Source organism: Oncorhynchus mykiss, chromosome 9 (genome assembly GCF_013265735.2).
Source record: "Oncorhynchus mykiss isolate Arlee chromosome 9, USDA_OmykA_1.1, whole genome shotgun sequence".
In the NCBI taxonomy this organism is placed as follows: Eukaryota; Metazoa; Chordata; class Actinopteri; order Salmoniformes; family Salmonidae; genus Oncorhynchus; species Oncorhynchus mykiss.
In genome coordinates, this window is record NC_048573.1 from 18,204,017 (window position 1) to 18,267,226 (window position 63,210).

The window sequence follows — 63,210 nt, forward strand, 5'->3', positions numbered from 1 at the left end:
TAGACCTTATTTTAGATCATCTGATGTTTTTGTGTTGTGCCCGCCATCGGTTGAGACAACATGCTCTTGAATACAGGGTTGGTGTTGTGTTTTGGCTAATAAATGTACTAAAATGAGAATCAAATGTCAACTTTCAAATGGTACCACAAAGATGGTTGGAGATCTACACATCAGAGAATGTTGACATGAATGGGAATATCTGCTCTTTTAAATTATACTATCAAGCCTCAATATGAAACCTGTTGAAATCATAGAAATATAAATAATATAATACACATTTAAGTTGACATTCGGCGTTAGGTGGACTGGTGGCGATCTTTGTGGTATTAATTAGAAGTTAACATTTTAATTACATTTCAATGGTGTACCAGCTGAATTGCAGTGGTATGAAGGGATAGGCCCATTCAATTAATTATTTTTCTATATAATACCTTGTAGTCAAGAGCTTGTTGTGTCAAAAACCTTAGATGATGTGAAGTAGGGTCTAAGCTACATCTGTGAATATGAAAATAATCTGACTTTACACTTTTTTAGATATATGACATTAAATGTTCATTTAAAATTTTTCCCCCAAGATATTATAAAATAGTTGTTAATGATAAACTCAACCATTCATCCTTTCCAGTGACAAAGAGATGGATGTCTAATGGTATGGTGGGGTATGCAAAATGGGTCAACTTTGAGCACCTTTATCTCCTGAATATCTTGGCATTCAGGTCCAATCAAATAGATTGAATCAAATAGATTTACCATTAAAGCTGAAATTTGTAACTTTTTGGGGCGACCTGACCAAATTCACATAGAAATTTGAGTTATACATCTGCCATTCTCATTAAACGCAAGTCTAAGAAGCAGTAGATCTGTTCTATGTGCACTATTTCTATGCTTCCCAAGCTTAAAGATGCACTATGCAGACATCAATCCACCATTTCCTGGTTGCTAAAATACTAATAGTTTGCATAATTTCAGTTTATGTCCCAACTTGTAGACTTGTTTACGTGCTGCTGTGCGTTTTGTTGCTAACCTTACTTTGCTACCTGCCAACTTTACGGTTTTTATTTTCTAATAAACGTTTATATATTTTGTTTTTCCCTCGCTCAAATTTTTACATTCAACTTTTTCACTCCGGACGCTTTATCTAGATGTGGTTTGTCAGGACCTCCACCAGCCGACGCTAAGTAGTAACATTAACATGATGTAATTGCAGTCGCTGTACTCATAAAATACAGGAGAACGATCGCCTTACGGCGAGATAGCTGTGCTGCTAGCTTCAGACACAATCGTTAGGCAAGGGTAATTTCAGTGTAGGAAAGGATGAAACGGCGTCTATGCCACCAGTAAGTACAGATAGTAGTATAAATCCCCTGGCACAGTCCCCGCAGCCGGACAACTTTCTCATGGCTCCTGGAAGGAAATGCTGAAGGAATGCTTAAACGGTGTCGCTCATAAGCCGACAGAAACATTAAACCGGTTTTCCCCATTAAGCAGCGAGTCAGAGTCAGAAGCTGAGCCTTCTCTGGTCTCTACTAAGGGGTCTCTACTCAGAGGTCACCAAGCACAACATAGCTTCAGCGTGTAAATCAGCTAGAAAGATGTCGGCATCGAGTAATTGCCTCTGGCCACTTCCAAGTTAGGGGCAGTGATGAGCTCTACAGCAGTCTCACAACTCAATCGCTGGTTGAAAACTGTTTTCTGCCCCTCCCAAAAGTTAGAATTTGTAAATAATTGGCCCTCTTTCTGGGACTCCCCCACAAACAGGACCAAGCCTGGCCTGTTAAGGAGTGACGGACTCCATCCTAGCTCTCATCTTACATAGACAGGGTTCTAACTCCCCTAGCTCCACAATGAGATAGGGTGCAGGCCAGGCAGCAGGCTGTTAGCCAGCCTGCCAGCTTAGTGGAGTTTGCCACTAGCACAGTCAGTGTAGTCAGCTCAGCTATCCCCATTGACACTGTGTCTGTACCTTGACCTAGGTTGGGCAAAACTAAACATGGCAGTGTTCGCCTTAGCAATCTCACTGGAATAAAGACCTCCTCCATTCCTGCCATTATTGAAAGAGATTGTGATACCTCACATCTCAAAATAGGGCTACTTAATGTTAGATCCCTTACTTTAAAGGCAGTTATAGTCAATTAACTAATCACTGATCATAATCTTGATGTGATTGGCCTGACTGAAACATGGCTTAAGCCTGATGAATTTACTGTGATAAATGAGGCCTCACCTCCTGGTTACACTAGTGACCATATCCCCCGTGCATCCCGCAAAGGCGGAGGTGTTGCTAACATTTATGATAGCAAATTTCAATTTACAAAAAACAAAAACAACATTTTCGTCTTTTGAGATTCTAGTCATGAAATCTATGCAGCCTACTCAATCACTTTTTATAGCTACTGTTTACAGGCCACCTGGGCCATATACAGCGTTCCTCACTGAGTTCCCTGAATTCCTATCGGACCTTGTAGTCATGGCAGATAATATTATATTTTTTGGTGACTAAAATCCACATGGAAAAGTCTGTGTTTCAGACATAAGGAAGTGGATGGCTGCAAATGTTCTACTTTTAAACTCGTACGAAACAGAGATGCTTGTTCTAGGTCCCAAGAAACAAAGAGTTCTTCTGTTGAATCTGACAATTAATCTTGATGGTTGTACAGTCGTCTCAAATAAAACTGTGAAGTACCTCGGCGTTACTCTGGACCCTGATCTCTCTTATAACAAACATATCAAGACTGTTTCAAGGACAGCTTTTTTCAATCTACATAACATTGCAAAAATCAGAAGTTTTTAGTCCAAAAATGTTGCAGAAAAAGTGGTCCATGCTTTTTTCACTTCTAGGTTAGACTACTGCAATGCTCAACTTTCCGGCTACCCGGATAAAGCACAAAATAAACTTCAGTTAATGCTAAACACGGCTGCTAGAATCTTGACTAGAACCAATATTTTTTATCATATTACTCCAGTGCTAGCCTCTCTACACTGGCTTCCTGTTAAGGCAAGGGCTGATTTCAAGGTTCAACTGCTAACCTAAAAAGCATTACATGGGCTTTCTCCTACCTATCTTTGCGATTTGGTCCTGCCGTACATACCTACATGTACGCTACGGTCACAAGACGCAAGCCTCCTTACTGTCTGTAGAATTTCTAAGCAAACAGCTGGAGGCAGGGCTTTCACCTATAGAGCTCCATTTTTATGGAATGGTCTGCCTTCCCATGTGAGAGAGGCAGACTCGGTCTCAACCAGACTCGGTCTCAATCTTTATTGAAAACTCATCACTTCAGCAGGTCCTATGATTGAGTGTAGTCTGGCCCATAAGTGTGAAGGTGAACGGAAAGGAACTGGAGCAACGAACCACCCTTGCTGTCTCTGCCTGGCCGGTTCCCCTCTTTCCACTGGGATTCTCTGCCTCTAACCCTATTAGTGGGGATGAGTCACTGGCTTACTGGTGCTCTTCCATGCCGTCCCTAGGATGCATCACTTGAGTGGGTTGGGTCAATGACCTGATCTTCCTGTCCGGGTGTTCTCCCCCTTGGGTTGTGCCCTGGCGGAGATCTTTGTGGGCTATACTCTGCTTTGTCTCAGGATGGTAAGTTGGTGGTTGAAGATATCCCTCTAGTGGTGTGGGGCCTGTGCTTTGGTAAAGTGGGTGGGGTTTTTTCCTGCCTGTTTGGCCCTGTCCGGGGATATCGTTGGATGGGGCCACAGTGTCTCCCGACCCCTCCTGTCTCAGCCTCCAGTATTTAAGCTGCAGTAGTTTATGTGTCGGGGGGCTAGGGTCAGTCTGTTACATCTGGAGTATTTCTCCTGTCTTATCTGGTGTCCTGTGGGAATTTAAGTATGCTCTCTCTAATTCTTTCTCTCTTTCTCTCTTTTTTTCTCTCTTTCTTTCTCTCTCTCAGAGGACCTGAGCCCTAGGACCATGCCTCAGGACTACCTAGCCTGATGACTCCTTGGTGTCCCCAGTCCACCTGACCGTGCTGCTGCTCCAGTTTCAAATGTTCTGCCTGCATCTATTGAACCCTGACCTGTTCACCGGACGTACTACCTGTCCCAGCCTGCTTTTTTCAACTCTCTAGAGACATCAGGAGCGGTAGAGATACTCTGAATGATCGGCTATGAAACGCCAACTGACACAACCTGTTGCACCCTCGACAACCACTGTGATTATTATTATTTGACCCTGCTGTTCATCTATGAACATTTGAATATCTTGGCCATGTTCTGTTATAATCTCCACCCGGCACAGCCAGAAGAGGACTGGCCACCCCTCATAGCCTGGTTCCTCTCTAGGTTTTATCCTAGGTTCTGGCCTTTCTAGGGAGTTTTTCCTAGCCACCGTGCTTCTACACCTGCATTGCTTGCTATTGGGGTTTTAGGCTGGGTTTCTGTACAGAACTTTGTGACATCAGCTGATGTAAGAAGGGCTATATAAATAATTTTGATATGATTTGTAACATATTTTTGAACAATGATATGGTGTAATATGATGTATCTTATCTTATCTGCAGCTACAGCAATTGTATCTGCATTGTATTGTGTTTTGAATTGTATTGTTTGTTGGTTCATTCATTTTTTAGTTTTGACATTTTAGTAATATAGCAGGCCTTTATAAATACATTTTATTGATTTAAGTGACAAAACAAGCAAGTATAGTGTAGCAGCATTGGTTCCCAAACTTTTTGTAGTTCCGTACCCTTCAAACATTCCACCTCCAGCTGCGTACCCCCTCTAGCACCAGGGTCAGCGCACTCTCAAATATATTTTTTGCCATCATTATAAGCCTGCCACACACACACTATACGATACATTTATTAAACATAAGAATGAGTGTGAGTTTTTGTCACAACACGGGGAAGTGACAAAGAGCTCTTATTGTCACGTGGAGCGGAACAGGCGAACCAAAGTCCAGACTCAGACAAGGAGACTGGGATGAGGTAACCAAGGTATTTATTGAGAAGATTGAGTGCAGGTCAGGGGAAGCTCCGGCGGGTTGCTGGAAACCAGGTGCAGAGGCTGAGGCTGGAGCGAGAGGTGTGGGGACAGGGTAAGCTGGTTCCAGAGGGGAATCCAAGGGAGCGCAGAGTGGGGAATCCAGGACAGAGTAGCAGGACTTACGACAAATCGGACTGGAGACAGGGACCAAGTGGGCAGAACTGTAGCGGAGAGGAAAACAGCATCAGGTCAAGGAGACACCGGATGAGCACTAGAGGTTGTGGAAGGAGAAGATGTGACAGTACCCCCCCCCCCCCCCCCCCCTCAACGGGCCTTAACGCCACCTTATCTGGGTGTGAGGTATGGAAATCCCATAAGAGGGAGGGGTCCAGCATGTTTCGGCGGGCCACCCAGCAGCGCTCCTCAGGCCTGTATCCCTCCCAGTCCCAGCCACGACCCCAACTGCGCACATCCAAAAGCTGCTGGTTGGTCATCGATGAGCTGAGGAGTGGAGGAGCTGCTGCAGGAGGAGACGAGACTGGAGCAGACAGGTTTAATCAGGGACGCATGGAAGGTTGGGTGGATCTTAAGAGAGTCTGGGAGTTTCAGGTGCACAGCAGAGGGGTAATGACACAATCAATTTCAAAGGGACCAATGAATCGGGGTGCATGTTTTCTGGAAGCCACTTTCAAGGGCAAGTCCTTCATCAAGAGCCATACCCTTTGGCCTGGAGTTTAGACTGGAGCTGAGGTACGGTGACGGTTAGCTTGGGATTGAGTCCTGACGGAGGCATGGTGGAGGGCAGCCCTGGCCCTCCTCCAGGTGAGATGACAACGGCGCAAGTGATCATGGACTGAGGGTACTTCTACCTCAACCTCTTGGGGAGGGAACATGGGGGGTTGATAGCCCAGAGCACACTCAAAGGGTGACATACCTGACGAGACGTTGATGAGGGTCTTGTGGGCATATTCCACCCAGGGTAGCTGAGCACTCCAGGAGGAAGGTTAGCTGAAGTCACACAACGAAGGGCAGTCTCCAGCTCCTGGTTGGCCAGTTCGGTCTTGCCGTTGGTCTGGGGGTCATATCCAGATGAAAGACTAACATTAATACCAAGTGCTGAACAGAAGGATCTCCATACCTGGGATGTATGGAATTCCATGCAGACGAAACACATGGGACACCAGCAAGTCTGCAGTCTCCCTGGAGGATGGAAGCTTGGAGAGGGGAATGAAGTGAGCCGCTTTGGACAATCTGTTGATAATGGCATGGATGACTGAGTTACTGTAAGATGGGGGAAGGCCAGTGACAAAGTCCAGAGCTATGTGTGACCAGGGGCGACTGGGTATGGGAAGAGGGCGAAGCAGATCGGAAGTGGGTTTCGTTGAGGTTTTGTTTCCTGGCACAGACCGAGCAGGCTGAGACGAACTCCCGGGCGTCTCTCTCCACGGTGGGCCACCAAAAGCGCTGACGCAGGAAGGCAACAGTCCGGTTCATGCCAGGGTGACAGATGAGGTGAGTAGAATGGGCCAACTAAAGAACTTCAGAGCTGGCGAATACGGGACTCCATCTCCCAGGAGACAGCAGCAACGATGCAGGTGGATGGCATAATGGTCTCTGGCTCGGGAACCTGTGTTGTCGGCGGTGAACTGACGGGAGAGGGCGTCAGGCTTGGTATTCTTAGATCCGGGGCGATAAGTGAGCGTGAAGTTGAATCTTCCAAAGAACAATGCCCACCTGGCCTGCAGGGAGTTCAGACGTTTGGCGGTCTGGATGTAGGACAGGTTTTTGTGGTCCATCTACACAATGAAGGGGAGAACCGAGCCCCCCAACCAGTGACGCTATTCCTCAAGAGCCAGCTTCACAGCCAGAAGTTCCAAGTTACCCTAACTGCGAGTAAGGCTAGTGTCCTGAATTTCCGCCTGTCTGACGTGCCCAAAGTAAGCTGCCTGTTACTCAGGCCCAGAAGTTAGGATATGCATATAATTGGTAGAATTTGATGGAAAACACTCTGAAGTTTCTAAAACTGTTAAAATATTGTCTGTGAGTATAACAGAACTGATATACCAGGCAAAAACCAGGGACAATTGGAGGACTTCCAATGCAATGCTATTGAAAGATCTAATTTCCGCCTTCCAGATTGCAGTTCCTATGGCTTCCAGTAGATGTCAACAGTCTTTATACAAGGTTTAAGGCTTGTTTTTTTAAATGAAGAACTATTTGTAGTCTTTCCAAGTTGAGCGCCAGGGCAAAAGTAGTATTTTTGCGCATGAACGTGGGCGCGCTCTTTGTTCTTTTCCTTTGCTATTGAACATAGTAATCTCCGTCTGAAATATTATCATTTATTTAGATATAAGACAACCTGAGTTGTAAAAAACATAGTTTGACTCTTTTGGACAAACTTTGCTGGTAACTTTTTGGAATCCTTCGTATGCATGTTGAAGGACTGGATTATTGAATTCAATGGCGCCAACTAAACAGCATTTTTGGGATATAAAGAAGGACTTTATCGAACCAAACGACCATTCATTGTGTAGCTGGGACCTTTGGGATTGCAAACAGAGGAAGGTCTTCAAAAGTAAGGGATTTATTTTATCGCTATTTGTTATTTTGTGAAGCCTGTGCTGGTTTGGAAAATATGCTAATGTGAGGTGCTGTCCTCAGACAATCAAATGCTATGCTTTCGCCGTAAAGCCTTTTTGAAATCTGACAACACAGTAGGATTACCAATATTCTAAGGTAAAGAATCATGTATGACACTTGTATTTTCATGAATGTTTAATATTACGATTTTGTATATTGAATTTGGCACGCTCCGATTTCACTGGATGTTGTTGAATTTGATCCCACTAGCAGGATCTCCACGCTAAGAGGTTACCTATGTCGAAAATGTCTTTCTGCAGGTGAGAGCTTGCGGGACAAGAAAGCACATGGGTGGAGCTTCTGATCAGAGGGGGAACGTTGAGACAGAACAGCACCTACCCCGGTGTCGACGACGAACTGGAGTTCTGGGTCTGGCTCGGTGATGGGTCTGGCTGGGTGAAGGTCGGAGCGGAAGTGAAGCGGCGTTTGAGTTCCCGGAATGCTGCCTCTGCCTCAGGGGACCAGTGGAACAGAGTGGAGGTGGAGGTGAGAGTGGTGCGAGGGGCTGCCAAATGGCTGTAGTCACAGATGAAATGTCTGTAAAAATTGGAAAACCCCAGGAAACGCTGTAGCTGCTTCAGATTCGAGGGCACAGGCTACTCTGTGACTGCCCTGACCTTGGCAGGGTCCATCTGTAACTGTCCTTGTAAAATTATGTAATCCAGGAAGGACACAGATGAAGCATAAAGCTCACATTTCTCAGCCTTAACAAAAAGCTTATTCTCCAACAGCCGTTGGAGAACTTGGCAAACGTGTTGCTGGTGAGCCTCAGGGTCCTTAGAAAAAATTTGAATGTCATCCACATAGACAAAAACTAAGCGTCCAATCACATCCCTCAGAATGTTATTAACCGGTCTCTGGAAAACAGCATGAGCGTTAGTGAGACCAATCGGCATAACCAAATACTCAAAGTGTCCAAGTTCTGTGTTGAATGCCGTTTTCCACTTGTCCCCTTCTCTGATGCGGACAAGGTGGTAGACATTCCAGAGGTCGAGTTTAGTGAACACTGTGGCATCATGGAGGGGGGCAAAAGCAGAACTGATGAGTGGCAAGGGATACTTGTTCCTAACAGTGATACTATTCAGCCCACGGAAGTCTATGCATGGCCTCAGTGCTTAATTATTTTCTTGAGAAAGAAAGATCCAGCCCCTAACGGAGAGGAAGAAGGCCTGACATGTCCTGCAGCCAGGGAATCCTGGATGTACCCCTCCGTAGCCTCTTGCTCTGGGCGAAAGAGGTTATACAACCGGCTAAAGGGGAGAGGAGATCCAGGCCAGAGGTCAGTAGTGCAGTCGTATGGCCGATGAGGCAGCAGAGACAGGGTGGGGTGCTTGCTGAACACAGGAGCTAGATCGTGATACTCTAGAGGAACAGATGACAGGTCTGGGGGTTCTGGAATGGACTGGGGCACAGACAAGGCAGGGGGAAGGGCAGAATGTAGACAATTAGAGTGACAAGATGTACTCCAAGTGGTGACCCTTCCAGCAGTCCAGTCGATCTGTGGGTTGTGCAGCTTTAACAAAGGATGGCCAAGAACCAGGGGAGAGCAAGGGTAGTCGATTATGTGGAGACTGATCCTTTCCTGGTGATTCCCAGAGAGACGCAGGATGACTGGCACAGTTCTCTCGCTGACACTGTCCATTGAGCTGTCCATTGAGAGCGTTGGCATCGAGGGGTGAATCGAGTGGAACAGTGTCCAGACCCAACTGCGTAACAACACCTCGGCCCAGGAAACTCTTGTCGGCACCCGAGTTGATGAGGGCAGGTAGAGAAAAAGCCTAGCTTTGCCATACAAGGGTCTGGGGGAAGATGGACCGGTGCTTGACTCAACAGTATATCCATCACAACAGCCAAGCCACCCCCTTCAGCTGGCCTCAGTGAAGTGGAGACAAATTGACCAACCTGGCCACAGTATAGGCAGCGCCTAGTGCTGACTCGCCGATGCCTCTCCTCAAGAGAGAACTGGTTTTGGTTCTGCCCTCTCTCTCTGATGCTCACGGAGACGGTTGTCGATGCAGATGGCGGGAGAGATGAGCTCCTCGAGTTCACCAGGCTCATCCCTGGACACCAACTCATCCTTGATGGTATCAGTGAGAGCGTTCTGGAATGCTCCCTGAAGGGCCTCCTCATTCCAGCCACTCTCAGCAGCGAGGGAGCGAAACTCGATTGCCATCTCAGCGACACTATGGGACACCGGATGAGCACCAGATTGCATGGCAGGATCAGATGTGACACGTATAGGACCAGGGCACAAATAATAATATTATAATAATAATCAATCATTTTGCTCTTTATTTAGCCATCTTACATATAAAACCTTATATGTTAATCGGAAATTGTGAATAACTCACCACAGGTTAATGAGAAGAGTGTGCTTGAAAGGATGCACATAAATCTGCAATGTTGGGTTGTATTGGAGAGTCTCAGTCTTAAATCATTTTCCACACACAGTCTGTGCCTGTATTTAGTTTTCATGCTAGTGAGGGCCGAGAATCCACTATTACATAGGTACGTGGTTACAAAGGGCATCAGTGTCTTAACAGTGCGATTTTCCAAGGCAGCACACAAATCTGGCAGTAGCTTCTGATTAAATTACATTTTCCCAGAACCGCTTGTTGCAATTTCGATGAGGCTCTCTTGTTCACATATTGGTAAGTTTAATGGAGGCAGGGAATGAAAGGGATAATGAATCCAGTTGTTTGTGTCATCCGTTTCGGGAAAGTGCCTGCGTAATTGCGCACCCAACTCACTCAGGTGCTTCGCTATATAACATTTGACATTGTCCGTAAGCTTGAATTCATTTGCACACAAAAAATCATATAGTTATGGAAAGACTAGTGTGTTGTCCTTGTTAATGCAGACAGAGAAGAGCTCCAACTTCTTAAACATTGCCTCCATTTTGTATAGTTGCGGAGAGTCCCTGTAATCCTAGATTCAGATCATTCATGCGATAAAAAACATCACCCAGATAGGCCAGTTGTGTCGGAAACTCGTCATCATACAAGCTGTCAGACAAGTGAAAATGATGGTCAGTAAAGAAAACTTTAAGCTCGTCTCTCAATTAAAAAATTTTTTGTCAATACTTTGCCACTTGAGAACCAGCGCACTTCTGTTTGTTGTAAAAGTGTTACATGGTCGCTGCCTATATCATTGCATAGCGCAGAAGATTTCAGGGACCTTGCTTTAACAAAGTGAACCATTTTTACTGTAGTGTCCAAAACGTCTTCAAGCTGTCAGGCATTCCCTTGGCAGAAAGAGCCTCTCGGTGGATGCTGCAGTGTATCCAAATAGCATCGGGAGCAACTGCTTGCACGCGCGTTAACACTCCACTATGTCTCCCTGTCATGGCTTTTGCGCCATCAGTACAGATAAACACATCTTGATCACCAAAGTCCATTTGATGTCATTAAGCTGTATAGTACTTAAAAAATATCCTCTCCTGTTGTCCTGATTTTCAGTGGTTTGCAGTAGAGGATGTCTTCCTTAATTGACCCTCCATAAATGTAACGGACATATACCAGGTGCTGTGCCAGGCCCGCCACGTCTATTGACTCATCCAGCTGTAACGCATAGAATTCACTGGCTTGTATGTGAAGCAGTAATTGTTTCAAAACATCTCCTGCCATGTCACTGATGTGTTGTGAAACAGTGTTGTTTGATGAAGACATTGTCTGTATAGTTTTTTGGGCCTTTTCCCCCATCAGTGTCCCAGCCATATCCACGGGAGCATGAATAATTAAGTCCTCCACAGTATGGGGCTTGCCTGCCCTAGCCACTCGGTAGCTCACCATATAAGACACTTCTAGCCCCTTCTTAATAATGGTATCTGTTACTTTTATACATGTCTTAATACTCGAAAGTCATCTTAATTCTTGCTCATAAAACTCCTGTAGCTTATTTTTCAAATTGGTATGTTTTGTTTCTAAATGTCTGCGCAAGAGGGAAGGTTTCATCGAGTTGTGATAGTACTTTTGCACATATAACACACTGTGGCTGAGGAAAGGCACTACTTCCAATATAAGTGAACCCCAAATCAATGTAGTTCTCATCATTTTGCGCCTCTTCGATGGTCCAACGTCCCTGTCTGTTGTTCAGTGATTTCCCGGGTAAGGAGGCAGTAGCTCTTCGGCTGCATCAGATTCACAACTTTCAGTGTCCATGCTAGCTGGGCTAACAACAGATGTAGAATTACTGATGCTAGCATTGGATGTGCTTATGGAAACAGAACAGCTTGTGGCGTTGACAAATGCAGGTGCAGTACTGCTGGTAGTAGCAGTACTACAAGTAGAGCTGGTATGTGTCTCTATGAATGCAGGCCTTACTTTTTTAAACATGAATCAATTTTTGAGCAAAACTAATTTGCAGCAGCTACATTTGGCTACATAGTGTAATTCCCGGTTAATGTGATTAGATGTTAATTATTTGACTAGGCTACCTGTATTTGACATTGTGTTGTTATTTCGCTGAACACTAGACGGTTTAATTTTATTTTTGGCAGTGAAACGAGGCTACTCAGGCAAGAAAAAAAACATCAACCAGATGTATAGCCCTGTTGGAAAATCTAAATGGACTGTTTGAAAATGTGAAAAAATAAATAAATAAACGTGAATCACATTTTTATTTGGCGTATTGCTCGTACCCATGGGGGTACGCATACTCCAGTTTGGGAATACCTGGTGTAGAGCATCATTGTACAATCTAAACAGCTTTGAAATATAGTGTCTTTTACATAACCAAAAATATTTTATTTTCAGTTATTTGAAGCTGAAAATACAAGAATTATAGAATTAATGCACATAGAACAGATCTAATGCATCTTAAACTTGCTTTCAATGAGAATGACAGATCTATAACTCACATTTCTATGTGAATTTGGTCACATTGTCCAAGAAGTAATATATTGCAGCTTTAAGTTTTGTTTTTGCATCTTTTACTTTCGGTTTTGTACACCAGCTTCAAACAGCTGAAAATACAATTGTTTTGTTTAAGGAAAATATATTTCACAGCGGTTTTGATGGTACAATGATTCTCTATACTGTACTTGCTTGTTTTGTCACATAAACTGAAGTTAGGCGAACTATTACAATTTTAGCAACCAGAAAATGGAAGAGCAATTTATACACAATGCAACTTTAAATAAGTTTGGAACACATTATATCAACTGATAGAATTTTAAGAAAAATCTTAAACTTGCTAAGAAACAAAGGTCAATGGTGAAGTGAAACACGACAGACCAAATTCAAATTCAAACAATAATGGCATTATTTCAGACTTTCTATAAATAGTTGTTAAAAACCATGGAAGATGGATTTCTAACCAATTACTGCTGTAAAATATTGCATTTCAAGTAACTTGTGGGCACCTTGAACAGATAGACTACAAAGGACAGGTGGACTACAAAGGACACCTTCACAAAGACACGCAGTGAGGCTTCAAAGACAACCCACATGTGACTGACTGTCCAGTCCCACTGGCTCTTAACATAGTCATGGTTCTCAGTCTGTCTGGGACCATGGCTTGCTGTACTGTTTGCTCAAATAAAACTCTGGGCTGTTTGCTTATGTCTGAGCCAAAATGAGAGAGGGGACAGAGAGACAAGGTACGTGCTGCAAGCCATGTATCGGGGCTGGGTGCGGGGGCGTCCCGTCATAATGACTCCGTTGGTAGAACCGATGTTGTCGTTGAATTAGGGATGATTTAAAAGGGAAAGCGGGATGAACCCAAGGACACCCCCCTGCTCTTTTTGATAATAAACAAAGAAAGCCAGGAGTCGGAGGGGGGAGGGAGAGAGAGAGAGAGATAATCCACAACATAGTAAACAGCACCAGTGAAAGTTCATGGCGGCAGTCTTTCTCCCTACCGCTGGGAAGAGAGCCAGATAGATCTACTTTCTGGAGGTCAGTCCACTGGCGCGACACAAGACAGGAAATTCACATGAAAGAATGGGTAGACCAGAGAGGCAGGAGCCAGGACAGTAGCCTGTCGGAAGTTATTGTTTTGGACCAACACAGGCGTCTGTCCGCAGAGGCAGAGTAATCTTCCAGTCGTGTCTGGCCTGGGACAGGTTCCACTAATGTCGTGACCTCTACAGCACTCTGGTCACTTGTGATACTGTTCACGTCCAATAGGGCTTTTCTGGGACAGGAAGCCCCGAAGCTCGTCACCACAAGGCTAGGGAGCCCCTCCCCCGAGTCTTTGTATTGTGTCCTGCCCATAATAACAGTAGCAAGTAGCCACTTAGGCTAATACATTTTATGAACTTCCTGGCCTTATGGATGTAAACAATGCTTACGATAACCATCACAACTACCTCCCCACTCCAAGTCAGTATTTGGATGCCAGACACACTTGAACTGCATTGTATATGACAATCTCACTTTTGGCAGGCTCCACACACCGCCTGTCCCTGTGGCCTAGCCGACCCCGAGTCACCCCTGCTGATTGTTTTAGGAAGACCAGGCGACTCTTCAGCAGGAAGATTTTAATAGACTGAGAAGAGCCTCCTCTACTGATAAACAACAACTTGGTCTGGGACTGGTTCCACGTCGCTAGAATAACCTTGTTACACTGGCAGGAAACAGCAGATATATGTTCGGTATTTAACTTAGTCACTCCTCCATAGATTTTTTCTGTAATCACTTGAATGAATAATAAACAGTTATATTACCGTACACTTCTGTACGGGGAAAGGTCAGCCTACTTTTAGATTCTTCTTAGGGTCGGAAATGATCCAAGTTTTAGCCTGTGTAAGACCCCTGACAAATGAGAATTGGACTAATTTGCTGTAGTTCTATTGGAGGCTTCCGTTTATTGTTTGTCCTGTCAGGTTGTTTAGAAAGCTGTCTACCAGTACCTTGGCAGGCCCTACTCTGGTAGGTCCATTGACATTTTAACTTGTGGCAGGTGAGCAATCAAAACACTGTGGCCCTATTTAAATGCTACAACCTCATCAAACAAAACCAAAACATTGTAACATCTATTATGCACACGAACTGTGCCAAAAGAGAGATCCCTATGACTATGAGCAGTGCAGGGCTGAGGGCTCACACAGCTGTTCAAACTTAGGGAGCAGAAGCCAATTACATTCTCCGAAGCCCCAATCCCATTGTGTAACATTGCATAATAGAAAACACACTCCAAACTACCCAATACAACAGCTGTTTTAGTGCCAATTCAATGAGGCGCAAATCCAACAAGCGTAACAAACTAATAAAAATGCATGGATCTTTTCTTGCAGGTGCTGTGGTTCTGTGGTTGAACTCGCTTGAGCCACAGAGTTCCCTATCTGAATAATCTGTTATCTATAAAATCATTGAGGCCCCTGTTCATTGACTGAGCCCTGAGCTTCCTAATGCCTAAAGTTGGCTCTATCATGGGAAAGGTTAATGCTGTAATGAAAAGCATCAGATAAGGCCATGTGATTATATAATGTGGTATAATTCTTTGTAATTTTTTCCGCCTATGAATGTTATTGATTCAGATGCAACAGTTAGGTCCTAGATCCAGAGCCGGACTAAACAGTCAGGTCTTGACCATAAGAGATTCACATAAGAACGTGGCATTGACCTTGCAAGTAAGACTACAGTCGCCAATACGAACTGCCTCGTTTCCTGTGATGGGAAAATCAAATCAAATCCCATTTTATTTGTCACATGTGCCAAATACAACCTTACAGTGAAATGCTTACTTACAAGCCCTTAACTTGTTATGGCTGGGGACAGTATTGAGTAGCTTGGATGAATAAGGTGTCCAGAGTAAACTGCCTGCTACTCAGGCCCAGTTGCTAATATATGCATATTATTAGTAGATTTGGAGAGAAAACACTGAAGTTTCTAAAACTGCTTGAATGATGTCTGTGAGTATAACAGAACTCATATGGCAGGCAAAAACCTGAGAAAAAATCCAACCAGGAAGTGGAACATCTGAGGTTTGTAGTTTTTCAACTCTTAGCCTATCGAGTATACAGTGTCTATGGGGTCAAATTGCACTTCCTAAGGCTTCCACTAGATGTCAACAGTCTCTAGAACCTTGTTTGATGCTCTACTGTTCTACTGTAAAGGAGGGGGGAATGAGAGGGGATTGAGTCAGAGGTCTGCTAGAGAGGCATGAGCTGACCACGCGCGTTCACATGAGAGTTAGCTTGAGTTCCATTGCATTTCTGAAGATAAAGGAATTCTCTGAACATTATTGAAGATTTATGATAAAAACATCCTAAAGATTGATTCTATATTTTGTTTGACATGTTTCCACAAACTGTAATATAACTTTTTTGACTTTTCGTCTGAACCTAGCACATTGAGCATTTAATATTACTGAGAAAAACGCGCAAACTAAAAGGAGGTATTTTACCGAACATATCAAACATTTATTGTGGAATTGGGATTCCTGGGAGTGCATTCTGATGAATATCATCAAAGGTAAGTGAATATTTATAATGCTATTTCTGACTTCTGTTGACTCCACAACATGGCAGATATCTGTATGGCTTGATTTGTTGTATGAGCACTGTACTCAGATTATTGCATGGTGTGCTTTTTCGGTAAAGGTTTTTTAAATCTGACACAGCGGTTGCATTAAGGAGAAGTGGATCTAAAATTCCATGCATAACAGTTGTATATTTTATCAATGTTTATTATGAGTATTTCTGTAAATTGATGTGGCTCTCTGCAAAATCACCGGATGTTTTGGATCTACTAAACATAACGCGCCAATGTAAACTCAGATTTTTGTATGTAAATATGAACTTTATCAAACAAAACATACATGTATTGTGTAACATGAAGTCCTATGAGTGTCATCTGTTGAAGATCATCAAAGGTTAGTGATTCATTTTATTTATATTTCTTCTTTTTGTGACTCCTCTCTTTGGCTGGAAAAATAGCTGTGTTTTTCTGTGACTAGGTGCTTACCTAACATAATCGTTTGGTGTGCTTTCGTCGTAAAGCCTTTTTGAAATCGGACACTGTGGTGGGATTAACAACAAGTTTATCTTTAAAATGCTGTAAAATACTTCTATGTTTGAGGAATTTAAATTATGAGATTTCTGTTGTTTTGAATTTGGCGCCCTGCACTTTCACTGGCTGTTGTCTTATCGATCCCGTTAGCAGGATTCAAGCCATAAGAAGCAAGAACCAACAATGCAGTTTAAGAAAAATACCTAAAAAAAAATTCAACAATGAGTTTCTCCAGCAGATAGGGATGCAGAGAACATACGAAGCTATAGAGGGGAAGAAATGTTAAGCCTCTCAGTTGTCTATGTTAACATGATTGTTTCCTTTCTTTTCATAATGGGGATATGTTGATGCTCGTTGAAATGGCAGGCTTTTTTGGAAAGCACAGATTGGGATTTTATGGGTATGTTCAGTTAATCATAGGTACAGTACATAACATCCATTATGTTCAGTTTAACTCTGGATTTTTTGCACAGCTTTTACAGGCAGTATTTAGACATATTATTTTCAAGTCCTTGTTTCAGAAAAAAACATACTCTGTACAGAAGAAAATAGAAGTATGACCTGTGAGTATGACCTATGAGTATGACCTGTGTTTTGGTTTATCATGTCACATGACCTTAACTTTTATTTTAAGCCTTTTCCAGAAATGAGAATTAAACCAAAAATGTAAGTAATTGTTTGAGGACCATCCTCAAACAATTACTTACATTTTTTAGATTCTTCTTAGGGTCGGAAATGATCCAAGTTTTAGCCTGTGTAAGACCCCTGACAAATGAGAATTGGACTAATTTGCTGTAGTTCTATTGGAGGCTTCAGTTTATTGTTTGTCCTGTCAGGTTGTTTAGAAAGCTGTCTACCAGTACCATCCATTATGTTCAGGACCATCTGACATAAAAAGACAGTGGGATGAAAAAGCTTTAAATAAAGGTTCAAATCCTGGTCATGTGACATGATCAACCGAAACACAGGGCCCTACCTATGAGGGAGTTTCCCCACCACACTCATGGTGATACTCAAACTACCTGATCCATCTGGACCCCAGTACAGTTCACTACCTGTGGGTTCTACCCATTTTCATCTCAACACCGCATGCTTTCAGACACATAATTCATGCAAACAAAATCAACATATTATTTTCACATTGTTTATTTTATCAGTGTATTTTCATTGTATTCTCTTAGCTTAAAGTCCTCTGTACTCACCTGAAGTAAACTCAGGATCAAGTGTTTGGAAGTAGAGAAGGTTGTCCAGCAATAGAAAGTTGGCCTCTTCAGTCGAGTCCGGAGTGGGCCCACTGTGGTGTCTGACTCTTCTGCTGCAAGGACAGAGGAGATAGGAGGAACAGTATTGTCATGTCATTCACTAATCACTGCAAGGAGGAGAAGCACTGATGAACCATCAGTAGCCCATCCAATTAGTCAATATAATTTGTCTATATTATGTCAACTTCAACAAGCTTCTCGTCTAGTCTGCATCTATAGTTTGGAAGGGGATCAACTCTTACAAGAGCTGCAAGGATAAGTTTTGATTGGTATTGTCTTGCTAGGGTAATTTAATTTAAGTGCTGTCTTTTATTTAGTAGCCTAGTTAGTCATTTCTGTTTGAACTGTCTGATTGCTCAGTACTTGTGACTGTCAATGTGGACTTAGATTAGTTTCAGGCCTATTTGTGTAACAGTCTTGCTCATTTGTGGGCATGTTGTATTGTAGGTAGAAGCAGATCCTCTCTTATAACAATGCAAATTTGAGAACAGTGCTACCTAAATTGTATCAGAATATTGATTGCACGACACGTAAGGCTAATACTCTCGACCACTGCTACTCTAACTTCCGCGATGCATACAAAGCCTGCCCTCCATTCGGCAAATCTGACCACAACGCCATCTTGCTCGTCCTGGCTTATAGGCAGAAACTCTAACAGGATGTACCAGTGACGAGAACCATTCAACGCTGGTCTGACCAATCGGAAGCCACGCTACAAGATTGTTTTTATCACACGGACTGGAATATGTTCTGATCAGCCTCAGAGGACAATATTGACCTATACGCTGACTCGGTGAGTGCATTTATAAATAAGTGCACTGGAGGCGTTGTACCCACTGGGACCATTAAAACCTACCCTAACCAGAAACCATGGATGGATGGCGGCATTCGTGTAAAACTGAAAGCACGATCCACTGCATTTAACCATGGAAGATGTCTGGAGATATGGCTGAATAAAAAGAGTGTAGTTATTCGCTCCGCAAGGCAATCAAAAATGCCGGTACAGGGACAAAAACAGCCACATCATGGACACTGACGTCATGCTTCCGGACAAACTAAACAACTTCTTTGCCCGCTTTGAGGATAATACAATGCCACCGTCGCAGATTGCTAACAAAGACTGCCCCCCCCCCCCTCTCCTTCTCAGTGGCTAACATGAGTCAAACATTTAAACTTGTCAACCCTCGCAAGGCTGCTGGCCAAGATGGCATAGCCGCGTCCTCAAAGCATGCGAGGACCAGCTGGCTTGTGTGTTTACAGACATATTTAATCGCTCCCTATCGAAAGTCTGTTGTCCTCACATGCTTCAAGATGGCTACCATTGTTCCTGTACCCAAGAAGGCAAAGATAACTGAACTAAATGACTACCGCCCCGTAGCACTCACTACTGTCATCATGAAGTGCTTTGAGAGGCTAGTCAAGGATCATATCACTGCCACCTTACCGGCCACCCTAGACTCACTTCAGTTTGTATACCACCCCAACAGGTCCACAGACGACGCAATCGCCATCACACTGCACACTGTCCTATCCCATCTGGACAAAAATAATATCTATGTAAGAAATCTGTTCATTGACTACAGCTCAGCATTCAACACCATAGTACCCTCCAAGCTCATCATCAAGCTGGAGGCCCTGGGTCTCAACCCCTCCCTGTGCAACTGGGTCCTGGACTTTCTGACGGGCCGACCCCAGGTGGTGAAGGTAGGAAACAACATTTCCTCTTCGCTGACCCTCAACACTGGGTCCCCACAAGGGTGTGTGCTCAGCCCTGTCCTGTACTCCCTGTTCACCCACGACTACGTGGCCATGCACGCCTCCAACTCAATCATCAAGTTTGCAGACGACACAACAGTTGTGGGCTTGATCACCAACAATGACGAGACAGCCCAGAGAACACTGCTTCTCCAGCTGTTCTCTCGTCACCTGACTGTGTGTTCTCTCATAATCCGAGAGCATCTTGTAGTCGCAATGGTGGCACAGGGATAAATCAAATCAAATCACATTTTATGGGTCACATACACATGATTAGCAGATGTTATTGTGGGTGTAGTGAAATGCTTCTGCTTCTAGCTCCGACAGTGCAGTAATATCTAACAACTAATATCTAACAAATTACACAACATATACCCAATACACACAAATCTAATTATGAATGAATTAAGACTATATACATATGGACGAGCAATGTCAGAGCGGGAACGAACTAAGATATAGTAGAATAGTATAGAAAACAGTATATACACATGAGATGAGTAATGTCAGATTTGTAAACATTACTAAGATACTGTAGAATAGTACAGAATACTCATATGAGATGAGTAATGCCAGATATGTAAACATTATTAAAGTGACTGGTGTTCCATTCTTTAAAGTGGCCAGTGATTCCTAGTCTATGCCTATAGGCAGAAGCCTCTAATGTGCTAGTGATGGCTGTTTAACAGTCTGATGGCCTTGAGAGAGAAGCTGTTTTTCAGTCTCTCGGTCCCAGCTTTGATACACCTGTACTCACCTCGCCTTCTGGATGTTAACGGGGTGAACAGGCAGTGGCTCAGGTGGTTGATGTCCTTGATGATATTTTTGGCCTTCCTGACATCGGGTGCTGTAGGTGTCCTGGAGGTGGGTAGTTTGCCCCCGGTGATGCGTTGGGCAGACCGCTGAATTGTGACTCCCCTCTGTCCCTATACTGACATTTCGCTTGTTTGATTGCCATGCGGAAGGAATAACAAAACGGTTTATATTCAGCTTTTTTCCCAGTCATCTTTCCACGTTTAAATGCGGAGGTTCACGCTTTCAGTTTTGTATGAATTCCGCCATCTATCCACAGTTTCTGGTTAGGTTATAATAGTCACAGTGGGTACAACATCTCCAATGCACTTCCTCACCAAATCTGCATGTAAATCGATGGTATTCTCGAGGCTGCCCGGAGCATTTCCCAGTCAGCATGATCAAAACAATCTTGAAGCATGGATTCTGATTGGTCAGACCAGCGTTGGATAGGTTTAGTCACGGGTATATCCAGCAAAATGGAGTTGTGGTCGGATTTGTCGAAGGGAGGGCGGGGGGGGGGGGGGGGGGGGCTTGTATGCATTGCGGTAGTTAGAGTAGCTGTGATCCAAGTGCTACAATCAATATTCTGATAGAATTTATGTAGCCTTGTTCTCAAATTTGCGTTGTTAAAATCCCCAGCTACAGTAAATGCATTCTCAGGATATATGGTTTCCAGTTTGCACAGAGTCCCGTGAAGTTCCTTGAGGGCCGTCATGGTATCGGCTTGAGGAGGGATATACACGGCTGTGATAATGACCGACGAGAATTCTCCTGGGAGATAATATGGTCGGCATTTGGAATTCTAGGTAAGGTGAACAAAAAGACTTGAGTTCCTGTATGTTGTTACGATTACACCATGAGTCGTTAATGTTTATTTCTGTTGGCGCGACGCATAAAGAACCCCGGTGGCTGTACAACTACGACAACATATCCCGAGAGAGCCATGTTTCTGTGAAATAGAGAATATTACAATGGAAAGCAACCTTTGCCCTAATTTAGTTTACATTGTTATCTAGAGAATGGACAATGGCGAGTAATATACTCGGAAGCGGTGGCTGATGTGCATGCCTTCGAAGTCTGACCAGGAGGCTGCTCCGTCTACCTCATCTGCGGCGACGTTGTTTTGGGTTGGCCTCTGGAATCAGATCCAATGTCCTGGTTGGTGGTGCGAACAAAGGATCCGCTTCGGGAAAGTCGTATTCCTGGTTTTAATGTTGGTAAGTTGACGTTGTTGCTCTGATATCCAATAATTCTTCCCGGCTGTATGTAACAACACTTAAGATTTTCTGGGCTAACAATGTAAGAAATAATACATAAAAACAATACATTAAAAAAATACTGTATAGTTTCCTAAGGACTAGAAGCGAGGCGGCCATCTCTGTCAGCGCCATCAGTGCGTATGTTATCGTGTGTGTGTATGCGTGTGTCTGTGCCTGTGTGTGTCTCTTCACAGTCCCTGCTGTTCCATAAGGGGATTTTTATGGGGGGGGGGGGGGGGGGGGGTGTATCTGTTTTTATTGCTTTCATGAGTTACTTGATGTGGAATAGAGTACCATGTTGTCATGGCTCTATGTATTACTCTGCTCCTCCCATAGTCTGTTCTGAACTTGGGGACTGTGACGAGGCCTCTGGTGGCACGCCTTGTGGGGTATGCGTGGGTGCCTGAGCTGTGTGCTTGTAGTTTAAACAGACAGCTCAACATGTCAATACTTCTCACAAAAACAAGTAGCGATGAAGTTAAACTCTCTTCTACTTTGAGCCAGGAGAGATTGACATGCATATGATTAATGTTACCTCTCAGTTTACATTTAAGGGCCAGCCCAGGTGTTACGGTGAGTGAATGAGGACCCAAAAGCGAACTAACTTAAACAGAGCTTCTTTAATAACCAAACATAGGTAGGCTCAGATAGACCGGCAGATTCCGACAGGACAGGACAAGGTTACAGCAAACATGACGATAGTCTGGCTCAGGCATGAAACACAACAAACAAGAATCCGACAAGGACAGGAACAGAAACAGAGAGAGATATAGGGACCTAATCAGAGGGAAAAAGGGAACAGGTGGGAAACGGGGTGAATGGGTAGTTAGAGGAGACAAGGAACAGCTGGGGGAAAGCGGGGGAGAAAAGGTAACCTAACAACGACCAGCAGAGGGAGACAGGGTGAAGGGAAAGGACAGAGACAAGACACAACATGACAGTACATGACACCAGGTGCCTTTTTCTGGGCCAATTGTAATTCTCCTAAATCCCTCTTTGTGGCACCTGACCACACGAATGGACAGGTGTGACAAAAGTAGGGCCTGCAGGACCTGCCTTGTTGATAGTGTTGCTAAGGCAGAGTTGCTCTTTATTATGGATAGACCTCTTCCCATGTTAGCTACTGTTGCATCTGTTGCGCTGCTGCGCCTTTTTCACCACACTGTCTGTGTGGGTGGACCATTTCAATTTGTCCACGATGTGTACGCCGAGGAACTTAAAACTTTCCACCTTCTCCACTACTGTCCCATCGATGTGGATAGGGGGTGCTCCCTCTGCTGTTTCCTGAAGTCCACGATCATCTCCTTTGTTTTGTTGTAGTTGAGTGTGAGGTTATTTTCCTGACAACACACTACAAAGTCCCTCACCTCCTCCCTGTAGGCTGTCTCGTTGTTGTTGGTGATCAAGCTCACTACTGTTGTGTCGTCTGCAAATTTGATGATTGAATTGGAGGCATGCATGGCCACGCAGTCATGGGTGAACAGGGAGTACAGGGGAGGGCTGAGAACGTACCCTTGTGGGGCCCCAGTGTTGAGGATCACCGGGGTGGAGATGTTGATTCCTACCCTCACCACCTGGGGGCGGCCCGTCAGGAAGTCCTGTGGCAGTGTCTGGTTGCTCCTCATTACTCAACACAGGAATCATTACAAAACTTATTGTATAGTCTGTGCATATTTGTAAACAACAGCTGGTGCACGAAATCTGAGGAAGTCTGTCGATTTTGCTCGCCATAAGTAGAGTATATTGTGATAAATTGCAGGACACACTACTTGCCTTGAGAGTTTTCAGCTATACTTTTTGTGGCTGTTTATTTACCACCACAGACAGATGCTGGCACTAAGACCACACTCAGTCAGTTGTATAAGGAAATAAGCAAACAGCGCCACCCAGAGGCGCTGTTCTACCACATTTCTATCAACATGTTAAATGTGCAACCAGGGGCCTCCCGGGTGGCGCAGTGGTTAAGGGCGCTGTACTGCAGCGCCAGCTGTGCCATCAGAGTCCCTGGGTTCGCGCCCAGGCTCTGTCGTAACCGGCCGCGACCGGGAGGTCCGTGGTGCGACGCACAATTGGCCTAGCATCGTCCGGGTTAGGGAGGGCTTGGTCGGTAGGGATGTCCTTGTCTCATCGCGCACCAGCGACTCCTGTGGCGGGCCGGGCGCAGTGTGCGCTAACCAAGGTTGCCGGGTGCACGGTGTAGCCTCCGACACATTGGTACGGCTGGTTGGATGCTCGCTGTGTTAAGAAGCAGTGCGGCTGGTTGGGTTGTGTATCGGAGGACGCATGACATTCAACCTTCGTCTCTCCCGAGCCCGTACGGGAGTTGTAGCAATGAGACAAGATAGTAGCTACTACAACAATTGGATACCACGAAATTGGGGAGAAAAAGGGGTAAAATTTTTAAAAAAACATTAAAAAAATAAATAAAAATAAAAACTAAAATGTGCAACCAGAGGGAAAAAAATCTAGATCACCTGTACTCCACACACAGAGACGCATACAAAGCTCTCCCTCGCCCTCCATTTGGTAAATCTGACCACAACTCTATCCTCCTGATTCCTGCTTACAAGCGAAAATTAAAACAAGAAGTGACTCAGTCTATAAAAAAGTGGTCACATGCTAAACTACAGGACTGTTTTACTATCACAGACTGGAATATGTTCCAGGATTCTTCCGATGGCATTGAGGAGTACACCATATCAGTCACTGGCTTTATCAATGAGTGCATCAAGGACGTTGTCCCCACAGTGACTGTACGTACATACCCCAAACAGAAGCCATGGATTACAGGCAACATTCGCATTGAGCTAAAGGGCAGAGCTGCCGCTTTCAGGGTGCGGGACTCTAACCGGGAAGCTTACAAGAAATCCTGCTATTCACTGCGACGAACCATCAAACAGGCAAAGTGTCAATACAGGGCTAAGATTGAATGATACTACGCCGGCTCTGATGCTCGTCTTATGTGGCAAGGCTTGCAAACTATTACAGAATACAAAGGGAAGCACAGCCACGAGCTGCCAAGTGACACGAGCCTACCCGCGAGCTAAATCAGTTCTGTGCTTGCTTCGAGGCATACAACACTAAGGCATGCATGAGAGCATCAGCTGTTCCAGACAACTGTGTGATCATGCTCTCGGTAGCCGACGTGAGTAAGACCTTTAGACAGGTCAACATACACAAGGCTGCAGGGCCAGATGGATTACCAGGACGTGTGCTTCGGGCATGTGCTGACGAACTGGCAGGTGTCTTCACTGACATTTTCAACATGTCCTTGATTGAGTCTGTAATTCCAACATGTGTCAAGCAGACCACCATAGTCCCTGTGCCCAAGAACACAACGGCAACCTGCTTAAATGACTACAGACCCGTAGCACTCACGTCCGTAGCCATGAAGTGCTTTGAAAGGCTGGTAATCAAATCAAATCAAATGTATTTGTCACATACACATGGTTAGCTCACATCAACACCATTATCCCAGAAACCCTAGACCCACTCCAATTTGTATACCGCCCAAGCAGATCCACAGATGATGCAATCTCTATTGCACTCCACACTGCCCTTTCCCACCTGGACAAAAGGAATACTTACGTGAGAATGCTATTCAATGACTACAGCTCAGCATTCAACACCATATTATCCTCAAAGCTCATCACTAAGCTAAGGATCCTGGGACTAAACACCTCCATCTGCAACTGGATCCTGGACTTCCTGACGGCCGCCCCCAGGTGGTGAGGGTAGGTAGCAACACATCTGCCACACTGATCCTCAACACTGGAGCCCCCCAGGGGTGCATGCTCAGTCCTCTCCTGTACATCCTGTACACCCACGACTGCATGGCCAGGCACAACTCCAACACCATCATTAAGTTTGCAGATGACACAACAGTGGTAGGCTTGATTACAGACAACGACGAGACAGCCTATAGGGAGGAGGTCAGAGACCTGGCCGGGTGGTACCAGAATAACAACCTATCCCTCAACGTAACCAAGACTAAGGAGATGATTGTGGACTACAGGAAAAGGAGGACCGAGTACGCCCCAATTCTCATCGACAGGGCAGCAGTGGAGCAGGTTGAGAGCTTCAAGTTCCTTGGTGTCCACATCACCAACAAACTAGAATGCGTCCAAACACACCAAGACAGTCGTGAAGAGGGCACAACAAAGCCTATTCTCCCTCAGGAAACTGAAAAGATTTGGCATGGGTCCTGAGATCCTCAAAAGGTTCTACAGCTACAACATCGAGAGCTGGATGCATCACTGCCTGGTGCGGCATTTGCTCGGCCTCTGACCGCAAGGCACTACAGAGGGTAGTGCGTACGGCCCAGTACATCACTGGGGCTAAGCTTCATGCCATCCAGGACCTCTACACCAGGCGGTGTCAGAGGAAGGCCCTAAAAATTGTCAAAGACCCCAGCCACCCCAGTCATAGACTGTTCTCTCTGCATGGCAAGCGATACCGGAGTGCCAAGTCTCAGACAAAAAGGCTTCTCAACAGTTTTAACCCCCAAGCCAATAGACTCCTGAACATGTAAGCAAATGGCTACCTCAATCAGCCTGACTAACCAGTGTCTGTATGCAGCCTCACTACTTTTATAGCCTTGCTACTGTATATAGCCTCGCTACTGTTTTTCACTGTCTTTTTACTGTTGTTTTTATTACTTTACTTACCTATTGTTCACTTAATACCTTTTTTGCATTATTGGTTAGAGCCTGTAAGTAAGCATTTCACTGTAAATACCTGTTGTATTCGGCGCACGTGACAAATAAACTTTGATTTGATTTGATGACCTTTTATACACCATATTAGGCCCAGCCTTTGGAACTTTGGTTTTCTTAGATATGGCTATTATATTGTGATCACTACATCCAATGGATTTGGATACTGCTTTAAAGCAAATTTCTGCAGCATTAGTAAAGATGTGATCAATACATGTGGATGATTTCACCAGTGCTATTTGTAAACACCCTGGTAGGTTGACTGATAACCTGCACCATGGGGCAGGTTCTGATTACAGTTTGATGCTTTCTCTTGATTGGGCAGCTTGATGAAAGCCAGTCAATATTTAGGTCCGCCTGAAAATTACCTCTGTTATCACATGCATTACACATGTGCTAGGCCTATACTCACTATCATTCTTCTTGATTGATGACTGTGGAGCATTGTTCAGTGTCACACTGGCTCAGAACTCTGTCCCCCGCTCTGTCCCGCCTCCTTCCACCCTAGGACTATGCCTCAGGACTACATGGCCATCTTGAAGAACGATCTTGCCTTAATGGAAGAGGACTGGCCACCTCTCAGAGCCTGGTTCCTCTCTAGGTTTCTTCCTAGGTTCCTTCCTTTCTAGGAGTTTGTCCTAGCTGCCGTGCTTCTGCGTTGGTTGCTGTTTGGGGTTTTAGGCTGGGTTTCTGTATAAGCTTTTTGTGACATCTGCTGATGTAAAAAGGGCTTTATAAATTCATGTGATTGACTGTCTGGTCTACTCAAGAAAGACATTGGTCAACTGCAAAACATACAGAATGCTGCAGCATGGGTACTGACCAAGACCAGACGGAGAGCACACATTACACCGGTTTTAAAGTCTCTGCACTGACTGCATGTAAGTTTTAGAATTCATTTTAAGACTCTTCTAAGAATCTATTCTAGATTATTCTATGGTTTTTAAATCAAACCATGATTGTGCACCCCAATACATGTCAGACATGCTTTTAAGTTACATACTCATTAGGTCCCTCAGGTGCTCTGGCATTGGCCTTTTAACCATCCCAAAGCCGGACATTCGGCTCTGTGGACAACGACTCCCAATGTTAGGGTGGAGATATAGGTACCTTGTCATTCATTATATAATCTCTGGTGCCACTATAAGAGGTCAGTCGTGAGTGCCATGATGGGGGTAGGTACATCATATTTGGTCTATTTAGAGAAAATGGAACATATCACAAAAAACACATGCATTCCCATCCTGATGTAAGCTATATTTAACCCACTATTTTACATCTTGATCCCAGTTGGAGGGATACAACATCTCTGAATTTGTTTGATTTGTAGGAGAAAAAGAGTGAGGAGCCATTGACCCCAACATGGCTACCTATGACCTCCACTATCATATCAAATCAAGCTTTATTTATACAGCAGATTTCAAACATGGAATGCAATGCAATGTGCATCACTGGGAAAAAAACGAATTTAAAACAATGAAAATAAATAATGATATTTACTACACAACAAACATAAGGAGATACTAAACTAAAGAATAATAAAAACTGAATGACTAAAACGCACCCTGAGGAAAAGCAAAGCTAAAAAGGTGTGTTTTAAGATCTCTTATAAATATGTCCACAGTTTCGGCCCTCCTCTGTTTCTCTGGCAGGATATTCCTGAGGCTGAGGGCATAGTAACTAAAGGCTGCCCCTCCATGCCTCTTGGTCCTAGGCTTTAAGCTCCCGCCTATTCCTTTCTTTGGATTGGTGTATACATCTCATTATTTTAACACTTTTTTGAATAGTGGATGAGGGGCGTTGATGTCAACCGCTTGTATTCAATGGACAGAGATGCTATGCTACTAGCCTCATATCATGAATATGCATAGCTATCTCGAGACAACTCCGATATAAAGCGTTTTTTCTCAAAGTTGCCCGAGACATGTCTGTCCTACTTATATCAGTACACTCGTCTCATTGACCTCCATACAAAAACTCCTCGCTTGGTGAGCGAAAGAAGCAAAACAACACCACCTGCTGGAGAATACATTTTTGGCCCAGTTTATTTGATTTAACTAGGCAAGTCAGTTATGAACAAATTATTGACAGCTAACCAGGGAACTGAAACTGCCTTGTTCAGGAGCAGAATGACAGATTTTTACATTGTCAGCTCAGGGATTCAATCCAGCAACCTTTTGATTACTGGCCCAATACTCTAACCACTAGGCTAGGGTATTGGCTACCTGTTACCCCAAGGGGTAACAACAGTTGTGTCATTTCGCCTCTTCCTCTCTGGTGGCAGTCAACAGGTAAGAACCCCTCTGACTATCAGGCTGCCACTGAGGGTGGGGAATATTCCAGGAGATAACAGCAGCTTGTTGGAATATATCAGCCATTATCCATTCAGCTGCAAGGGTGAGGAGAAGAACCCTCAATAGGCCTAAAGTAATTATCCTATAACTCTCCCTACCTTGTGCCCGCGTGCCGATGATGACTACACATTTTTGAATTCCAACGATCATCTCGAGATGCCTCCAACTCTGCCGTTTTGGTCCACCGGTTCTCATTCAAGCCAAAAACCTGTCTCAATTGTGTCTCCAAGTCCCCTAAAATCAGAACAACATTGGGATAAAGACGAACTACAGGTAAAATGTGAAGAAATAAATGTGGGAATTGCAGTGGAGGTAATTATTCGAAAGCAGAGGCATCCTTTTCTCACCATCATATTGTCTTTGTGATGATCCAACGGCCACTGAATTCCTGCACAACATGGTGTCTCTAGGCTACATCTGAAATGCTCCTATATTCAGGATTACAGTACTATGGGAGTGAGTCCAGAGTAAGTAAATGGTATTTCTCAGTAATATTTTGGCTGGCAGTATTTCAAGGTCAATGACAAAACAGGCCCTGTGTGTCTGGCAGGAGCTCACCCTTCTACTTCTTGAGCTCCTGTTCCTGTTATAGAATATGAACTCAAAACTATTGTGGAGCTCCTGCACCTAAAAATAAACTGTGCCAGCACCCAAAATGAGTACCAGCACCTATTTCAATCCAAGTCAAGCACTGAGGGAGATCATCTGAGAACAATATCCAATTTAGTAAGAAAAACAGATCTACTCGACTATTAAAACGGTAAGACTGACAGGTTATTAATAGAATGCAGACTGATCATCACTGACAGCCAGGTGTCAATCAAAAATGTAGGCTACAGGTGTGCGCTTGATGCAAAATGAGGGGGAGGGTGTTAGAGAAGGAAACTTAATATACACTGCTCAAAAAAATAAAGGGAACACTAAAATAACACATCCTAGATCTGAATGAATTAAATATTCTTATGAAATACTTATTTCTTTACATAGTTGAATGTGCTGACAACAAAATTACACAAAAATTATCAATGGAAATCAAATTTATCAACCCATGGAGGTCTGGATTTGGAGTCACACTCAAAATTAAAGTGGAAAACCACACTACAGGCTGATCCAACTTTGATGTAATGTCCTTAAAACAAGTCAAAATGAGGCTCAGTAGTGTGTGTGGCCTCCATATGCCTGTATGACCTCCCTACAACGCCTGGGCATGCTCCTGATGAGGTGGTGAATAGTCTCCTGAGGGATCTCCTCCCAGACCTGGACTAAAGGCATCCGCCAACTCCTGGACAGTCTGTGGTGCAACGTGGCGGATGGAGTGAGACATGATGTCCCAGATGTGCTCAATTGGATTCAGGTCTGGGGAACGGGCGGGCCAGTCCATAGCATCAATACCTTCCTCTTGCAGGAACTGCTGACACACTCCAGCCACATGAGGTCTAGCATTGTCTTGCATTAGGAGGAACCCAGGGTCAACCGCACCAGCATATGGTCTCACAAGGGGTCTGAGGATCTCATCTCGGTACCTAATGACTACCTCTGGCGAGCACATGGAGGGCTGTGCGGCCCCCCAAAGAAATGCCACCCCACACCATGACTGACCCACCGCCAAACCGGTCATGCTGGAGGATGTTGCAGGCAGCAGAACGTTCTCCACGGCGTCTCCAGACTCTGTCACGTCTGTCACATGTGCTCAGTGTGAACCTGCTTTCATCTGTGAAGAGCACAGGGCGCCAGTGGCGAATTTGCCAATCTTGGTGTTCTCTGGCAAATGCCAAACGTCCTGCACAGTGTTGGGCTGTAAGTGACCAAAACATCATACCACCCTCATGGAGTCTGTTTCTGACCGTTTGAGCAGACACATGCACATTTGTGGCCTGCTGGAGGTCATTTTGCAGGGCTCTGGCAGTGCTCCTCCTGCTCCTCCTTGCACAAAGGCGGAGGTAGCGGTCCTGCTGCTGGGTTGTTGCCCTCCTGATGTACTGGCCTGTTTCCTGGTAGGGCCTCCATGCTCTGGACACTACGCTGACAGACACAGCAAACCTTCTTGCCACAGCTCGCATTGATGTGCCATCCTGGATGAGCTGCACTACCTGAGCCACTTGTGTGTGTTGTAGACTCCGTCTCATGCTACCACTAGAGTGAAAGCACCGCCAGCATTCAAAAGTGACCAAAACATCAGCCAGGAAGCATAGGAACTGAGAAGTGGTCTGTGGTCACTACCTGCAGAACCACTCCTTTATTGGGGGTGTCTTGCTAATTGCCTATAATTTCCACCTGTTGTCTATTCCATTTGCACAACAGCATGTGAAATTTATTGTCAATCAGTGTTGCTTCCGAAGTGGACAGTTTGATTTCACAGAAGTGTGATTGACTTGGAGTTACATTGTGTTGTTTAAGTGTTCCCTTTATTTTTTTTGAGCAGTGTATAATAATATAGAGAATCTGTAATGCTTTAAAGGTTTCCCATTTTCCAATGACAAGCCAAGCGCCCTCTTTATGAAATTGCGCACACGCATGTTGCTCCCGCTAAAGCAAGCCCAGATAGGAACACAATCATCAGTGTTTGCTGATAAGGGGAACCATTTCAGTGACGAACAGAGTTGCAATTTTGCGGTTGTGTATATATTTTTGGGCTATTTTGTAAAAATCCTTGAGAAAATAATTAACTTAATTTAAGTTGAGGGTTAGGCGTCAGGTTTAGGGTTAGGCGTACGGTTATCAATGTGGTTAAGGTTAGGGTGAGGCCTCCACTGGAGAGGGCATCAGTGCATGGTGGGTGTCATGGAAAACGTGGGGTCACTGGATGATAGCTTATTCTATAACCTGTCTGCCTCAGACTCCTAGGAAATTAAAGGGAGAAGGACAGATCAGCCCGGAAATGGAGACTCATTGTGTTGTGAACTCTTTGACAGAGAATTCTTGTAAGGTCTTACTTAGATAATCACTTCATTAAATGGCTGTTGTAAACATATTCACAAATATCTGTTAAATATAGCCTACTTGTATAGTCCTGTGCATCAGTAGGCAGTATTGCATGAGTAGGACACTATTTCCCTCTTGTGGATGACTGCAGTTGCAGACTCTTCATACAGTGTGAGGCAATAACTAAACCTTTAAAGGCCAATTGCAGTCCCTGTGTTTTGTATTATATTGTACAGCACCTGATGAAACTAACACTTTAAAAGTGTTAAAAAAAATTGTTCAGTGCTATTTCCTGACAGTTGCTTGTTGAAAATACAATCTACACAGGACCTTCTAATCAGCAGGTTTTGCATGGGTGTTGTTTCAGCCTTCCTGGTGACATGATCAATATATGTAATAGGTATAATAGACCAATAACAAAGAGCGTGTTCCAAATCGCTCAGCCAATAACAGCCACTTTTCCGTTTTCCCCTCCCCACTCAGACCAATCCCAGACAGTCCTAGCTAAATTGTTGCTTGAGAAATAGGTTTTTGCAATAAAAAAGCTACTTTTGTTTATTTTTTACTATTTTAATGGAACACTATTCCAGATATTGATATAATAAATGGCTGCATTGGGCCTTTTAAAGATGACCGTCTACAAGCCTGGTAAATATCACATGTGAATACAGTAATTCTCCAACAGTAATTCTTATGATCTGAAAGTTTTTGTCCACATCTATCCTTCCTCTGAGTAAATTCTCCAGGTTCTTCACTGGAACCTCCACCAGGTGTTTGTTGACACGGTCGTTCAGCCCGTAGGCCCCGAACACTGGGAACTTGTAGGGCTCGTTCTGGTCGTAGTCGGTGCAGCAGTACGCCAACCACATGTACTCCTGTTCCCGGAGGTCGTGACCCCGGTGACCACGAAGGCTTTGCCACGGCAGTAGTTGTTAAGACGTTTGCGGATGAGGTCCTCGTGCTTGACCCAGGGCCCGATCTTGAACTTGCGGATCTGCGGCAAGAGGCAACAACATTACTTAGATTCCCCATACGTCTTCTGATTATTATTCATCTTCCATCCTCTCCAGCACTGAAACGGTTTAAGGTAGACACACCAAACCTTCTTTAAAATGTGCAGACAGAACGAACGTACCTGGGGCACCACGTTGGTCATTGTGTAGGTGAAGGCCATGTCCAGGGGGTCGGACTGGTGCTCATCAGGGTTGAGGAGGCCTCTCGTACCGGGCAACGTCAGCATAGTCTTCCAGCACGGCTGTCCTCGAAGTTCATGTGCATGTGTGGAGGACTGGGGGAACGGGTCCATGTTGCTTTCTGCCGTTCTCTGACACCAACTACAGAGGGAGAGAGAGGAAGGGATGGAGAGAAAGTGGAAGGGAAGGAGGGTGAGAGGAAGGGATGGAAGGGATGGAGGGAGAGAGGGGGTAGAGACAGATACAGATAGATAGAGGGAGGTGGAGAGGTGGGGAGAGATCGAAAATGAGGGGAGGATCAATTAATTTTGCATATGCACAACACCTGCTTCCTACGCGAACGGCTATCACAACAATATCCCATTGTAACACCCATTCACACAACCTATAAAGTTGCTTATCTCCAGTGTTTCATTTTGCGTAGAGCAGCAGTATTATCCTCACAGCTCAGCAAGCCAGTCCAACTAGTGTATGGGTGTTAGTCATCTGCATCCATGAGAGAACATGTTTGAAATGACATAGGGTTTCTAACTCGCTATCTAGAGCCTATGTTCATTCAAAATCCAACACACACACACACACACACACACACACTTACTTGCCACATACCTGTGGCTCGAACATCCAGGGAAGGTCCACCCTCTTCCCGCTGTCAAACTTCTTGAAGGTATAGGCCGAGTAGATGGGGATGAGTTTGTGGAGGTCGCAGAGGGTGACGAAGCGCGGCTAGTCCTCGTAGCGCTGGCAGATCTTCTTCAGGGAGTTACTGAGGAGGTAGCCCTGCGGTGGGGTTCCCATGTACAGGGTGTCCTTACAGCGCTCCATGTGGTTAAAGACCCCCACCACCCCTGCCGGGACTCCCGCATACAGCCCAGCAGGATCAGCACCACAGCCAGGGACAGAGAAGAGTAGATGGATAGGTGTCTCATGATGACCATCTCTCTCTCTCTCATTGTCCTTGCACCTATCTTCTTTAGTGGTCTTGTCTGCCTCTTTCAGTTAACACTGTCTCAGCATGTGTTCCCTCTCTCCTTATGACCTTAACACAGTATTCTGTGCTTGATTCGTCTGTCTCTCCCTCCCGCCTTTCTAAATTGCCCAGATAGAGCATCATCATCAGATAGACTTATTTTACTGGCTGACACTATCGTCTCCTCTCTTTCATGCTCTGCAGCCTCTGTTAGGCCCTGAAAGGCTGTGTTTTTGTTGTCAATCTCATGCTTTCTGCTCAGTAGAGAGGAACTCAAGGTCCCTTGTGTGTTGGTTCTGTTATTATATCTTTGTTTTAGTATGGTCAGGGCGTGAGTTGGGTGGGTTGTCTATGTTCGTTTTTCTATAATTTGGGATTTCTGTGTTCGGCCTAGTATGGTTCTCAATCAGAGGCAGCTGTCAATCGTTGTCCCTGATTGAGAATCATACTTAGGTAGCCTGGTTTCACTTTTGAGTTGTGGGTGTTTATTTTCTGTCTTTGTGTATGTCGCCAGACAGGACTGTTTTGGTTCGTTCGTTCACTTTATCGTTTTTTGTATTTCAGTGTTCAGTTTTGATTCATTAAATATTTAATCATGAACACTTACCACTCTGTGTTTTGGTCCTCCGATCCATCTCGCTACTCCTCCTCAGAAGAGGAGGACGAGATCCATTACACACCGCTGCCTCTCATTCCCCGAAGTGGAGATATGCAAAGTGTGTGTGTGCGTGTGTGTGCTTGAGTCTGTCTGAGCGTGTGTGTGTAGATCTGTGGCTAGCCTTCTCAGCTCTTCTCATGAAAGACTGAGGTATGAGCAGAACAAGGCTTTGTGCAGTGGTAGATTGGGAGGGAGACTTGAGGAAGGCTCTGAAACAAAATGGAGACCTAGCTGTGCTATGATTATTTCAAATCACAGACATGTTGTGGATTCATTGATTGTCACTGGAATTAGTATGATGGGCTTCTAGTGAATAAGCTTGTAGATGTACAGAAAAACAACATTCCATCCAGGATCATCAGTTAAATTAGCAGCAATGACTTTGAGTTTTTATTTCTACTCATTGTTATTTGTACCAATAACTGTTGTTTTACATATTTTCTGTTTCCAAACCACATGAGGGGAGAGGAAGGTTTTTAATTTCCCCCTGAGGGGTTGTAAACCACATTCTCATATCTTCTGTGTGTATGTACAGCAACAGGACTAGACTACAACCTCTATTTCCTGTTGTATGTTTTAGCTGGTGAGCTGTTCACAAGTTGACACCCCCCAACCCCCCCCCCCCCCCCCCCCCCCCCCTCCACACACACACACACACACACACACACACCAGCTGAATGTTACTCTGAATAAGCAGGCAGGTCCCCCGTGATACAAGTCAGTATTCAACTTCCATCCATGTCTAATGACGAGGAAACCAGCCACTAGGGGCATCAGTGAGCGCTGTTACCTTCAAGCAAGTTTTAATGTTGTGGACGGGGATGGAGGATGGGCATAAGTATCTGCTGCTTTTGAGACACGGTTCGACCACACCTTGGGGAAGTACTTGTTGAGTAAATAAAACACTAAACAATCACAATACAGTAACTATTGGTCACCACTATGTATCATAATTCTAATATGTATTCATTATAGAATTGTGTCGGTTATTAACGATCGTAATAATGGAAATAGAGGTGACAGGAAGCATTACAGGAAATAGAGGATGTAGTCTAATACTGTAGTTGTAGCCACACAAAGAAGACATGAGAAATGTGATTTACAACCAAATTAAAAATCTTCCTCCCCTCATGTGGTGTGGAAACAGAAAATCTGTAATACAACTGTTATTGGTTCAAACAACAATGAGTAGAAATAATTGCTCATCCATTCCTTTCCTTAGATGTATGTATTAGGTGGTTGTGAAATTGTTAGATTACATGTTAGATATTGCTGACTGTTGGAACTAGAAGCACAAGCATTTCACTACACTCACATTAACATCTGCTAACCATGTGATAAATAAAATAATAACATTTGATTTGAATCATAACTTTTCTTAACTGCACTCTCCAATTGTAGGCCTAGATATGTGAGAGAGGAGAGAATGTGTGTTTTCATGTTTTCACATATTTACACAGTTGAAGTGGGAAGTTTACATACACTTAGGTTGGAGTCATTACAACTTGTTTTTCAACCACTCCACACATTTCTTGTGAACAAACTATAGTTTTGGCAAGTCAGTTACGACAACAATTGTTTACAGACAGATTATTTCACTTATAATTCACTGTATCACAATTCCAGTGGGTCAGAAGTTTGCATACACTAAGTTGACCATGCCTTTAAACAGCTTGCAGAAAATGATTCCAGAAAATGATGTCATGGCTTTAGAAGCTTCTGATAGGCTAATTGACATCATTTGAGTCAATTGGAGGTGTACCTGTGGATGTATTTCTTATTATTTTTTACCCCCTTTTTCTCCCCAATTTCGTGGTATCCAATTGTTAGTAGCTACAATCTTGTCTCATCGCTACAACTCCCGTACGGGCTCGGGAAAGACGAAGGTTGAAAGTCATGCGTCCTCCGATACACAACCCAACCAAGCCGCACGGCTTCTTAACACAGCGCGCATCCAACCCGGAAGCCAGCCGCACCAATCTTGGTTAGCGCGCACTGCGCCCGGCCCGCCGCAGGAGTTGCTGGTGCGCGATGACACAAGGATATCCCTACCGGCCAAACCCTCCCTAACCCGGACGACGCTGGGCCAATTGTGCGTCGCCCCACGGACCTCCAGGTCGCAGCCGGTTACGACAGAGCCTGGGCGCGAACCCAGAGTCTCTGGTGGCTGCAGTACAGCGCCCTTAACCTCTTGAAGCTAGAGGGCACTATTTTTATGTTTGGAAAAATAACATTCCCAAAGTAAACGGCCTATTTCCCAGGATCAGATGCTAGAATACGCATATAATTGACAGCTTAGGATAGAAAAATCTCTAAAGTTTCCAAAACTGTAAAAATATTGTCTGTGAGTGTAACAGAACTAAAAAATCCAATCAGAAAGTGACTCTTATTTTGAAACCCCTGTGTTCCTATACATTCCTATTGCCCATTAAAAGGGATATCAACCAGATTCCTCATTCTATGGCTTCCCTAAGGTGTCAACAGCCTTTAGACATAGTTTCAGGCTTTTATTTTAAAGAATGAGCGTGAACAATCACATTGCGTAAGTAGACAGGTGGGGGCTCTCAGAGGGAGTTGTGCGCAAAAGACAGGCGGCCATTGTTACTCCCGGTCCTAGGGAAAAACCAACTGTCCCGGTTGATATATTATCGAATAGATATTTGAAAAACACCCTGAGGATTGATTATAAAAAACGTTTGACATGTTTCTGTGGACATTATGGATATAATTTGGAATTTTTGTCTGAATTTTTGTCCAGAAAATCACATTGTATGATTTTTAAGTAATTAATTTGCATTTTATTGCATGACGTAAGTATTTGATACATCAGAAAAGCAGGACTTAATATTTGGTACAGAAACCTTTGTTTGCAATTACAGAGATCATATGTTTCCTGTAGTTCTTGACCAGGTTTGCAAACACTGCAGCAGGGATTTTGGCCCACTCCTCCATACAGACCTCCAGATCCTTCAGGTTTCGGGACTGTCGCTGGGCAGTACGGACTTTCAGCTCCCTCCAAAGATTTTCTATTGGGTTCAGATCTGGAGACTGGCTAGGCCACTCCAGGACCTTGAGATGCTTCTTACGGAGCCACTCCTTAGTTGCCCTGGCTGTCTGTTTCGGGTTGTTGTCATGCTGGAAGACCCAGCCACGACCCATCTTCAATGCTCTTACTGAGGGAAGGCCAAGATCTCGCGATACATGGCCCCATCCATCCTCCCCTCAATACGGTCCTGTCCCCTTTGCCGAAAAGCATCCCCAAAGAATGATGTTTCCACCTCCATGCTTCACGGTTGGGATGGTGTTGTTGGGGTTGTACTCATTCTTCTTCTTTCTCCAAACACGGCGAGTGGAGTTTAGACCAAAAAGCTCTATTTTTGTCTCATCAGACCACATGACCTTCTTCCATTCCTCCTTTGGATCATCCAGATGTTCATTGGCAAACTTCAAACGGGCCTGGACATGCGCTGGCTTGAGCAGGGGGACCTTGCATTCACTGCATGATTTTAATCCATGACGGCGTAGTGTGTTACTAATGGTTTTAGTAACACACAGTGACACAACCCTAACCTGATTGGAAACCAGATTGCATACCAAAGAGAATACTATAGACATCAAGAAAGCCAGTCAGTTGATTATTGAGAAGTTTTTCCAACACTTTTGATAAACAGGGCAAAATAGAAATAGACCTATAACAGTTAAGATGAGCTTGATCTTCCCCTTTAAATAAAGGACGAACCATGGCTGCCTTCCAAGCAATGGGAACCTCCCCGGAAATGAAAGACAGGTTCAAAAGTTCAGATATGGGCTTGGCGATGATAGGGGCGGCAGCAACCTCGGGGCGGCAGCAACCTTCCTCTGCTTGCAATCCCAAGGGTCCCAGCTACAATATGAATGGTCTTTTTTTTTTAGTTCAAATCCTTCTTTAAATCCCAAAAAGTCTGTTTAGTTGGCGCCATTAATTTCAGTAATCCACTCGTTCAACTTGCAGACAAAGGAGTCCAAAAAGCTACCGCTAAACTTCGTCCAAACAACTTCGTCCATTGATATTGAACCAGTGCCCTCTTCACCAAAACTCCAAATTCTTGCTTGTTTTTTAAAAAACAAACATGAACCTTGAATTAAGATTGTTGACATCTAGTGGGGAGTGTGATGGGGGTACCTGACAGGGGGAGACAGGCCAGGGCAGACGGTGAACAGATTGCCAGGTGGAATCCAAGCAGCAGTGCAGCAGGCAACAGGAGTAGGTGTCACACCCACTTGGGAGAAGCTTTTACTTCTGGAGGCAGATTTCTTGTAGAAAATGCCAGTGGATGCTCTTTCAACAGCAGAAGGTGTCATGGCCATCATCGGGGTGGAAATGACCGGACCAAGGTGAAGCGTAGTGAGCGTACATTTATTTATTTATTTATATAAATGTCGCCAACAAAACCAGAAACAAAGAAACGACCATGACGCTTACGAGGGCTATAGTGCCACTAACAAAGATAACTACCCACAAAATACAAAGGAAAAAAGGATGCCTAAGTATGATTCCCAATCAGAGACAACGATAGACAGCTGTCCCTGATTGAGAACCAAACCCAAAACCCAAAACATAGAAACAGAAAACATAGAAATAAATGAACTAGAATGCCCACCCTAGTCACACCGTGGCCTACCCAAAATAGAGAATAAAAGCCTCTCTTTGGCCAGGGCGTGACAGAAAGGGGCTTCAAAGGGGACTTCAAAGACTCCTGCCACTTGTTGGGGCCCAAAGACCTTGACACCTTTCACTTCACACCTCAGTGCTAATTGAAGTTGTATCTGGTCTGTCCTAGCAAGCCTGGCAGCCTTAACTCAGCATTCAGTCCCCATAAAGTCAAATATATCATTGTAATGTACTTTTACATTTTGCATTTTTTTCTTGGCTTTCAAATAACATCACACCAAACACAACTCACCCAGTTCCAGATTGATCATCTATCATCTGTTAACATTTAAACGTCCGGTAAAGAATATAATGGCCCTCCACGTCCTCCTCACTATGCTTCAGACCCGAAGGCAGACCCACCCAGCCGTTCAGACACAACGGCTGGGCTCTGCCTGGTGGCACTCCAGGCCTGGCTTACTGTTAGGGACCACTGTAGCAAGTGTTGACGTTAGCACTTGCCTGTTCCAGGTGCCCAGGTTGCCTGAGCTGTTGAGTGAACAACTGGAGCGAGCAAGCAATAGTTCATGGATGGCAGATAGCCTGGCGGTTAAGAGCATCGGGCCAGTAACCGAAGGGTTGCTGGTTTGAATCCACAAGCCGACTAGATGAAAAATCTGTCGATTCGCAATTTAGCAAAGCACTTAATCCTAATTACTCTGGAGAACAGCGTCTGCTAAATGACTAGAATGTAAACGTCTTGAAGAACAATCTGCCCTGGTGGCTGTAATGTTGATGTTATGGCACCGGCTCATGTTCACCGATTCTGGTGATAATGTAGGTGGTGCAGCGGCAGTAGTTGTTGAGGCGCTTGTGGATGACGTGCTCCTGTTCCTTCCAGGTGCCAGCGCTGAATTCTCAGACCTGAAAGACAGTGCCACATCATACCTGTGCATGTTTATTGGTTGTTGGGGTTTAGGAAGTCATTTTACCACTGGTGTTGCTATTTTACTTACTTGGTATAAAAAGTTATGACTGGATGTTGTATTTTTTGGGGTTTAAAACATTTTTTAAATTAGTAACGTATCTCAGTACATTATCCCACTGTTGAGGAATTCTATTTTGTTCAATACAAATGTGACAATGTCTTCAAGTAAAATGTTCACTAAATAATTTGAAAACAAAATGGCAGACCTGAGGCACCACACTGGTCAGTGTTTAGGTGGAGGCCTTGTGGTCTGGGTCAGTCTGGTGGTCGTCAGGGTTGAGGTGGCCATGTTTGTAAAGTTCGGCATTGGTGTAGTTTTCCAGCACGGCCAGTGCATGTAGCCACACGGGAATGCATGCAACTCGCCAGTGTCAGAGACAGTGGACAGCTGGGTGGGAAACAAACAGACAGGCAATATGAGATAATGAAGGGTGGATATAAAGTGTGATTGTTATGGATATTGATATGGAGATGAGTGAATATGCTACTTCTTCAAATACATGCTTGCTGTGAAAAGGAGACTTTATGGCATGCAGTTTATGATCAGTCAACTATAAGCCCATGAAATTAGGTGCTTTTGCCCATAAAATTACATGTAATTTCATTGAGTTAGCACCACATACTTTCAAATTCAAATGCTATAGAAAAAAAACATACATTAAGAAAGAAATAGAAATAAATAAACAGTCTATCAGTGAAAGCCAATCAGTATGGAATAATACATTGGACGGATGGGCCTTGGTCAAAAGTAGTGCACTAAATAGGGAACCGGGTGCCATTTGGGATGTAACCATTTACTTTAAATGTCACCACGTAACCTGTGGCGCGTACATCCAGGGCACATCCCCCCTCTTCTCCCAGTCAGAGCTCCTGAAGGTATAGGCTGAGTGAATGGGGACGTGGTCGGCCGTGTCGTACAGTGTGACGTAGTGCGGCTTGTTGTAGTGTTGGCAGATCTTCTGGAGCGAGTGGTCCTCTAGGCCCACGGAGGGCGTCTCCATGTACAGCAACTCCTTCTCCACCGTCCCCTGAACACCATCCGTCATTGCCATGGTGACCAGTAGTAAGGCCCTGTGCCCAGAGTAGGGCCATGATGACTTCAGCTACAGTGCCTTGCGAAAGTATTCGGCCCCCTTGAACTTTGCGACCTTTTGACACATTTCAGGCTTCAAACATAAAGATATAAAACTGTATTTTTTTGTGAAGAATCAACAACAAGTGGGACACAATCATGAAGTGGAACGACATTTATTGGATATTTCAAACTTTTTTAACAAATCAAAAACTGAAAAATTGGGCGTGCAAAATTATTCAGCCCCCTTTAGTTAATACGTTGTAGCGCCACCTTTTGCTGCGATTACAGCTGTAAGTCGCTTGGGGTATGTCTCTATCAGTTTTGCACATCGAGAGACTGAATTTTTTTCCCATTCCTCCTTGCAAAACAGCTCGTGCTTAGTGAGGTTGGATGGAGAGCATTTGTGAACAGCAGTTTTCAGTTCTTTCCACAGATTCTCGATTGGATTCAGGTCTGGACTTTGACTTGGCCATTCTAACACCTGGACATGTTTATTTTTGAACCATTCCATTGTAGATTTTGCTTTATGTTTTGGATCATTGTCTTGTTGGAAGACAAATCTCCGTCCCAGTCTCAGGTCTTTTGCAGACTCCATCAGGTTTTCTTCCAGAATGGTCCTGTATTTGGCTCCATCCATCTTCCCATCAATTTTAACCATCTTCCCTGTCCCTGCAGAAGAAAAGCAGGCCCAAACCATGATGCTGCCACCACCATGTTTGACAGTGGGGATGGTGTGTTCAAGGTGATGAGCTGTGTTGCTTTTACGCCAAACATAACGTTTTGCATTGTTGGCAAAAAGTTCAATTTTGGTTTCATCTGACCAGAGCACCTTCTTCCACATGTTTGGTGTGTCTCCCAGGTGGCTTGTGGCAAACTTTAAACGACACTTTTTATGGATATCTTTAAGAAATGGCTTTCTTCTTGCCACTCTTCCATAAAGGCCAGATTTGTGCAATATACGACTGATTGTTGTCCTATGGACAGAGTCTCCCACCTCAGTTGTAGATCTCTGCAGTTCATCCAGAGTGATCATGGGCCTCTTGGCTGCATCTCTGATCAGTCTTCTCCTTGTATGAGCTGAAAGTTTAGAGGGACGGCCAGGTCTTGGTAGATTTGCAGTGGTCTGATACTCCTTCCATTTCAATATTATCGCTTGCACAGTGCTCCTTGGGATGTTTAAAGCTTGGGAAATCTTTTTGTATCCAAATCCGGCTTTAAACTTCTTCACAACAGTATCTCGGACCTGCCTGGTGTGTTCCTTGTTCTTCATGATGCTCTCTGCGCTTTTAACGGACCTCTGAGACTATCACAGTGCAGGTGCATTTATATGGAGACTTGATTACACACAGGTGGATTGTATTTATCATCATTAGTCATTTAGGTCAACATTGGATCATTCAGAGATCCTCACTGAACTTCTGGAGTGAGTTTGCTGCACTGAAAGTAAAGGGGCTAAATAATTTTGCACGCCCAATTTTTCAGTTTTTGATTTGTTAAAAAAGTTTGAAATATCCAATAAATGTCGTTCCACTTCATGATTGTGTCCCACTTGTTGTTGATTCTTCACAAAAAAATACAGTTTTATATCTTTATGTTTGAAGCCTGAAATGTGGCAAAAGGTCGCAAAGTTCAAGGGGGCCGAATACTTTCGCAAGGCACTGTACAAGGTCACGATGTAGAAATGGAGTTAAGCTGTCCCAATGGAAGGAAAGGAGAAGTCTGTGTGTGAGTCTGAGGAGCTTCAATGAGGTGATATGTCCTTTGCATTCCTGTGCATGTGTCTCTCTCTGTTACTATCTGTCTGTCTGTCTTTCCGTCCCTCTTAGTACCTATATGTGTCCCTGAGCTCTTTGTGTCGGCAGCTCTGAAGGAGAGGTACACCCGTGTCTCAGCGTTAGCTCTCCCTAATCTGGGCAAAGTATGCAAAGCCATGCATCTTTTAGCCCAGCTGACTCGCCCATCATTGGCTATAAGGAGGAATAAAGAGGTCATTGCTAGCCTGGTCCTAGATGTATTTGTGCTGTAGAGCCAATGGCTATGGACTTTGTCATGACATCAACTATATAAGTTGGCAATACAGCACACGATCTGGGACCAGGGTAGGCTATTCCCAAATCCTGATGGGTTTTTCCATTGGTGGTTGGAGGAAGTGAATTAATTCAGCTGGACTGAAACCTCTAAAGACTGAAAACAGACTGATTGACAGGTGACTGTTTGGTCACTTTAGAACGAGCGGTTCCTGTCACTTGTCAAGAGCTTTTTCCCCTGAGTACTAGAGGTTGGACCATAGTGGATGGAAAACCAAACTTACCTCAGCTCGCTCTGAGGGGCCAGTTCCTGTCACTTAACGTGTCAAAAGTTTTTTTTATAGATGTGTTGGTGTTTCATACGTCATATCATATGTGATAGGTTTCAGTCTCTTCCTGGAAGGCTGTGGTGGCTAGACTCATAGATGGTCCTGTATATGGTTATGCTGCATGACCATGTAAGGTTGTGTTGGTGTCATGTGTACTCAGGCATGACTTGATGGGAAATCAAAGAGAGCCCTTCCAGCACACCCTTTAAAGGGGAAACAAGTGTCAGGTACAGTGGGGCAAAAAAGTATTTAGTCAGCCACCAATTGTGCAAGTTCTCCCACTTAAAAAGATGAGAGAGGCCTGTAATTCATCATAGGTACACTTCAACTATGACAGACACAATGAGAAAAAAAAATCCAGAAAATCACATTGTAGGATTTTTAATGAATTTATTTGCAAATTATGGTGGAAAATAAGTATTTGGTCACCTACAAACAAGCAAGATTTCTGGCTCTCACAGACCTGTAACTTCTTCTTTAAGAGGCTCCTCTGTCCTTCACTCGTTACCTGTATTAATGGCACCTGTTTGAACTTGTTATCAGTATAAAAGACACCTGTCCACAACCTCAAACAGTCACACTCCAAACTCCACGATGGCCAAGACCAAAGAGCTGTCAAAGGACACCAGAAACAACATTGTAGACAAGCACCAGGCTGGGAAGACTAAATCTGCAATAGGTAAGCAGCTTGGTTTGAAGAAATCAACTGTGGGAGCAATTAGTAGGAAATGGAAGACATACAAGACCATTGATGATCTCCCTCGATCTGGGGCTCCACTCAAGATCTCACCCTGTGGGGTCAAAATGATCACAAGAACGGTGAGCAAAAATCCCAGAATCACACGGGGGGACCTAGTGAATGACCTGCAGAGAGCTGGGACCAAAGGAACAAAGCCTACCATCAGTAACACACTACGCCGCCAGGGACTCAAATCCTGCAGTGCCAGACGTGTCCCCCTGCTTAAGCCAGTACATGTCCAGGCTCGTCTGAAGTTTGCTAGAGAGCATTTGGGTGATCCAGAAGACGATTGGGAGAATGTCATATGGTCAGATGAAACCAAAATATAACTTTTTGGTAAAAACTAAACTCTTTGTGTTTGGAGGACAAAGAATGCTGAGTTGCATCCAAAGAACACCATACCTACTGTGAAGCATGGGGGTGGAAACATCCTGCTTTGGGGATGTTTTTCTGCAAAGGGACTAGGTAGACTGATCCGTGTAAAGGAAAGAATGAATGGGGCCATGTATCTTGAGATTTTGAGTGAAAACTTCCTTCCATCAGCAAGGGCATTGAAGATGAAACATGGCTGGGTCTTTCAGCATGACAATGATCCCAAACACACCGCCCGGGCAATGAAGGAGTGGCTTCGTAAGAAGCATTTCAAGGTCCTGGAGTGGCCTAGCCAGTCTCCAGATCTCAACCCCATAGAAAATCTTTGGAGGGAGTTGAAAGTCTGTGTTGCCCAGCAACAGCCCCAAAACATCACTGCTCTAGAGCAGATCTGCATGGAGGAATGGGCCAAAATACCAGCAACAGTGTGTGAAAACCTTGTGAAGACTTACAGAAAACGTTTGACCTCTGTCATTGCCAACAAAGGGTATATAACAAAGTATTGAGATAAACTTTTGTTATTGACCAAATACTTATTTTCCACCATAATTTGCAAATAAATTCATAAAAAATCCTACAATGTGATTTTCCGGATTTTTTCCCCTAATTTTGTCTGTCATAGTTGAAGTGTACCTATGATGATAATTACAGGCCTCTCTTATCTTTTTAAGTGGGAGAACTTGCACAATTGGTGGCTGACTAAATACTTTTTTGCCCCACTGTACCTCAATGACATGAGTGATTCAGTTGATCCATTTCCTTGTCAAGGCCATAACAGTTTATGTTTCTGTACGTGTGTATTGGGCATAGCAACAAATAATTGGTGAATGAAAATTGTACCCCCACCCAGTTAACAATACCTCTCCGAATGGTGTTACTGCCGGTGGTGAGGCCGGTGATAACATAGACCGCTCCATGGCAGTAGTTGTTGCGGCGTGTGTTGGAGGAACTCCTTGGCCTGGGGCACCACATTGGTCGGGCTGTAGGTGGAGGCCTTGTCCCCGGGACTGGTGCTGGTCGGGGTCCAGCTGGCCATGCCTGGCTCTGCTCCATGGCTAGGAGTCTGGATGTAGACCGGGGGAATGGCTGCATGTTACCTGTGCTAGAGCCACTGGACAGCTGGAGTAGATAGAGAGGGATAGAGCAGTGTGTGATTACACAGACAGAACATAGATGCTACACGGTACAGGCGCCACTGGATAGCTGGAGAGGAGAGAGAGAGAGTGAGGAGTAGCATGCAACAGATGAATGTGTATAAAAATGAGTTATTATACAAATTGCAAACAGGAATATCAATAGTACTATGTAACAATGTGTACCATTTACCTGCACTTTGTTCACAGTGAGACCTGTTCATTGTGAGGGAAGTGTCATTTAGTGCTGTGCTTATCAATACTTCTATCCACCATGCCGGAGTACCAGAGGAAGGGTTTCAACTGTGCTCACCGCCACATTAAAGCCCTCTTCTCACCACTGTAGCAGACGGTCTATTCTTTGAATAAGGCTCTTTATCAGCTTCTACCCCCAAAGCCATAAGACTGCTGCACAGTTCATCAAATGGCTACCTGGGCTATTTGCATTGACCCCCCCCTGCTTTTGTTTGTACACTGTTGCTACTGGCTGTTTATTATCTATGCATAGTCACTTAACCCCTACCTACATGTACATATTACCTCAATTACCACGACTAACCTGTAACCCTGCACATTGACGGTACCGGTCCCCCTGTATATAGCCTCATTATTGTTATTTTATTCATGTATTTTTTACTTTAGTTTATTAAGTCAATATTTTCTTAACTCTTATCTTTCTTAAAACTGCATTGTTGGTTAAGGGCTTGTAAGCATTTCACGCTAAGATCTACCTGCTGTATTCGGCTCATGTGACAAGTCAAATGTGATTTGGTTATCTCTTCTTCAGTTTGATTTGAACACAGAGTTCAAAATATTGCGATGTGATATTTTGACCATATCGCCCAGCCCTATCCACAGATCTCAGAGGGAGAATGACTGCCTAAGCAGGCAAATGGCTCTGTATGTAAAGTGGCAGTGCCAGGGACCCGTTTTATTGGGTGCCTGGTTGATTATTTATGGAAAAGCAGTAGCAGACAGGTGTGTGGAATTAGGAAGTTAGGAAACTGCTGGGTCTAGTCTTGTTTTTCTGGTGCCACGAAACATTCACTAATGCACAGATATTAACTATCTGTCTGCAAAGGCTTTCTTATAAGTGAACACCAACCCTCACACCTAAACACACATAGCAACAGCAGGTGGTGGTTCATAACCAAAGGAAACTGCAGGCCCCATCTACATAAACAAAGCCTTGACCACAACTGAAACGCCGCCTCCAGGATGGAACCCACAGACATCTTGCTGTTTGTTTCCCTGTAGTTAGCTAGTCAGTAAGACATCCGACAGACACAGAATGCTCTATTGTTCCATGATCATCTTCATCAAACCCATCATCATCACCAAGAGATTGTGATTGATATTATGTCAGGTAAGAGGTTATATATCTATGCTTACTCTCTATGTATGTCTCCAAAAGAGAGCAACACTTGTTTTTTCCTCCCTTTTCTTTTTGTAGGGGAACAGGAGTCTGCTCACCCTACACATTGTATAGTTTAATGGAGATAGTTACAGAGGTGAAGTGAGCAAGGAGAAAGATGAGCTGTGCAGTTGACTCAGGGCTCGAACCCCTGTCTCCCACGCGGGCATATGTACCCAGGAATTAACAGTGATTTTCCGCTAGACAAATCAAATTACGCCACAATATCTTAACATTAGACACGTTTTGAGTTCTGAAAACATCTGACAAACGTTGATATTGGAATGTAATATCCCGTTAAGTTTACCATTTGAATTGACCTGGATTTAAATGTATGTCAAATCTACTTTCTCCTCCTCCTCTCCAGGCACACAGACTTCTCTGGTTGCCCTGCTGTGGCTGTGGGGAGCGTGGATTTCCCCTGTCCTGTCCTCGTGCACCACGGGCCGGCCAGCAGAGTGCAAGGCTGCGCTGTCAGCTCCGGGTACCAACCTGGCGGGCGAGGGTTTTGACGTCGTCACCATGGAACGCAAGCAGGCCTATGTCATCGACGTGGACACCTGGAGGAAGAGCGATAACGGGACCTGTACCCTCTGTGTTAACCCTTTCATGGAAGGCCAGACTCAGAGGCTGCCTGCGGCTGTGGTGGACTGGCGTCCCTCGCAGAAGTGCAACATGAAGTTAGCCAGTATGGTCTACGACTCCAGCGAGGCGTTTGTGAGCAGCAGCCAGACAGAGGTAATACTACTGAACTCAACATGTCAGGTGTTGGTTGCTGAAAGAAAAGTTACCAGACATGTTCCATACACATAAAAAGCGTATTTCTCAAACATTTTGCAAACAACTTTGTTTACATCCCTGTTAGTGAGCATTTCTCATTTGCCAAGATAATCCATCCACTTGACAGGCGTGTCATATCAATGAGCTGATTGTGCTGCGGACAGTAAAAGGCCACTCTAAAATGTGCAGTTTTGTCACACAACACAATGCCGCAGATGTCTCAAGGTTTGAGAGAGCATGCAATTGGTATGCTGACTGCAGGAATGTCCACCAGAGCTGTTGCCAGAGAATTTAATGTTAATTTCTCTACCACAAGCGGCTTCTGTCGTTTTAGAGAATTTGTCAGTACGTCCAACCAGCCTTCCAAACACAGAACAAATACTGTATGTGGGTGAGCGGTTTGCTAATGTCAACTTTGTGAACAGAGTGCCCCATGGTGGTTCTGGGGTTATGGTATGGGCAGGCATAAGCTACAGACAACGAACACAATTTCATATTATCGATGGAAATTTGAATACACCCGAAATACCGTGCCGCGATCCTGAAGCTGTCGTGGAAAAATTTGGTCGGTGATATTTCACAAATACTGGAGCATGTGAGTTCAAACAGACTTTCATTACCACTTAACAAAAGCCGAGCTGGTTCATGAGTACAACAGCCTTCCAGTCTTGGCACACACGTTTGATATATTTGTCGTCCTTTCGCCACACTCACAGTAACTCCTCTCAATGGCTCATCCCCTCAGGCATTTAGCCACCGTTATCTTATTGGTTTCGTATTAGAGGGCATGGAACCCGTAGAGCCACAGAAATAGACACAAATAGTCTGCACTCGCCTTAAGCCAGGTTCATGCATGTAGGACCATAGTAACAGACCTTGGCACTTTACAGGAATAACCATGCATGTCATCCTGCTAACTCCTCTGAAAGGGACACCCCTGTTCTGGAAAAAACCCAAGAGGCTTAACCATAGCAACAGTACATAGTTGGCCATAACACAGTTACAGGAAAAGCCAGTCGTGTCCACACCCCAGAGAGGTGCATGTTTAATGGTGTCTAATGACTAGTTTTGCTGGCTCCTTCTGAAATAAATTATTGCCACATATGTCCTGAAAAATTCACAATGAATCCCATTGTGAATCCCATTGTGAATCCCATTGTGAAGCCCATTGTGAATCCCATTGTGAATCCCATTGTGAAGCCCATTGTGAATCCCATTGTGAATCCCATTGTGAATCCCATTGTGAAGCCCATTGTGAATCCCATTGTGAATCCCATTGTGAATCCCATTGTGAAGCCCATTGTGAATCCCATTTTTTCTTTAAAGGTTTCTGTGACCAAGAGATGCATATCTGTATTATCAGTCATGTGAAATCAATAGATTGGGGCCTAATGAATTGATTTAAATTGACAGATATCCTCACATTAACTGTTACTCAGTAAAATATTTGGAAGTTTTACATGGTGCATTCAAATTTTTGTTCAGTATATAAAATATATATTTATAGAGAGAGAGATATTTATAATAATAGTCAGAAGTATAATAATAATATAAATAAGAATAATTGATTCAATATATATTAAATATAGCTCTTTTCCCAATACTCAAAGTGCTTTATGTGGGTAAACTCACCTTATCCACCACCATGTGTAGGTAGATGTCAGTTGGAAGATTGGTCTGGACATTATGACCCCCCAGGCTAAGGGGTCGGTCATGGTGGGGGGCACCCACTCCAGAGCTGCCAAAACGGTGATGAGCCAGTCGAAGAAGGACAAGTACAGCTTCATCAAACAGGATATACACTGCTCTTATTACAGGTGATATACCTTATAAATATAACATCACTTGTATTCTAGAAGTTTAACTTTATAGAACCAACACTGCTCTCTACAGGCTATAAACTCTCCATCGTGTGTTTCTTTCTCAGATACCGCCTGCTAGATGACCCTCCCCTGCACCCTGAGTTCTCTCGCTCCCTGGGCCTCCTGCCCCCCCTCTACACAGCCCAGACCAAGGTTGAATACAGATATTTTCTTGCCAACTTTGGCACCCACTTCATCAAGAAGGTTCTCCTGGGGGGGCGGGTGAAGAGCGTGACCTCCCTGCGAGTGTGTCAGGCGGCCCTAAGTGGCTACAACGAGAACGAGGTCAAGTCCTTTTCAATCCAAATATATTAGTAAATGTATTTGTCTATTTATTTATTTAAAGAAAATGTACATTACGTTAAAAACTATAATAATCCAGGTCAAGGACTGTCTTGAGGCTGAGGCCTCCGTCGCCACCGTTACCGGAACAGCCGAAGTAAAGACAGAGACCAAGTTCTGCAAGGCGGATCTTCAGAAACGTGACATCAAGGACCGCTTCAGCAGCACCTTCCAAGAGAGGTTCGATTGATTTTGATTGGATAGATTTTTGGGGGTTAATGGGCATTATACAAGACTTATAAAACACATATTTCCATTGTGATCCTCGTTTAAGACAAATCATGACTAATGATGAACAAACAGGTTTACCGAGGTGGTGGGGGGACAGACGGACGGGACACCAGACTTGCTCTTCTCCCAAACGGGTGGAAACTCCAAGGCCTTCGCTGATTGGGCGAGCAGCCTGAAGACCATCCCTGACGTCATCAACTACTCCCTTCACCCCCTCCACCTATTGGTGAAGCAGGCAAGTAAGAGGGCTGGGCTGAAGAAGGCTGTGGAGGACTACATCCTGGAACATGCTCTGGTCAAGCGCTGCTCTGGGAAGTGCAAGGGAGGCTCCAGCTCCAGTGCCCACGACTCCTGCCAGTGTGTGTGCCAGGCCAGCAAGGAGATGACCAGCCAGTGCTGCCCGCAGGAGAAGGGCCAGGCCCGCCTTACCGTCACTGTGAAGAACGCCAAGGGCCTCTGGGGGGACACCACCACTGAGACCGACGGCTTCGTCAAGGTATTATCTCTTTTATTTTATCTTACTAAGAAATTTGTTTTTAAATGGACTTGAATGCTAAAGTCTAGGATTTTACGTGATTTACATTTCCGTAGCCACATCCCTCTACACTATGTGGACATCCCTTCAAAAGTATGTGGACACCCCTTCAAATTAGTGCATTTGGCTATTTCCTCCACACCCGTTGCTGACAGGTGTATAAAATAGAGCACACAGCCAGCCATTGCAGTCTCCATAGACAAACATTGGCAGTAGAGCGAGGTCCATAGAGAAATGGTTTGTCGAGATCGCTGTGGCCTGCATAGAGCCCATACTTGAATGGCCTGCATAGAGCCCTGACCTCAACCCCATCGAATACCTTTGGGATGAATAGGAATGCCATCTGCGAGCCAGGCCTGATCACCCAACATCAGTGCCAGACCTCACTAATGCTTGTGGCTGAATGGAAGCAAGTCCAAACAGCAATGCTCTAACATCAAGTGGAAAGCCTTCCCATAAGAGTGGAGGCTGTTATAGCAGGAAAGAGGGGGGCAACTCTATATTAATGTCCATGATTTTGGAATTAAATGTTCAACGAGCCGGTGTCCACACACGTTTGGCCATGTAGTGTATATACTAAAACAAGCAGGGGGCCCCATTTTTTTTTTTTTTTTCTAATCACATACAGTACCTTTAAACAAAGTTTGATTTGGTTTGATCCGTCAAGGTGTCAATGGATGGAGCAGCCATGCAGACCAGGGTGATCTACAACAACAACAACCCCGCCTGGAACAAAGTATTAGACTTCGGTTTTGTCAAGCTCTCCCTGGCCAGCGAGCTGAAGTTTGCTGTGTATGATGAAGACAAAACCTGGTACAAGTCTTGGAACGACCTTCTGGGGGAGTGCAGCGTCCGGCTGGGTTCTCACAACAACATGTGTCCCATGAATCATGGAACCCTGTACTTTTCCTACAAGGTTGACTGTGCCACAGGACTTGGGGGCTCCACCTGTGGGGAGTATGTCCCCTCTGGGATGAACTCTGACCTCTCTAACCTCTACACCTCCCGCAACTCCCTCAACATGACCCAGGATCTGCTGGCTCACATCCGGATGGGCCGGCCCCTAGGAGACCCCCTGGCTTTCGTGGTTAAGCAGAAGGCTAATGGTCATGGAAAAAACACATGAATCTCACATCGCATGTGAGGGATAATGGTTACCCTTGTCTCCTTGCTCTCAGTAAGCTGTGATCAAAACCGCTATGCTATGCACTATAAACCTTATCCTGGCCTATCTAACTTTAAGGCATACGATTTCTAACCTATTGTTCTGAACCATAAATCATTTTACTTTGGTAAAAAAAAAAATCATCATCAACAAAAACATCCAAAGTGCTGTATATCCTATGTATTTCTGAAGGTAATGGTTTATACACATGTTTATATGTTTATTGAACAGGGGCCATGTACAATTATAAAATTAAATATCATGCATTCAAATTGACATTTATGTTTTCATTCTCTCATGACTGTGCCATGTTGTTTGTGCTACCACTGCAATAAAAAGCTCCTTGATTTGAAATATTCAGCTGCTAGTCCAGAACATCAATTCATTGACCCTCACTTGAAAACTAATGTGCTGCTTTGATGTTGTATTCAATGGAAGCCATTTTTCTCTAAATATATAATCATTGAATACATTTTAGAAAGGAATATTTACTACAGTTGGTGTAGCCTACTTTGTTGACTGCACCTCTTCATTGCCCAACTGGACCAGTTCAAGGAGTCACTGTTAAGATTCTTTTCCATTGATATGTTATACAAGAAAGTGATTTCTTTATTATGGAATATATTTGGTGGGAAACACTAATACATTAAGCTGGGTTGGGGTCAATTGCATTTCAGCTCCCGCCAGATCAGGATGTACAGTACACTAAAATTACAATTCCAGATCACTTCAGTTTCGAACAATTTTAATTTGAATTGGCGTTTGGTTCACTTTTGGAATTGACCGGAATTTAAATTGAATTTAACCCAACCCTGACAGTAGGAGGCATCAGGATGATTGTGTGTGTACTTTAGGGTATAGTATTGTAAGTACACACTTTAATCTTACTATTCAGCTACTACAAATAGCTAAGCACTGACATTTCACAGGGACAATATCATCTCAAAGTCTCTTAGAAAAGCGAAAAGTTTAGAAAAGTATTATATTCTCACAATTTCCCAATTCAATGGTTTCTCAACACTTTCCTGAATCACAGAAGTGTAAGTTAAATGTCAGACCATGATTGATTTTACCAAACCCAATGTTACAGAAAAATGAAAGATAAAACCACATAAAAAAAACTGTAAATTAATACTAGCACAAATACAAAACAAAATTAGAAAATGATTCTCTGTAAATACGACCATTTATTTAAATGTAGAAGATTCACAAAAATATTATGCAATATTCTGCAGTTCGCATCGGACAACAGATTCCTTGTTGATTGTTATCAGTGCCTGCCAAAGTAGACTGATAGTCACACCAAGTTCAAGGACTGATGTATCTTTTGCGAATTGCTTTCAAGCAAAGAAGCTGAGGCACAGTGTATAACAGATTATCATTCCAGCCACCATTTTGTGGCTCTTCGATTAGACTATTCTGCTAAGTGATGAAGCAGATGCCTTTTCTTGATTCTGTAAACTAAAACCTAAAACATAATCAGATTTAAGCATCTTTAAGCATCTTTATCATAAATGTATCTTCTTTGTTTAGTGTTAAATCTGACCCTTTTTCTTACCGGCAAAGGCTTATTTTTTTTTTTTACTATGGCCCGACACTCTACAAGATGCTATTCCTCTTCGCGAGGATGAATGGGCTCTCAATTAAAAACTTTTTTAGACACAGGGAATACCTGGATAAAATACCTGAAATTCACTACTTTCATTTATCTGCTTACTCTGCCCTCATATTCAAGTGTTATACCATATTATTTCCAGTGACAACTATGTGGAGTTTGTGCAAACAATTTTCTCAGCTTATTACAGTATTATAGACCAAATGTTTTATTTAGCTAGGCAAGTCAGTTACGGACAAATTCATCTTTACAATGACGGCCTACCCATGCCAAACCTGGGCCAATTGTGCACCGCCATATGGGCCTCCCAATCACAGACAGATGTGATACAACCTGGATTCAAACCAGGGACACCTTTTGCACTGAGATGCAGTGCCTTAGACCGCTGAGCCACTATGTCCTGGGATGCATGTAGAAGAACCCTTACCTTCTAATGGCTTGTGTGGCTTGTGCATGTCATAGAGCAAAACATTACTTGTGTGTGTTCGTGAGAGTCTCAGCTTTTCATAGTGGGGTCATAATAGTTTTATAGCTCAAACCGTTCAGACATTACAGACGTTTTTTTTGTGAGAACAACCGTTTTTTTCGGGGTCTGCCCTCGTCTCACAAACACTGCTCTAGTTCAGCACCTGTTAATTTGCGCAGGCGAATGGTTGGTTTTGGCAGATGCAGAAGATATAGACGAATCTAATGCAAAATAAACACCAGTCTGTAGCTAAAACACACAATGTTTAAAAGGGGTTAGAAGCACTAGAATGTGCTGGCGATACCGTGGGACTCAAAGCATTAGTAATGCTAAAGGACTCTCTAAGGCTCTTTTCTGCCTGTTCCTTTGTGATCAATTTCCAGGAAAGGGGGATATCTCCTGGGCATGCATCATACTCTTTGGAAAATTCCTTGTTGAATTTTGCCATCACATATTTCCAGTAGTCTGAGGCTTGTATGCTGGGATCTGCTGGAATATGCCAATTGGGAAAAATGTCTCTGTACTTTTTGAAAGGGTGGTATTTTCCATTTGTCTCATAGCATCTGAAAGAACTCTCACTGAACACAGAGGAGGAGCAGATATCAGTCACGAGTTCCTTTGAACCATCAAACCTGTATCGACCAAGTCCCTGTGGTCTGTGTATTGAAGCACAGTGATCATTGTGGGCCTCCCCTCCTGCCTCGCATGGTGACTTGCAGAATGGACACTGCTTCCCGCAGCCAAACACTCTTGTGAACAGGACGTTCTGTGGTTTAATCCTCAGTTGTTCCAATTTCTTACTTACATCTGTTGCATTTCTGAATTCTTCTCTCAGAGACTGTTCCATCTCCACCACAGATGTTTTGAGCCAGTAGGAAAACTGTTCCTGGTTGGAATTGTTGAGGATCATGGTGGCTTCCAATGCATCTTGGGGGATGACCAGCTTCTCTCCAAGTTCCCTGCATATGTCCTGAATTAATTCCTTTATGTTGCCATTCTTATTCGTCTGTACTTTTGTGATTGCCTCAGTGATGACTCTGATGATCCCTTTGAGTTGACAGTCTTCCAACTCAAACATTTTTTTCCCTTGTGAAAATCGTTTCAACATTTCACCCAAAATCCAATTCTTGACAAAGTCTTCATAGTGACAAGTGTAACTCACGTAGTTGGCAAAGTTGAATTCTGACAGTAGTTGCTTCAAGATAGAGTACTGGAAAAATGTCCGAGAGCTGAATTGAAAGGCATTCTGTCCTGTCAGCATTTCGTCAACAATTTCCGGACCCAGGGAACTGGCAACATAGACTTCTACTGCAGGTTTAAGACACAGGTTGGTGAACTCCACAGATTTCTTCCGACACTGATCTTGTCCATTGAACAAGTCTTTGAAGTTCGCCAAGTATTTACCTTTGAACTGTTCAAGGCACAAACGAGGATTATTGTCACATACGAACTGTTCATGCATTGATTGGAAAGCCCTGCATGCAAACCCACAAATGTACAATTTAATGGAGACTTCAAATTTATCGCTTGTTTCAAGATTTTTGTTGGCGTTCAACTTCTCTTCAATCATATGTATTATCTCTTGAATGTATGTGTCATTGTAATCTGTTTTATTTTGGATGTTCTCATTCACAAATTGTTTGCAAATCTCTATAAGGTTGTCTGCCATGGCCTGGGTTTTTCTTGTGTGCTCATCCATGTACAAACCCTTTACTAATCTCTTGAAAAACCTCTCTGGAGTGACTATGAAGGGTTCTTCTCCATGATCTTTAAGTTTCACTTGGTTCAGCTTTTCATTCACTGAACCTCCCTTCTGCTTCAGGTTAGACCGGAGTTGGTTGAAAACATCGCTCACAATGTCTCGTTTCTTTAATCCTGTAAAAGAGAGCTCCTGCACGGTTTCCTCCCACACCTTTTCAAATTCTCTATCAAGGTCCTTCTCAGACCACTGAGATTGACTCTTTCTGCAGTCCTCAAGCAACGTCAGCACCTTCTCCTCCATCACGGCTGTGTGGTTCTTCTTTATTGTGTCAAGCTTTTTCATTCCTTGTCAAATCTCAAAAGCAGCTTCCAGTTTGCTCATTATAGAGTTTTCCATCTCCCTTTTCATACTTTTGGTGCTGTTTGCAAAATCCTCTCTGTATCTCTCCACAAGATAGACATGGCCTGCTCGTTGTACTTGGTCAGGTTGTCAAGAATGGTCTACTCCCATTTGACAAGTTCTGTTGAGGCTGCACTTTTCAATTGACAGAGAAAATCCCTCTCATCTCCTGTCTGAGATTTCATTGCTATTGTTCCAAAATTGGAAATCCTTGCTTCAGCACTTGTCATCCATGTGTGCATGTGTTTTCTGACAGACCATTCCCAGTTGTTGAACTCAATGCACAACTTCATGTAGGCATCAGCCACCAGGCTGTTTCTGAAGCTAAAAATGAAGTTTTCATACTTCACAGCATTCCACAAGCTTTTTGTCCACTCCAGAAAGTCCATGATGTTCCCAGGGGTCTCACAGTCCTGGAAAACCTTGATCATGTTATTTTTGAACTCGTAGTCTCTGGGTTGTACTCCATCACATCTGTGAAGCTCATGCTCTCCTCCTTGTTTTCCATTCTGGCTGCTGCCTGGGTCATCTCATTCAATTGCTCCAAGAGCATTTTCCGGTCTCTCATGTTCTTGTCATGTGCCGAGACATCTGCCACGTTCTGGTGGACAAACTGGCACATGGGTTTCTTTCCCACCTCTTTGTCACGTATTATAGGCCACAATTGCCAGGCCCATTGTGAGATTATAAATAACGTTCCAATCAATATGTTTAGGGATATGTAAGTTATAGCAGAGGTAACATGTATAAGCGGTGCCTTCTTTACTGGTATTCATGTGAGGAGGTGTATGTGAACCTGGGTCTCCTTCTTGTCAAAACAATGCCTTAGTCAACTTAGCCAGTCTTCAGGACGGCATTGTTATGCCGAACCACCCTTGTTACACTGAGCACATGGGGCCCGATTCAGACTTGAGATAAGTAGACTTAACATAGAATCAATTAAAGCAAGGACTTCAATTCATGTTACATCACCTCATCTTAAAAGGGCAATCCGTAGTAGCTACATCAGATTTTGGACATATACATTCATGATCTGTACCCATTGATTCTTGAAGAATATAACTTAGAAATGCCTTATGAGCTTGGTTCAACCGTAGTATCCCATCAGAATCCAAAACATGAGCTTGTCTTAATCCAATGTTTGTAAACAAAGAAAATGTAACAAACTCTGTATATAAACCATGTAAAATATGGTTAAAACTATAATTTTTATGTCATGAATGGTCAGTCCTTGCATCCACAGCTCTGTCTATGAATCCCTCAGCTTTTTGGGGAAACCGTGGCGGGGAGTATGCTTTGTTAAGCCTGAATAGGGATAATAGAGAATATTTATATCTGAAATTCCACCTTTAATGTTTCTGTGCTTTGTTTAGACCGATTATAAACAGGAGGAGACAGATCGGAGTGAAAGTTGGATAGGCAGAAGTGGGAAATTAACCCTCGAATGCTGGGGCAGTAAAATGGTACGTTTCTTTGGAATTTTACCCACTCAATCACACAGCCACATACTGTGTGAGGATCTTGGTCTCCAATACCAGAAGCAAAATGTGAATTTCAAACATTGTGCTGCCGCACATTTCAGAATTCACCTAGTCTGAGGCATGGAGGTGTAGAGAGAGTATTCGTGGCAGGTTTGCCCTCTAGCAAACTCTATGGTCAAGTATAAAAACAGGTACATTTGTGTGCACCTCCCCTGTATTTGGGTCCTTCATGAATTCAGGAAGGTAAGAGCAGGGGTGTTATGCAACCAGAAATAAACAAGTAGTTGCTAGAATGCATGGGTGATTCACATTGTACTATGTAAACAGAAGACATCCAATAAGGATAATCCAAGAAAGAACATATACAGTTGAAGTCGGAAGTTTAAATGCACCTTAGCCAAATACATTTAAACTCAGTTTTTCACAATTCCTGACATTTAATCCTACAAGAAAATTCCCTGACTTAGGTCAGTTAGGATCACCACTTGCTTTAAGAATGTGAAATGTCAGAATAATAATAACAGAGAGAATGATTTAATTCAGCTTATAGTTATTTCATCACATTCCCAGTGGGTCAGAAGTTTACATACACTCAATTAGTATTTGGTAGCATTGCCTTTAAATTGTTTAACTTGGGTCAAACATTTATGGTAGCCTTCCACAAGCTTCCCACAATAAGTTGGGTGAATTTTGGCCCATTCCTCCTGACAGAGCTGGTGTAACTGAGTCAGGTTTGTAGGCCTCCTTGCTCGCAAACGCTTTTTCAGTTCTGCCCACAAATTTTCTATAGGATTGAGGTCAGGGCTTTGTGATGGCCATTCCAATACCTTGCCTTTGTTGTCCTTAATTAAGCCATTTTGCCACAACTTTGGAAGTATGATTGGCGTCACTGTCCATTTGGAAGACCATTCGCGACCAAGCTTTAACTTCCTGGCTGATGTCTTGAGATGTTGCTTCAACATATCCACATCATTTTCCTTCTTCATGAAGCCATCTATTTTGTGACATGCAGCAGTCCCTCCTGCAGCAAAGCACCCTCACAACATGATGCTGCCACCCCTGTACTTTACGGTAGGGATGGTGTTCTTCGGCTTGAAGTCTCCCCCTTTTTCCTCCAAACATAACAATGGTCATTATGGCCAAACAGTTCTATTATTGTTTCATCAGACCAGAGGACATTTCTCCAAAAAGTTGCAAACCGTAGTCTGGCTTTTTTATGGCGGTATTGGAGCAGTGGCTTCTTCCTTGTGTAACGGATGTGAAACGGCTAGCTTAGTTAGCGGTGGTGCGCGCTAAATAGCGGTTCAATCGGTGACGTCACTTGCTCTGAGACCTTGAAGTAGGAGTTCCCCTTGCTCTGCAAGGGCCGCGGCTTTTGTGGAGCGATGGGTAACGATGCTTCGTTGGTGACTGTTGTTGATGTGTGCAGAGGGTCCAAGGTTCGTGCCTGGGTATGGGCGAGGGGACAGTCTAAAGTTATACTGTTACACTTGCTGAGCGGCCTTTCAGGTTGTATCGATATAGAACTAATTTTCCTGTGGATATGCAGTGGGGCAAAAAAGTATTTAGTCAGCCACCAATTGTGCAAGTTCTCCCACTTAAAACTATGAGAGAGGCCTGTAATTGTCATCATAGGTACACTTCAACTATGACAGACAAAATGAGAAAAAAAATCCAGAAAAACACATTGTAGGATTTTTTATTAATTTATTTGCAAATTATGGTGGAAAATAAGTATTTGGTCACCTACAAACAAGCAAGATTTCTGGCTCTCACAGACCTGTAACTTCTTCTTTAAGAGGCTCCTCTGTCCTCCACTCGTTACCTGTATTAATGGCACCAGTTTGAACTTATGCCTTTTGGTCTCACTAACGCTCCGGCTATTTTTCAGAGCCTGCTTTGTCATTGGGTGTTTTGTTTTTGTCTATGTGGATGACATTCTTATTTTTTTCGAAGGACCTTGAGGCTCACAAGCAACATGTCCACCAAGTTCTCCAAAGCCTGTTGGAGAATAAGCTATTTGTTAAGGCTGAGAAATGTGAGTTTCATGTTTCCTCTGTGTCCTTATTGGGTTACATTATTGCTCAAGGACAGCTATGAATGGACCCTGCCAAGGTTAGGGCAGTCACAGAGTGGCCTGTGCCCGCGAATCTGAAGCAGTTACAGTGTTTCCTGGGGTTTGCCAATTTTATAGACGATTAATCCGTGACTACAGTCGTTTGGCAGCTCCTCTCACCACTCTCACCTCCACCTCCACTCCATTCTGCTGGTCCCCTGAGGCAGAGGCAGCGTTCCGGGAACTCAAGCACCGCTCCACTTCTGCTCCTATCCTTACCCAGCCAGACCCAGAACTCCAGTTCGTCCTCGAGGTGGACGCTTCCGACACCGTGGTAGGTGCAGACCTGTCTCAACGTTCTCCCTCGGATCAGAAGCTCCATCCTTGTGCCTTCTTGACCCGCAAGCTCTCAGCTGCAGAGAGACATTTTGACATAGGTAACCGGGAGCTCCTAGCTGTTAAGCTGGCTCTTGAGGAGTGGCGTCACTGGTTAGAGAGGTTTGGTCCTTCCCTTCATTGTGTGGACGGATCACAAAAATCTAGCCTACATCAAGACCACCAAACATCTGAACTCTCGACAGGCCAGGCGGGCATTGTGTTTTGGAAGATTCAACTTCACACTTACTTATCGCCCCGGATCTAAGAATACTAAGAATAGTGATGCCCTCTCCCGTCAGTTCACCGCAGACAACACAAGTTTCGAGCTAGAAACCATTATGCCATCCTCTTGCATCGTTGCTGCTGTCTCCTGGGAGATTGAGTCCCATGTTCATCATGCTCAGCTGAACCATCCTGATCCTAGAAACTGTCTTTGTAAGGCTCTGTTTGTGCCAGATTCAGTTCGTTCTGATGTTCTTCAATAGGCCCATTCTACTCACCTCACCTGTCCCCCTGGCATGAACCAGACTGTCGCCTTCCTGCGTCAGCGATTTTGGTGGCCCACCATGGAGAAGGACGCTCAGGAATTAATCTCAGCCTGCTCGGTCTGTGCTCGGAACAAAACCTCCACCAAACCTACATCTGGTCTGCTTCGTCCTCTCCCCATACCCAGTCGTCCCTGGTCACTCATAGCTTTGGACTTCATCACTGGCCTTCCCCCATCGAATGGTAACTCAGTCATCCTCACTATTATTGACCGATTTTCCAAAGCGGTTCACTTCATTCCCCTTTCCAAGCTTCCTTCCTCCCGGGAGACTGAGGACCTGCTGGTGGTACCCCATGTTTTTGCGGCTGTATGGCTTCCCTAGTGACATTGTTTCTGACAGAGGACCCCAGTTTACATCCCAGGCATGGAGAACCTTCTGTACAGTTATGGGTATTAATGTTAGCCTTTAGTCTGGATATCATCACCAGACCAACGGCTAGACCGAGCGGGCCAAACAGGAGTTGGAAAATGCAATACGCTGTGTGACTTCCTCTTGGAGTGCCCAGCTACCCTGGGTGGTATATGCCCTCAACGTATCATTAGGTATGTCTCCCTTTGAGTGTGCTCTGGGTTACCAACCTCCCTTGTTCCCTGCCCAAGAGGTCAAAGTAGCGGTGCCCTCAGTTCAGGACCATTGTCGTCGCACCTGGAGGAGGGTCCGGGCGGCTCTTCTTCCTGCCTCAGCCAGGACCCAATCCCAAGATAACCGTCGCCGTGATTCAGCCCCCATCTACACTCCAGGCCAAAAGGTATGGCTTTCATCTAAGGACTTGCCCCTGAAAGTGGTTTCCAAAAAACTAGCTCCCCGATTCATTGTTGCCTTTGAGATTGAACATGTCATAAACCCTCTGCTGTTCATCACGAAACTTCCAGACTCTCTCAAAATTCACCCCACCTTCCATGTATACTTAATTTAATCAGTCTGATCCAGTCCTCTGTCCCCTCCTGCAGTTGCTCCTCCACCCCCTCGGCTCATCGACGACCATCCTGCCTATACAGTCCGGCGGCTTTTGGATGTGCGCCGTCAGGATCGTGATTGGCAGTATCTGGTGGACTGGGTGGGATACGGGCCTGAGGAGCGCTGCTGGGTGCCCCGTCATCACATTCTGGATCCCTCCCTCTTACAGGATTTTCATACCTCACACCCAGACAAGCCAGGTCGTGAGCCAGGTGGCGTCCGTAGGGGGAGGGTACTGTCACATCTGCTCCTGCTACACACTCTGGTGTTCATCCGGTGTCTTCTTGACCTGCAGTTACTCCCCCTGTACACTCTCTCTCTCTCCCTCTCTGTGTGATTGTGTGGTTGGAGACCAGCCATTTATGATTATTCAAGATCTTGTTACTCTGCTGTGCCTGTTTCCCTGCCTGACAACGTTTATCCTCTCATTACAGTTACCGCTCTGTCTCTGGCTCCTGTCTCCACATCTCACCACCCAACTACCTTGCTCTGGATTTTACTCACCACCACTACCTTGGATTCCCCCAGGACCTGTTTACCCTGTTCTACTCAGCTAACTTCAACCTCAGTCTCCACATCTGTTTTTTCTACAACTCATCTAAGCTTCCCCGGATCTGCACTCCATATCTCCCTGTGTAACAATAAATATTTTGGTTCATTCATCCCCGTTTCCTCATCTGAGTCTGCTCTTGGGTTCCCCTGTGTCTCTCCGCTTAACAAGTGCTCAGGCTCTCCATTAAAGCATTCTGGGGGAGGTAACAGGGGCTCCTGGGAAGGAGGAGTGGCCGGTAGGGCGGCGCTGCTAACCGCCGAGTTACTGATGGGCGGTGGGATTACCACCATGGCAGACCGACCCCCAGCCAACCCAGATGCAGACCACGTCGAATAAACAATAGTTTGTTTTAATGATCCAATAGGGGCAGGCAAAAGACAGGTCAAGGCAGGTAGGGGTCAGTAAACCAGAGGTGAGGCAACGGTACCGGACGGCAGGCAGGCTCAGGGTCAGGGTAAGCAGAGGTCAAAAATCCAGCGGGGGGCAAAGGTACAGGTCGGTGGGCAGGAAGAGAGGTCAGGCAGGTGGGCTCGAGGTCAGGACAGGCAAGGGTCAAAACCAGGAGAGTGAGAAAAGAGACTGTGAAAAAGCAGGAGCTGAGAAACAAAACAGCTGGTTGACTTGACAAACAAGGTGAAACAGATCAGGGTGTGACACCAAAGCAAATGAATGCAAGAAAATGCAAGAAACGCCAAAGAAGATACAAAGGATTGCTACAGTCAACTCTACGGATCAACATTCATTCAATGTAACCACTATTGCTATGTTTGAGGTGCGTAAAGAACAAGTCTAACTGCTACCTTCCACTCACCTAGTGACATTGGCTACTTAGAAATCTTAGATTTCTCCAAAGCAAATTGTCATAACACAGTTATTAAACATTAATAGAAATATGCAAAATGCCTACGTGATTAAGCTATGCAAATATAGCAACAAGATAACAATATGAATGTCAAAAGTAGGATGCAATAACATGTGGTGTGGTAGGCCAATGCTAGAACATACTAAATTGGAAGTGGTATTT

At 44.3% G+C, this 63,210-nt stretch overlaps 1 protein-coding gene and 1 pseudogene across 1 annotated transcript; one reads left to right on the top strand and one right to left on the bottom strand.

Annotated features, from left to right (window-relative positions):
* Window positions 1-32,205: 32,205 nt before the first annotated feature.
* Window positions 32,206-41,079, bottom strand: LOC110532944 (annotated as a pseudogene).
* A 5,836-nt stretch (window positions 41,080-46,915) lies between these two features.
* Window positions 46,916-52,387, top strand: LOC110531658 (perforin-1). Its single transcript, XM_021614977.2, has 7 exons — window positions 46,916-47,068; window positions 47,484-47,854; window positions 49,550-49,713; window positions 49,824-50,043; window positions 50,141-50,280; window positions 50,404-50,827; window positions 51,534-52,387. Exons 1-7 carry the CDS (start codon window positions 47,062-47,064, stop codon window positions 51,990-51,992), a joined length of 1,785 nt encoding a protein of 594 aa, XP_021470652.2. The 5' UTR covers window positions 46,916-47,061; the 3' UTR covers window positions 51,993-52,387.
* Window positions 52,388-63,210: the final 10,823 nt, after the last annotated feature.

What these genes read in the sequence shown, in the direction of transcription:
- LOC110531658 (XM_021614977.2), top strand. An exon ending in GTGGCTACAACGAGAACGAG is followed by an intron (nt 50,044 to 50,140) that starts GTCAAGTCCTTT and finishes ATAATAATCCAG; the next exon opens with GTCAAGGACTGTCTTGAGGC. An exon ending in AGCAGCACCTTCCAAGAGAG is followed by an intron (nt 50,281 to 50,403) that starts GTTCGATTGATT and finishes ATGAACAAACAG; the next exon opens with GTTTACCGAGGTGGTGGGGG.